The sequence below is a fragment of the Geotrypetes seraphini genome, chromosome 12, assembly GCF_902459505.1.
Source record: "Geotrypetes seraphini chromosome 12, aGeoSer1.1, whole genome shotgun sequence".
In the NCBI taxonomy this organism is placed as follows: domain Eukaryota; kingdom Metazoa; phylum Chordata; class Amphibia; order Gymnophiona; family Dermophiidae; genus Geotrypetes; species Geotrypetes seraphini.
Genome location: NC_047095.1, coordinates 103,750,445 through 103,815,286, shown reverse-complemented (window position 1 = coordinate 103,815,286; position 64,842 = coordinate 103,750,445). Strand labels below are relative to the sequence as shown.

Here is a 64,842-nt window from a genome sequence, read left to right as displayed (position 1 = left end):
CGATCGCCTGTGTAGGAAGCTTTCTCCGACGCAAGTCGGCTTGTGAGAGGAGCCGCTGCAGCAGATTTTAACTTAAAAATAAACTTCGGTAGGACCGTATTTCCTGGATGGAGGACTGCACGAGTTGGAGAGCAGGGAGGCCATCGCTTTTCAATTTGTCTGGCAGCCACTGGCACAGCTAAGCGCGCATGCACACTTCTGATGGCCAGGGCCTACGGATCACGGATCATGGATCACTCAGGTAAGAGTGCGCACGATGATGATACTGAGTTTTACCTAATGCAAAGTTGTCATTTCTTTAATAACACATTAACTATTTTTTCTGTGGCTCTCCACGTACCTATAAATCCAAAATGTGGCCCTGCAAAAAATTTTGGTTTGAGACCGCTCCACTAGGTATATATATGCAATGGTAGAAATGAACAGCAGGGATACATTAATTAACTGTACATGCTATAGTAAAAGTAAGCATCCAAGATATACTAATCAACTATAGTACATACTGTATATTGTAGACATCCAAGATGTATAATTAACTATACATGCTTTGGTGAGGAACTTAGCGTTATGGTCTAGTCGATGAGTTTATATGTGCTTATTTATTCTTGGTCTCTTCTATCCACTTGCAAATTTACTACTACTACTATTTAACATTTCTATAGCACTAGTAGGCATACGCAAGTGCTGTAAAACAACATATTTAAGAGATGGTCCCTACTCAGTAGAGCTTACAAACTAAAATTAACAGAAAACAGGACAAGTAGTGTCTGAGGGAGTTACTCAGGAAGCTTATAATGAAAGGTTATCACTTAAATGCATTCTCAAACAGGTGGGCTTTTACTCTGGATTTGAATAGTTCCAGGAATGGAGCTTGACCTAATGATTCAGGCAGTTTGTTCCAGGTTTATAGTGCAAAAAGAGAGAAAGGGTACAGTCTGGATTTACCGAAATACAAGCTAAGCAGGTGTTAACAGAAGAGAGCTTAGATATTCTCTAGAATGTTGCCTGAGTAAGACCTGGGCTTCAGTGTCTCTCTCTTATATTTTTAAGTTTTTAGTTATATTTAGTTTTCTTTGTTGATTTCTAGTTTATTTTGTTCCTTTCATATACCTTATTCATAGTTTTACAGGGTTCTGCACTTTTTTCTTTTAATTTTCACTCAGGCGAGTCAGAAAACATCTTGGAAAGGAGGAGTTTGACAGTTATAGAATCGCAGCATAACTGTCTAAAAACCTAAAGGCCTAGAATGGTGCATTTTCAGCAGAGGCCCTTTCTGCATCCTTCCTTCCTTCTCCCCTGATTCAGTAGGGGATAAAGGTGAGCACAAGTAGACGCTGGGGCCGTACCGAAAACAGCAGCAGACAGCAGAAGCAGCGGCGGGGACTTATGAGCACAGCTCCGCCCCTCCCCCAATCCAGCAGGGACTAATGGTTGAGCACAAGGAGACGCCGGGGCCACACCGAAACCAGCGACAGGCAACAGAATCAGCAGCAGGGACTTAAGAGCACAGCTCCGCCCCTCCCCCGATCCAGCGGGGGATAACGGTGAGCACAAGGAGACGCCGGGGCCGCACCGAAACCAGCGGCTGGCAGCAGAAGCAGCGGTGGGGACTTAAGAGCACAGCTCCGCCCCTCCCCCGATCCAGTAGGGGCTAATCAGTTGAGCACGAAGAGACACCAGGGCCGTACCGAAACCAGCGGCAGGCAGAAGAATCAGCAGTAGGGACTAAAGAGCACAGATCCGCCCCTCCCCCGATCCAGCAGGGGATAACGATGAGCATAAGGCGACGCCAGGGCCGCACCGAAAAGAGCGGCAGACAGCAGAATCATCAGCAGGGACTTAATGAGCATAGCTCCGCTCCTCCCCTGATCCAGCAGGGGATAACGGTGAGCACAAGGAGATGCCGGGGCCACACCGAAACCAGCAGCAGGCAGCAGAAGCAGTGGCAGAGACTTAAGAGCACAGCTCCGCCCCTCCCCCGATCCAGCAGGGTTCTATACCATACTAGATGTCAGATCTGAGAATAGTGGCAGTTGACCGTTTAATGCAGCTGATACACCGAGATGATAGTGGCGGTTGTCTGGCTGTTGCAGAGGTCATCTGATCCAAATGACATGCCTGCATTTTAGCATTGCATTGACTCTGATCTAAATGACTAGCCTGTATTTTGGCACTCATTACTACTTCCTGGGAAACCTCATGGCTGAAATATTGTGTGTTGGCTTGGCTGCATACGTCAGGGCTTAAGGAGCATACCAGCTTTCTCTCCTTGGCATATCGTCTTTATGAACTTCTAACATCAGATCCTATTGTCTGATTGGAATTTATTTTATTTCATTTATTTTATTTTTATTTATTGTTTTCTCAGGTATTTTAGCTAGATTGTGAGGCTTCGGGACAGCTAGGGAAATCCAAAGTACCATTTTTATTTATTTTATTTTAATGTATCTTTAATCTATCTTCATTGTAAACCGCTTTGAACCTCACGGTATAGCGGTATATAAGAAATAAAATAAATAAATAAATAAATAAAAATATTCTGGCAGCCATTTTAAGGGAATGTTTGTACACATAAGAGCTTGAATTCTAGATGTCTACCTGTGTTACACATACATAAACATTGGCCTCTAAGTTAAATAATTGCACTTCACTTTTGATGCTTATGAAGACTTCCTCAGATCATGAATAGAACCATTTATAGCAAAGCACTTTGGCCTTCTGTGACTTGGAGGGAGGGCTTAAACTTTGAGGAAGATGGGATGCGGGAGGATCATACTATATTGAGGAATAGTTAACTAAAAATGAAACAGTAGCTTATGTTTCTTACTCTGTCACACATATATTACTCTGACACATATATCAGGTATAACATGTATATTTTTCATGTAAATGTTATACACTTTAAAAAAAATAAATATACATGACATTATGGTTTGTTTGGGTTTTTTCCATTTTATTTCAGGTAACTCTAACAACCTTTAATATGGGCACAATTTCTCTGTACATAGTGGAATTTTCCAATAGTGCTAACTGGAATTATCTCTTTGCCAGAATGAAACAGTCAGTAATAGCTTGTATCTCATCCATTCATTAGCTTTTTTTTCTTCTTTTCTTTATAACCTAGTCCTTTTACTAAGGTACGGTAGCCGATTTAGTGTGCACTAAATGCTAACGTGAGTCAACGCGTCCATAGGATAGATAGATTATGAATGCCCACCAGGATAGATAGGGAAAATGCCTGAGTACCTGATTGTAAAACCACTTAGATAATCTTGATAGGTGGTATATAAAAACCTAATAAACTTGAAAAAACAAACAAACTTGGAGGGGCATAATCGAAAGGGACGTCTAAGTCCATTTAAGTCCGTTTACGTCCATTTCGCAAGTCGTCCAAAGTCAAAAAGTGCCTAAGTCACATTTTCGAAAGAGAAGTCCAACTTCTTTTGACTTTCAAAAATCATCCAATTATACGTCCTGCAGATATGATCATCTAAGCCGCTAAAACGTCTATCTTTATACCCCATTTTCGTCCAACTATCCTTCCAAGTCAAAAACGTCTAGAACAAGCCCTGTTGGACGTGGGAGGGGTCTGCAAAGTGATTGACAGAACACCCAGACAGGGCACCTAAATAGTGGGGTACCTTACAGGGCACTGCTGTGAACTTCACAAACAAGGTGCCATGGCTTCCCCTCACTACAGCTCCCTTATAGGTGACGGTGAGCCCCCCAATCCCCTAGATCCCCAGAATCCCTTAGATCCACTTCTCTACCACCCCAATAGCCCTTATGGATGCAGGAGCCACTTATATGCCAATAAAAAAGGGTTTTGGGGGTGTATAGGGCAGTGCACATGTTTAAGTATCAATGCAGTGATTACAGGGCTTATGGGCAAGGGCCCTCCTCTCTATGGGTCCCAAACCTACTCCCAAGATGACTTAAGCTGCCTCTGTGTTGGACGACTAGGCTTTCCTATGGTAGGCAGCCAGTTATGATTAAAATTTTTATGGGGGTGGGGGGTGTTGGTGATCACTGGGGTAGTGTGTGGGGGTCTGTGTTATGTGTTTTCAGTGATTATCTGGTGAGTTTAGGTGTTTTTTTGTGACTTAGACCATGTTTGAAATGGTCTAAGTCAAAACGTCCAAGTTCCGTCTATGCTCTGTTGTTCAACTTTCGGTTATACATGTTGTACGACTACGTCTAAGCCGGCCCACGTCCCTCCCAACTCATGCCCTCGACATGCCTCCCGAAATGCCCCGTTTAGCTTTGGACGTTGAGCGGCACTATGAAGGCCTAAGTCGTTTAGAAATACGTCCAAAACCCGGTTTGATTATCGGCGCTTGGACGTTTTTGAGAAATGTTCGTCCAAGTGACGACTTAGGCCGGTTTTTGGACATTTTTCTCTTTCGAATATGATCCCTTTAGCATGCACTAAAATGGCTACTACACCATAGTAAATGGACCCCCCAAGTATAATATAACAAGAAAGCAGAACATATGATTTAATACATCATGATATGGATAATATTTTATCAAATGTTAACAATATCCCTTCACTTCTACCCCATAGAAAAATATTATACCAATCATGCAATTAGACCTTTATTAGGTGGATTTAAGTCTTGATAAAGCTTAAGCTTTTGTTTAGTTTAGGACAAATCAGTATTCACCAAACCCACAGGGTTTCCCAAGACATATGTAAAAATCTTTCCCTATATTAAAGGCTGGATTCTTCATCCTCCAATATTTTTTTTTCTTTACAATTATAGATTAAACATATCAAATTAAATATTTTCAGATATGTGTCTACTAGTTTAGAAGATGAATGCAATTACACATCAACTAAACAATTTTTTTCTTATTTAAAATTGCATGCTTTAGTTTTATTTTATGAAAAAAATATTATTTTCAGGCTTTTTAAGTCTTTACACATCTTGTTAGGTATTTCTTGTTGTTTTTCTCAGGTCTCAGAAGGATCATGTAGCATTTGGGGATAAAAATGCAGCCAAGCAGTCCTGCACAAGAGGCCAGGATAGCAAATATCTCTACTGCCACCATGTACTTGCCTCTGGTACTCAGGTATGTTGGGATAAAGGCCACCCAGACACTGCAGAAAACCACCATACTGAAGGTGATGTGTTTGGCCTCATTGAAAGTGTCAGGTAGATTTCTTGCAAGGAAAGCAAAAACAAAACTGATACCAGCAAGCAATCCCAAGTAACCCATAACACAATAAAATGCAATTATTGATCCTTCATTACATTCAATTACTATTGTTCCAATTTCTGATTCAGTGTTATGATATGGGAATGGGGGAGCAGTACATATCCAGACAAGGCATAGAAGGACTTGAAGAAGAGAACAGCAAAGGACTATAGAATTAGACAAACTGGAACCCATCCAATTTCGGAGCTTACTTTTAGGCTTGGTGGCTTGGAAGGCAATGACCACAGTGATGGTTTTTGCAAGTACTGAGGAAAGGGCAATAGAGAATGTGATACCAAATGCAATATGTCGAAGAATACAGGTCAGCTTATCAGGATGTCCAATGAATATTAAGGAACAGAGGAAGCAGAGCATGAGGGAGATGAGGAAAATATAGCTCAGGCTACGGTTGTTTGCTTTGACTATGGGAGTATGTTGGTATTTAATGAAGATACCCAAAATGAGAGCACTAATTAAACAGAAAACCATACTGACAACAGTCAAAAATATCCCCAAAGGTTCCTCGTAAGACAGGAAGATGATCATTTTTGGGATGCAGGCATCTCTTTTCTGATTGGACCATTGGTTCTCTGGGCACTTTATACAGTTTTCCATATCTGATAATATAAAAAGAATAATGTACCAGTGTTTCCAAAACTGCATAAAATTTTGAACAGTGACCACCAGACCTCAGCTAAGCCACCCATATTTTGATGCAGATTCTAAAACCATGTATAAGTTGATTAGTTAATGAGCTGTTAGCAAGCAATATATATATATATTTTAATTTATTTATGCAATTTTAAATAAACATACAGCATAAAAAAATGAATTAAGAAATAGAAAGCATATTGCTAAATATAAAAACAATCCACAAAATATTTCCCATTTGGAATCCAACAAGCAAACATATTCATAGCAACTTTCTCTGTAAGTCCTCAATTAAAGAAAGGGAAAGGATAAGGAAAAAGAGGCACATCTCAGAAGGAAAAAAAAACCCTTAATAAACTAAACAATCTTCCATTTTTCTAATAATTATTATTATTATATTCTTCCTCCCTGACCCGACACCTGTACCTGTATTTTACGCTTATTCTCAAGAAAAGCCTCCAATTGTTTGGGATCAAAGAAAAGATACCTATTTGACTCATACAATATTAAACATTTACAAGGAAAACGCAAAAAGAAATGAGCACCCAGGGCTAACACCTGAGGGCGTAGTCAGAAATTGCTTCCTTTTCTCCTGTGTGTCTACACAGACATCAGGGAAAACCCAAACTTTACCTCCCAAAAACAATTTATAAGAGTTACGAAAAAACATTCTCATCGCCCAGTCCTTGTCGGATTCAAAAACAAATGTAACTAGAAGTGTTGCTCTTATACACTCTTCTTCCAAAGATGTTTCTAATAATTGTGTTACATATAAAAAGAATAATGTACCAGTGTTTCCAAAATATAATATAATAATAATAATAACTTTATTTTTGTATACCGCCATACCCCGAAGAGTTCTAGGCGGTTCACATTAGTTAGACAGAGATTACAAGTGGTTACATATCAAATTGATTATAGCATTGCAAACAGCAAGGAGAGAGTAGTTACAAGAGGTTACATATCAAATTGATCATAGAGTTGCGAATAGCAAGGAGAGAAGTGGGGGGAGAGGAGGGGGACGGGGAGGGTAGTAGATCAGACGGGGGGGATATAAAAGGGGCATTAAGGGTCTTGGTCTCGAAATAGGTGAGTTTTGAGTAGTTTTCTAAAGTCGAGGTAGTTGTAGGCCTTGAGGCCCATTTGGGCTAGCCAAGGGTTTAGTTTGGCGGCTTGGAAGGCGTAGATTTTGTCGAGGAATTTTTTTGAGTGGCATAGTTTTAGGGAGGGGAAGGCGAAGAGTTGAATTTTACGGGAGTTCTTGTAGTTATGGTTAAGGGTGAAATGGGGGGTGATGTAGCTTGGGGATAAACCAAATATTGTTTTGTAGCAAAAACAGGCGAATTTGAACATGATTCTGGATTCTAGAGGGAGCCAGTGGAGTTTGTGGTAGAAAGGGGTGATATGGTCCCATTTTTTCAGGTCAAATATGAGGCGGACTGCGGTGTTCTGGATCATCCTTAGTCTCCTGATAGTTTTCTTTGCGGAGCTCAAGTAGATGATGTTGCAGTAGTCCAGTATGCTGAGGATGGAGGATTGTACTAAGAGGCGGAATGAGGAGTCGTCTAAGTATTTTTTTATGGTGCGGAGTTTCCATAGTGTCGAGATAGTTTTCCTGACTGTGATATCAGTGTGTTTCTCGAGGGATAGATGTTTGTCCAGTGTTACACCCAGTACTTTTAAAGTTTGTTCGAGGGGGAATGTGGATCCTTTTACTTAAATTGTGGTGTCTTTGATTTTGCCTTTAGGGGTTGCTAGGAAGAATTTTGTTTTGTCTGCATAAAATTTTGAACAGTGACCATCAGACCTCAGCTAGGCCACCCATATTTTGATGCAGATTCCAAAACCATGCATAAGTTGATTAGTTAATGAGCTGTTAGCAATCAATATTTGGTGTTATATTCATATAAACCCAACTGAGTGCCAAATATGTCATGTTCTGTTCTATAACAAGGTTAATTAAATTTTAAAAGCACACAACTCAAAAGGGGCATGACCATGGGAGAGGCATGGGTGGATCCTATAAGTTAGATGCAATGTTACATACTGGGTTCATTTGCATGCTCCACTGCCATTAATTGCTCATCACCATTTATATAAGGTTTCAGCAGGTATAAATGCTGGCACCCACAATTAGGCCCTAAGGCCAGAACAAAATCAGCATGTGAGATGCCCAATCACTTCTGCCAGAAACCCCCCACCCCCAATGAAACCGGCAGGTGGGATGCCCAGTCCCTCCTGCCCAGAACACCCCCCCACTTGCCCTGAATGAACATGGCAGGAGGGATGCCCAATCCCTCCTGCCTGAACACTCTCCACCCCCAGAAGATCACCGGCAGGAGAGTGCCCAATTCCTCATGCCAGAATACCCCCTACCAATCCTGAAGATCACCATCAGGAGGGTGCCCAATCCCCCTGCTGGAACATCCGCCACCCTCCCTGAAAATTGCTGGCAGGACAGTGCCCAATCCCTCTTGCTGGAACCCCTCCCCCCAAGTGCAGACCTCTCACCCCACCTCTGCTAACCCCACTCCCCAGACCCCCCCACTAACCTTAAATGTTGGCTGGCCAGCTGGGTCTTCCCACCGTTTGGTCAGCAGGCCCGCCTCCATCGAAATGAGGTAGGCCTGTCCCTTTCCAGTGGATTGTTGGATGAAGCAGGGAGGGGCCTCAGGCCTGATTGGCCAAGGCACTTAAAGCCCCTCCTATGGGTGGGGCCTTAGGTGTCTGGGCCAATCAGGCCATAAACCCTCCCCGGTGCATCTCACAATGCATCTGGAAGGGGCAGGCACACCTCATTTTGACAGAGGCTGGCCTGCTGGATGGTCAGTGGGAAGACCTGTCCATCTGTCCAACATTTAAGGTTAGTGTGGGTCTGCATGTGATTTTGGTTTCTGGCAGGAGGGATTGGCACCCTCCTTCCGGTGATCATCAAGGATGGGTGGGTGTTGCAGCAGGCTACAGCAATTTGACACCTTCCTGCAGGATTGAGCACTCTCTTGCTGGTTTTGTTTGAGGAGTGGGGGGTTTCTGGCAGGAAGGATTGGGTACCCTCCTGCTGGTGGTCTTCAGAGGGGGTGGGGGGGTTCCGGCAGGAGTGATTGGGCACCCTCCTGCTATTGATCTTCAGGGGGATGGGGTTGTTCTGGCAGGGATTGGGCCTCCTACTGCTGGTGTTCTTCAGGAGGTGGGGGTGTTCCAACTGGAAGGATTGGGCACCCTCCTACTGGCAATCTCCAGGGGGTGGGGATGTTCCAGGCAGGAGGTATTGGGCATCCCTCCTGCCGTGTTCATTCAAGGTTGGTGGGGGGACTGGCAGCCACAGCCTTAGCTGCTAAACTTATAGCAGCAGGGAGATCCCTTGCCATGATAAGCTTAGCAGCCACATCTACTTACATTGTAGAGAAGCATTTTCCTGGGCTACATTGTACGCATCTCCCGCTAGACTAGGGAGATGCGTATGGCTGCCTAGGTTCACCTAAGGTGACTTCCAAGGCAAACTACGCCCATGGCTAGCCTTAGGCAAGCTTAGGAGGGCATACGGACCTCCCTAGGCTCCTGGAGGTGCCTCCAAAGTAGGCGGTCTGCGTCGGGAGCTATTTTTTTTATTTTAAACGTGCATCCTTATTGGTTGGTTAGACATGGGTAGGATGCCTACTGCTGCGTACAATTGTGATGCTGTTTGCAGAATCTGGGCCTAAATCCACACTATGCTAGTATTCTATAAAGCAAAACTTCCTTTTACTTAATTTTGGTCAAAAGTCAAAAAGGAGAAGCAAACTCCATGGTTATGAAACTTCAAGTAAAACAGTGAAGTGCAAAAATGTCCCATGGAATGAGTCCATAAATTCAATCTGCCTTATATTCATACTGCAGAAATGGTTGACTGTCTCCCATGATCTGTGATGAAACAGAAAATTCAATGCCAACACCATATCTGGTAAAATTCAATGCCAGCACCATTTCTTGTAAAATGTTTTTTTAGTCTTCACATGTTGAGGAAAGTGAGATCCTGCTTCCGCCAACAACATTTTGCTGTCCTTGTACAATCAATCATTCTTTCCAGAATGGATTATTGTAACTCCATCTATCTAAGTCTAACCAAGAAAAGTCTTCAAAGACTTCAGCGGATCCAGAACACTGCAGCCAGGTTGATCTTTGCAAAAAGCAAATTCAATCATGTTTCCCCGCTTCTGTCAAAACTTCACTGGCTTCCGGTGATTTCCAGGATTCACTTTAAATGTACCTGCCTAACTTTCAAGATCCTACATAGCATTCTTCCTCCCCTAATTCCACTATCCTGGAATTCTTCGAGACCTGACACTACCAGATCCACCCACAAACTTAAATTATCTTGTTAAAAGGAGTTATGTAAGCAGGTACATTAGGGAAATCTCTTTTCTTCAAATTCACTGAGCTTTAGAATAACTTTCCTGCTCTGCTACGGAATCTAGGCCCATTCCAATTATTCCAAAAGCATCTGAAAACCTGGCATTTCTCCAAAATGTAAAGCTATCTATCCTTTTTAAAACTTCTAATTTCTTATTATGTCTTTCCCTCATTTATTGAATTACTTGTAAACCGTGCCGAGCTCTATCTTTATGGAGAGGATGCGGTATACAAACTTAAGGTTTAGTTTAGTATATCCATTGATGAGTTCATAGATTAAATTTGTTCAATATTCATACCACAAGACATGGCTGGATGTCTCCATCAGTTCATGGTAAAACAGCAAATACAATGTTGGCACCGTATATAGTGACCATTTGATCAACTGTGGAATACTCAGCTAAGCCAATATTCAAATGCTGGCCGGCTAAGTCCTATCAACCAAAGATAGATCTGCTTTTTTTGATGTGTCAATGTGGCCACATAACTTAGCTGGCAAGCCTCTGAATGTTGTCAATTAATGGATAACTGGTCACCAGATTATCTGCTAAATGGTATATTTAGTGGGAGATGATCTGCCACTGAATATTGTTGAGTAGCTGGCTAAGTGCTGTTTAGTTGGCCATGAGCCATTCCTAGCAGGCTAAATAGTGCTGAATATCTGGTTAAATATATTTGATTCCTATGTGATGTTGAAATAGTAGAACATGAAGTGTGATTTGACATGTTCCTGCAATAGTGCCTACATCAGGAATCCAATCTTACTAAAAATGTTGAAAAACCCCCACTTCTCTTCATCCCTGTTCATCTAAATTCTAATGGGGTTTTGTTGAATACATGTTTTGGGTGGGCTTAGGACTTGGATGTTTTGCAGTGATAATCAAACATTTATCAAAACATCCAGGGCACTATTTAGATGTATGGGGATAGACATATTTTAGGGAATGGGATTGGGACTTGTATTCCACCTTGCTGTTGTCATACAACACGCAAAGCGGTTTACATTCAGTTATGTCAAGCATTTTCCCTATCTGTCCTGGTGGGACCACAATCAGTCTAATGTACCTGGGGCAGTGGAAGATTATGTGACTTTCCCAGGGTCACAGGAAGCAGCATAGGATTTGCACACACAACCTCAGGGTGCTGAGGCCGTAGCTCTAACCACTATGCTGTACTCTCATCCATTTTATATGTTATTAAAGGTCAAAAGGTAACCAAACTGACCAGTTGGCCACCAGAGGAATAAAGGCATTACCCTCCTTAGTCACCCTGTGGTCACTGACTCTCCCACCACCCAAAGATGTGAAAGAAATAGTGCAAACAAGCCTGAATGACAGGTTAAGATGGTCGCCCAGACATCTCAGTAAAGAAGAGGGGCATTCTGAGGAGTACTGCATTTATCATGGACTAAAGACACAAAAATATAAGATAAAAAAACCCCACACTAAAGGTGATAAACACTCTCAGCACTTCAGAGCAGCATTAGAATTAAGATATTGAATATAAGGACTGGTCCCTTGGGACATTGTTGCACCTCACTATTTTGCTTTCTTCCTAACTTTGGATGTCATTTATAGAATTTTCCCCTGAATGAACATACTTCTCTTATAATTAGGGATATCTTAGTTTATAACTAAGTCACTTGGTCCCCCATTGTCCCAGGTATATTAGATTGTGATCCCACAAGGCCATACAGTTAAAAATGTATGTGTACCTGAATAAATCAATGTAAATTGTTCTGAGCTCCCCTGAGAGAGTGGTATAGAATATTGAATAAGTAAATAAATACATTATAGCAGAATTTGAAGTTTATAATATCTTAATGATGGAAATATAGATATTATTTGACACATATGAACCTAACCCTTGGAGATAAGCCTAATTGATATAAAGACACCTTAATAGGGCTTTATCTGTGTGGCTCAGTAAACAATAACAAATACCAAGTCTAATACTAATGGGATCTTATATACTGCTATATCTCTAACTGGATTTATAGCAGTTTACAAAAGATTACAACATTTACAAAGAGTGGTTAAGAACAAAACTACCAAAAATTATAGATAATAATGCTAAGCATCATGGGAAGAGTGAAATCTTGTTTTTAAAGAGGTAGTAAATTTCACATAAAATGATTCAGGTAGACATTTTACAATAGTTTGCTTATACTGTACAGTATGGTGAGCCCTCCCCAAAACACCTAAAATCTACTATACTATAAATATAATACCTACAGGTATAAATTTTCAAGTTTTGTTTAAAATTTGATAAAAACTCATATAAAAGAATGTCTAAATTATTAACAATATAAAAATAGGCATCTTGAAACATATATGCTGGGGCACGGGCAGTGTGTCTGGGAGGGAATGCATGGATGGGAGAACATCGCAGGGGAGGAGACATAGGCATCTTGGGACTGTCTGCCAAGTCTCTTCCCTGAAGAAGCCCTTTCTGGAAACGTCAATCGCTCCTCCTAAACTTACTTGTTCCACTTCATCACTGACGCTGAAACCGTGGATTGAAGACAAAGTTTTATTTTATTTTTCTTTCCAGCTTATGATTTATCTTTAATCTTATCTATTGTTTTGCCTTTTGTCTTTGTTTTGTTCTATTTCTATCATTTAAATTTCTCCAAAATTCTACTGTTCAACGGCTCCCCCTTCTGCTTCTATTCCTTTCTCTCCTCTCTTCTACCTTCCAAAGTATTTAGATCAATGCTGTCTTATTAAAATGTTTATTTTATTTTTATTTTTCCTCTAACTCTACTTTTCACTTCTCTATTACCCTCCAGGTACTTTAGTTAGATTGTGAGCCTTCGGGACAGTAAGGGAATTTTTCAAGTACCTTTCTTATTTCTAATCTTAATGTATATTTTCTGTAAACCGCTTAGAACCTAACGGATGTAGCGGTATATAAGAAATAAATTACATAAAGTAGAACTACAATTTATCAAGAAAAGAACATAGATGGGGTAAACAGGGAAGGGATTAAGAACAGGCTAAAATAAGACTGTATTTGAACATGGCAGAATGATGATTGTGATGATCAGAGCTGATCTGTCAGGGGCTATTGTTGTGGTGAACAGGTGGGTACAATAAATTTTGGGTGGCATTAATCGGAAAAAATGTAGATATGCACATGCATCTTGCTAAGCATAGGGTTCCCTTTACAAAGGTGCGCTAAGCGTTTTAGTGCACACCAAATATTAGCATGCACTAACCATGCACTAAATGCTAATGCATTCATGTTAATCTATGGACGCATTAGCGTTTAGCGCATGCATAGATTTAGTGCATGGTAAAAATGCTTAGCACATCTTTGGCTTTGGGTAGGATCATAAGCAGGTCAGGGGGGTACCCTAAGAATGCACACAGTAGTACTGAACACCAGGGAATCACATCTAATTTAAAAGACAGGATTTACACCAAGTTTCAGTTGGCGTAAATTCTCACACCCAAAGTTTGGTGAGAAAATTGTCTTTAAGTGCTATTCTATATACAACACACAACTTGGAGCACCATTTTTATAACAGTGCTCTATGTGGATTTTTTTGTGCCAATTACTCAATTTAGTCCAAAGTGTATAAAGGGCAAAAATCCAGCAACAGACTATCCTGTAAAGATGTGCATATATTTCCTATTACATATTTTAGAGTTGGGCAAACACATTATTTCGTTTATAATAAGGATTGCTTTATTTTCAAACACCAAAGCATGGCTAAAATTGAAAATATAAAACATAAAAATTCAAGATGCAGGGGATAAATAGGTATATGACTTGGACCTCCTTTCTTACCTTTGCCCATTTTCCTATGGATTTTTATAATGTGTAAGTGTCCACAGGCAGTTAACGTCAGATATCACTCACCACTTTGGCTGGAGATCTCTCCATCTGGACAGGGAATACAGTCATAGCAGCAGTTGGGCTTTTCTTTTCTAGTCAATTTATTGAAGCCTGGAGGACAGCTTGGGCTGCATTTGGACTGTGGAGGAACCTAACAATGAGAAATCAATTTGAGTATCATAAGAGTGGCCCTTCTAGAACAGAACAAAAGTCAATCAAGCCCAGTGTTCTGCTTCTAATAGCAGCTAATCCACAAGTACCTGGCAAGATCCCAAATGATCTATCCACTTATAGACCAATTCAGATTTTTATCTTCATTAATTTAAAAGCAAGCTGTTCAATAAAATAAGGTATTGTGTTAAGAAGCCTACTTACAAAAAAAAAATCAGAATTTAGTTATTATTTAGAATATGAAATTTAGGTTGCGATAATAATTGTGGGACATGTTTATTAAAGTGTGCTAGTTCTTTTGCATAATGCAGATTAGAAGTCAAAATCAATGAATCCAAGTGAAAAGGCTCTTACCATAGGGTCTGTCTCCAGTATTCTCCCTGCAGTTTCTACACAGATTAACATCTCTAATGATTTAATCTGGGTTCACCTATTGTCAAAAGAACTTCTTTATCTGTGGTTTAGACAATGCATACTACCAATCATACACTGAATATTCAGTCTTCAACTATTCTTTCTCATATACTCTTCACTCCTTGTCTCAAATCCTCTGTGAAATCAAGTGCAGGCAGGCCTTATGAAATCTGAAGATTGGGTGTCCAAGTGACAAATGGAATTTAACATGGATAAATATAAAGTGATGTACATTGGTAAGAATAATCCAAATCATAGTTATCAGATTCTAGGGTTCACCTTAGGGAGTCAGCACTCAAGAATAAGATCTGGGTGTCAGTGTAGGCAATATTTTGAAACTTTCCTACCAATGTGTGGTGGAAGCTCCAAAAATCAAACAAGAAGCTAGAAATTATTAGAAAATGGATGGTAAACAAGACCAAGAATGTTAGAATGCCACTGTTTCATTTCATGGTGCAACCTCATCTTTAGTATTGCATTCAATTTGGTCACCTTATCTAAAAAAAATGAAGAATTAGAAAACATTCAAAGAAAAATGACCAAGATGATAAAGGGGATGGAACTCCTCTCATATAAGGAAAGACTAAAGAGGTTAGGGCTCTTTAACTTGAAAAAGAGATGGCTGAGAAGAGATATGATTGAAGTCTATGAAATCCTGAGTGGTATAGAACAGGTGCAAGTGGATACATTTTTTACTTCATTGAAAATTAGAAAGCCTATCCCCCCTCTTTTACAAAGGTGTGTTAATTGACTTAGTGCACACTAACTGATTTAGCGCGCTAAATGCTAACATGCCCATTATAGTCTATGGACACCTTAGCGTTTAATACATGCTAAATCGATTAGCATGTGATAAATCAGTTAGCGTGTGCTAAATTGGCTACCACACCTTACCCCCCTCTTTTACTAAGGTGCGCTAACTGATTAACGTGCACTAATTGAATTAACACGAACTAAACACTAACGCGTCCATAGACTAACTTGCACGCATTAGCATTTAGCACATGCTAATCGGTTAATGCATCTTAGTAAAAAAGGACCTATATGGGGCACTCAATGAAGTTACAGGGAAATATTTTTAAAACCAATAGGAAAATCTATTTTTTTCACTCAGAGAATAGTTAAGCTCTGGAACACAGTCAAAGGATATGGTAAGAGCAGGTAATCTATCTGGTTTAAAAAAAGGTTTGGACAGGTTCCTGGAGGATAGGTCCATGGTCTGCTATTGAGACAGACATAGAGGAAGCTACTGTATGCCCTGGATCAGTAGCATGGAATGTTTTTTTTAAATTTATTTATAGATTTTACATTTTACATTCAAGTAGTCACTTGTACAGAAAGTAGGTTAGTGAAGATCTAACTTATAACCAATATGAATCACAATCAACATAAAAAAAAATTATTTCAACTAACCCAACTCAAGTCCTCAAAAAAGAGAGATCCAAGATTATGTTAAGCAAGAAAAAAAGGGAAAAACTATAGTAATAATAGGGCAAATTATAGACAGAACTGAGATGTGATGAACAGTTTATATAAACTATTGAACTATTGTTGACTCCTCTTTATCCAGTCGAGACAAAGCCAGAAAAGCGGTTAACTGATGAGGTTAAAAAAAAAACATATTTGACTGAACGGTAGCAAATAATACACTTGCAAGGATATCTTAAGTAAAATGTTGCTCCCAGTAAAAGTGACTCCAGATTTCAAAAGTAAAAATTCTCTACGACGCTTTTGAGTTTCTCTAGAAAAATCAGGAAACATTTGTATTTTGCATCCAAGAAACTCTTTCTGTTTGTTTTTGAAGAAAAGTCTCAATAACCATACTTTATCTATTGCGAGAGCTGTCACAACCATTGTAGAAGATACTGCTGTCTCTCTATCTGATGTTTCTAAGATTTCAGAAACATTCAATGGTGTTTGATTCAATATTTTAGACTGCGATTGAGCCCCATTTGGCAAGTAATACACTTGAGTAAATGGTGGTAAAGTTTTCTCAGAAACTTGCAATATTTCAATCAGGTATCTCCTAAGCATTTCCTTAGGAGTAACCATGGTTAATCTAAGAAAATTAATGTCTCAAATTATTATTCCGGGAATTATTTTCAAGTGTTTCCACTTTCTTCCTGAGATTAATATTATCTTTAATTAGGGACTTTTGTACTTGTTTAACTGTAAGCATATTTTGTTCAAGCTTTTGAATCGAAGCCTTTGAGACAGTCAAATCCACTGTTAAATCTTTCAGCTCTCTAGTATGTTGAATCAATTTCCCCTCTATATATTGGAAATTGGGACTGATAGTTTTAGTAAAATTTGCAATCATCTAAAGTCACTTGTGCTGGTTTCTCCCATATTGGAAACCTTTGCTGGGTGTAGAAATGCTCACCGTCCTGAGAAGAAAGGCTGTCCTGGTTTGATTCTGACTGGAATCTACCTCTGTCTGCTTGTCCTACCTCAGTTTCTTCTGCAGTTGCTCCCTGGTCAGAGAGCACTGCTTCCACAGTCTCCAATATAGGTCTTACTGCCTCTCCCTTCTCCGGGGTTTCCTCTACCCCTGGAGAACTGGTAGACAGGTCACGGAGGTGGGGCTCTCATGTCGGGGCTTAGGGTGGTTTTAAGCCCAGGAAAGACAATCCCAGCCTCACTCACAGGCTGCTCTCCAACACGGACAACGCTGCCCCTGCATCCGCCGCAACAGTTCATCAATTCTGCCGAGGGAGGGCATATCAGAGCGCCGTGAGGCATCAGCCACACTCCTGCCCCTTCTCTTCAACATCTTAAGAGGAAATCGGGCCTCAAAGCTGCCAAGTTAAGAAAAGAAAAGGTTAGATGTCTGGAGCGGTTTGGAGTGTCGCTCTCAGAGCATCTGTACCATGGCCATCTCGGATCTTCCGGAATGTTTTTACTATTTGGCTTTTGCCAGGTACTTGTGACCTGGATTGGCCACTGTGAAGACAATATACTTGGATAGATGGAACAATCATCTGATCCAGTATGGCTATTGTTATATTCTTAACTTCCTTTAATTCCTGTCTAATCTATACCCATGTAATCTTTGGGTGGAAGAAACTGACTAGTTAAATGCAGAGGTTCCCAACATGTAGTATGACTACCCAAGCGGTATATGAACCGCTGGTGGGAGTACACAGTAATGAGCAGTTCTCCCACCCTACTTCCTCCTAAACCCCTAATGGACCACTGTCATCACCTCCTACAAATAATTTTGCCTCCTGTATTGGAGAACAGGCCGAGCTCACATGGTCCTTGCATCCATTACTTTATTCTGTCTTGCTTCAATGAATTACTGGCAGAAATTCCTACATACTGGGAACAGAACATGTTAATTATGAGTGGGGTTGGGGTTGGGGATGGATGGAAGGATGAAAAATTGTTTCATGATGGGTGAGAATGGTGAGAGAGGAAGCAATGGGCATAGGGCATAGGGCAAAAGAAAGGGAGAAAGAGGTAGATGTTGGATCCAAGAGCAGAAGTGTGTTATGTATATATATCAGACAATAGGATGAGTTATGTGTTTGGGTATTCACATTTGTGCTAGAGTTCTCCATAGTTTATTGCGATTCTCACAGTCAAAACCTGTGTTGTAGTCATTGAAGCAAAATTATAGGGACTTTTGGTATTATTTGCTCTTCTTCAATATCCATCTAACATTGACAATAATGTTTCTTGTTCCTCAACCTTTTCTGAAACCAGCCTCAGCTTTAGGTTGTTCCTGCTCAATGTATAATTGTAGCCTTCATTGTATTATTTACAGCAATATTTTGCTGGTGTGTGGAATTAATGCAATTGTCCTGTATTTTTTATAGTTCTTGGTGTCACCTTTCTTCATTACAGGTATGAACAGTGATCTTCAATAGTTGGCCATGCTTTTTCCTTCTAAATTTGTTAATACAATCAAGTGAAGAACAAGATAGCACCTTCTCGGCCTTTGATTAATTTAATTGGAATACTACCGAAACCAGGTGACTTGTGTTTCAATAAAGCTTTAATTGCTGCTATGACTTCTTTTAAAATATTTGTTTCTTCTTCAGCTTCAGTTTCCTGTTCAATTTTCACAATGTTATCCTCATTGCCTTTTCTACATAGATTTTCCATATATTCTTTTCATCTCTTTATAATGTTTTCTGGATCATTCAATATCATTCCATGGGCATCTTTAAGCATCCCCAATTGAGGCTGAAATTTCTGCTGCAATCTCTTAACCTCCTAATATGCTAATCTCTTATTTTTGATTACTTGTTCTGATACAATTTACTGTCAAATATCCTTTAGGTATCAATCTTCTTTGTCTTGCCAAATATGATGTTGAAACTCAATTAATTTGTGATACTTTTTCTCTATCACTGTAAAGTTTTGCTTGTCTTCTTTGCTCTGCTACTTTTCTGGTTTCTTCTGAAATCCAAGGTGGTTTCTTGGCTTTCTTTCTCTTTTGGAGTGTGTGTGTGTTTCTGTTTCTGTTTTTCATCTTCATCACTAATTATGCCCAATTTGTCTGCTTTCTGAATCTCTGAAAACATGTCTTCATTTGTCTACAATATGATCCTACCTGTATACTCCTTCCCTTCACACATGGAATTTCTATCCATATGGATTCCACACTGCATGCACTTGTTTGTCTCTAAGAAGCCAGTTTATGTATCATAGACATTCTGGATTTCTATATTTGCCTTGGTTGCATTTTGTAAGATCACATCTACAGTATATCCTATTCATTTTTCATGTTTTTGGCATCTTGTTGAGGGGATGTGCATTGGAAAGAATAACCCACATCACAGTTACCAGATGTTAAGGTCCACCTTAAAGGTTAGCACCCAAGAAAAGGATCTGGGTGTCATTGTAGACAATATGATGAAACCTTACACCGATTGTGCAGCGGCGGCCAAAAAAGCAAACAAGATGCTAGGAATTATTAAAAAAGGGTTGGTTAACAAGAGTAAGAATTCAACCTCATCTGAAGTATTACATTCAATTCTGGTCTCCTTATCTCAGGAAAGATATAGCAGCACTAGAAAAGGTTCAAAGAAGAGCAACTGAGATGATAAAGGAAATGAAACTCCTCTCATATGAGGAAAGACTAAAAAGTTTAGTGCTCTTCAGCTTGGAAAAGAGATGGCTGAGGGAAGATATGATTGAAATCTACAAAATGCAGAGTGGAGTAGAATGGGTTAGAAGTGGATCAATTTTATACTCTGTCAAAATTTAAAAAGACTAGGGGAAAATCAATGAAGTTACAGGGAAATACTTTTAAATCAATAGGAGGCCATTTTTTTCATTCAGAGAATAGTTAAGCTCTGGAATGCATTGCCAGAGGTTGTGGTAAGAGTGGATAGTGTAGCTGGTTTTATGAAGGGTTTGGACATCTTCCTGAGGGAAAAGATCATAGTCTGTTATTAAGAAAGACATGGGGAAGCCACTGCTTGCCCTGGATTGGTAGCATAGAATGTTGCTACTCTTTGATTTTGGTCAGGTACTAGGCACCTGAATTGGCCATCATGAGAATGGGCTACTGGGCTTGATGGATCTTTGGTCTGGCCCAGATATACCAATTTTACTACACACTTACACATAGAGCCCTCATAATCTAAACTGTGGCACAGGCTTGACACTTTCTTGGTAAAATGTCTATTTCCATCATCCACAATTTATTAAAACAGAACATAATCTATACATCATCAGAATAAATGTAGTATTATTATCCTATTGCCCTAGTTCTCTGCCCAATCAGCTGAGAAAATCATTAAAGAAGATGGTGAAAAGGGAACCCAGGGGGATCCCACAATCTTGGAACCAGGTTCAGGAAGTTTTTTCCATGCCTAATTATGTAATAAAATCTGAGTTTTAAAATTAAGGAAGAGCATTCTCAGACATTTCCAGTGACACCAGAGGGATAAAAATACATAGAAATATCTTGTGGTTTTCTGAACCAAACACTATCATTAAATCTAATTAGGTCATGCATTTGATATATTGTTTTTCTATGGAACAACCAACTTAGCTTATGCTGTATGTTATATTCAGGTACTTTGCATGCTCCTAGTGGGCTAACAATCTAAGCCTTGCAACTGGGGCAATAGAGTGTTAAGGGACCTTCCCAGGGTCAAAGGGCATCACAGTGAGAAATGAAACAAATTCCCTTGGTTCTCAGCTCATTGTGCTAACCATAATAATAATAATAATAATAATAACAGCTTATATACCGCAATACCGTGAAGTTCTATGCGGTTTACAAAGATTAAGCAAAGGTACAAATTGATTGACTTTAAGAGGGGAGGAAGAAAGAGGGTTAATAGGACAGGAAATCCATTTTTGAGGAGAGAGTGATCAATAGAACAAGTTAATCGCTATAGAGGGGAGAGAGAAGAGAGGATCAGTTGTCTAGATATTTTAGGAACAGGTGTGTTTTCAGATGTTTCCTAAATTCCTCATAAATAGTGGGCGAAAGCAATTGTTCTAGGTCTTTACCCCATGATGCTGCTTGGTGCGAGAGAAGATGTTCATGGTGTTTTTTCAGTTTACAACCTCTCACTGGGGGGGAAACGAAGTTGGAATGTGAGCTTCTCTTATGTCTGTTGGCTGAGAAGACGAAAAGGTCAGTTATATATTTAGGGGCAAGTCCGTGTAGTGCTTTGAAGCAGAAGCAGGCAAATTTAAACTTTACGCGCGCCTCCATTGGCAGCCAATGCAGCTGCCGGTAGTAGGGTGTCATGTGGTCAAACTTCCTCAGCCTAAAGATCAGTTTGACCGCTGCATTTTGCATCAATTGTAAACGCTGCATGTTCTTTTGGGAAATTGCTAAATAGGCAATGTTACAGTAGTCAAGTAGACTCAGTACGAGGGATTGGACTAGGGTTCTGAATGCCGCTGTATCGAAATAAGCTTTAATGGATCTGAGTTTTCAGAGAGTGAAAAATCCCTTTCTGATCAAGGAGTCCACCTGGTCTCTCATGGTTAGGCACTGATCCAAAGTTACACCTAGTATCTTTATGGTAGGTTGGATAGGGTAATTAAGATTATTGATACATAGTGGTGATTTGGTGTCAAGCGGATGTGGCGAAGCAACGAAGAAAGTTGTCTTTTCTGAATTAAGTTTGAGCCTAAAGGTTGTCATCCAGTGCTCCATCACGTTTATGGCTTCTGAAGCTTTAGGAATAGTTTCAGAGATAGAATTAACGAATGGGATGATGATCGTAAAATCATCTGCATAACTAAATAGTTTTATCCCCAACTGGGTTAGCTGCGTGCCTAGTGAGGACATGTAGACGTTGAAGAGCAATGGAGATAGCGGAGACTCTTGTGGCACACCGGATGGATTGCTCCAGGTATCTGAAAGTTCATAATTAAAACGTACTTGATAAGGCTACTCCTTTACTTCTTAACAGAAAAGTCTTATCTTTCTTTCTAGAATTTGCCTTAGTTCAGTAACCATAGCAAGAAAGCAGGTTCCTGTGCCTTTTTGAAAAACTGACTGCATTGAATCTAAGGTACTAATGGGGCATTTGTGAAAATTAAAAACATCCCAAAAACCCACCTAAGTCAGCACTTGGATGTCCTGCTTGCCAGGGAATCTAAGTGCTGATTTTCATAAATGTTTTTTTGGATGTCAAGCAGACATTTGGTTCACTGTGCATCCAGAGTCCAAAGGGGCATGATGGGAGGATTTCTTTGGATGAGCTTAGATTTGAATGTCCTGAAGCTATAATTAAATAATTTGCAGGATGTCCTGGATGGAACTTAGATGTGATTAGCTAGACTTGTTTTAGAAGCATCCAATTACCAAAAAGGTGCCCAAAACTGAACAGGCCTTATTTTTATTATAGAAATCAATAACAGCATCATCAGAACAGATAGGTAAATCCACCAAACCTTCTGTAGAAGAATTAGCTACTTTCTTCAATGACAAAATTTAAAAAATAAGATCCTCATTTTCCTATGTTGAGATACAGCTGGTATCTCATCAGGAAAGTTATCATTGCAAGGTATGTTAAAAGGTACTGAAACATAGGAAAATGAGGACCTTATTTTTTAAATTTTGTCATTGAAGAAAGTAGCTAATTCTTCTACAGAAGGTTTGGTGGATTTACCTATCTGTTCTGATGATGCTGTTATTGATTTCTATAATAAAAATAAGGCCTGTTCAGTTTTGGGCACCTTTTTGGTAATTGGATGCTTCTAAAACAAGTCTAGCTAATCACATCTAAGTTTCATCCAGGACATCCTGCAAATGTTTTGATACAATAACAGAACATCAACTTAAGCAATTCTTCATTAAATTTGGTCAGAAAAATGTTTGCTAGATCCGGTTCTTTCATATCTTTTTTTGTAGCATTTCTTCCTATGTTATTACCTGGTTTATAATGCTGATCAACTATATCCTTACCAGTGGTGTTTTTACATCAGATATGGGACAAATTATACTTAACCCATTGTAAAAAAAATTCTGAATTAGATCCAGCAATAGCTCTTAGTTATTGCCTGGTCGCAAACATACCATTGTTAACAAAAATTTTAGAATCAATTGTCTCAAGACAACTGTTGGAATATTTAAATAAGTTTTCAATACTTCTTCCATTTCAGTTTGGTATCCGCCCAAATTATAGCAATAATTTTATTTTTATAATTTATTTTCTTGAATACCACCCAACCAATAGTTCTGGGCAGTTCACAACAGGAAAATACTGAGATATTTCAGAACATGGTACAGTTTCATAGAACACACTATCTACCTATCTAGCACTATGTACGTATGTAGCACTGAAACTCTTCTTATTTCATTAGTTGCAAAGGTTCAACACTTTCTGGTCCACAGCCTTTGTGCTATCCTATTGCAGTTTGATCTTTTGGCAGCTTTTGATGTCATGGATCATGATATTCTTCCACAACTTTTGATGGATATTGGACTAGATTAAGGAGTTTTGAACTGGTTCAGGGGTTTCTTAAAACTACGTTCGTATCAAGTATACACTGAGAATAAATTTTCTTCTCCATGGTCCCCTGTTTATGGAGTACCTCAAGGATCTCTATAGTCACCCATATTATTCAATATATATATGGCATTGAAATATTTGAAATTATCTATCTCAGAATCAATTTTTATTTACGCTGGACATCTTTATTTTACTTGAAATGAACCCATTATTGTTGAATTTTACAGCAGATATTAATTCATGTATCTCTAGACTTCAAGATTGGGCCTCCTTTGTGCATATGAAGTTGATTGCTACTAAAACCAAATTGTTATGGTTTGGTCCTGTTACACACAATTTAACTTCTTCTATAAGATTAAGTTCAGATGACTCTCTAAAGATTGAATACTCATCTAGAATTCTGGACTTTATTCTGGATTTCACTCATTCTATGACAAACCAAATTAATAACATATCTAAAAAAATGTGGGGGTTTTTTAGTTTACAAATGTTGAGAGTTCGGTGCTTTTTTCATCAACATCATTTTACTTTACTGGTCCAGGCTATAATACTGGCTTATCTGGACTATGCTAATTCCCTCTATGTAGGTTTAAGTAAATGTAATTTGAAGAGATTACAGCTCATTCAGAATATGGCTGCCAAAATAATCTTTGGTAAAAATAAATATGATCATATTACTCCACTGTTGAAGGCATTGCACTGGCTTCCGATTTATTGGAGGGTCCAGTTTAAATGTGCAAATGTGATTTTTAAGAGTTTATATGGGATATTTTCCCCATTATTTCCTCTTTCTTTTAATTCTTATTGTCTTCAGTCTACAAGGAATATACATAAATTTAAATTAATGTTCCCTGCCATTAAAGGGATTCAGACTTTAGGTAGGCTTTCGCATTCTTTGCCATTCACTATGGTTAAAATCTGGAATGATCTTCCTTCAGTTATTAGAATTCTCTCTTCATTGACCTGCTTTAGAAAGACTTTGAAAATGTATCTATTTACAAAATATCTTACTGATAATCGATAGATATCCCTAGTTGACAACTCTTTGCTGACATTTACTGATTTTCCCTTCTATTATTGGGAATCACCCGGTATATAAGACTAAAGATTAGATTAGATTAGATGACCACTGGAGGGATTAAATATTGACCCTTCATACTCTCCCAATGATCACACACACCATTCCACCCCAAAAAATATGAATGAAAAAGTACACACCTGTCTCTAGAACAGCACACCAGATATAGGAAAACTTAATAAAATAGCACACAGGTGCCTTAAGTAGCCTGGTGAATGGGCTAGTGAACAATAATAAGGTGAATATGAGCCCAAAGGTCACCATAATCAGTACATTTATGGTAGAAAATCTGATGCCACTAAACTCCATCCAAACCCTACTCTACTGCCATACTGTATAGGAGCTACCTCCAGTTATAAAGGCTATTGGGGGTAATAGACAGGTGGATATTATAAGTATTAGAATATCTTAGGGGGAGTTACCCTAAATTATAATGGGGTTATGGTGAGATGTACATGTGTCACCCTTTATGTGAAGTCTGGTTGGTCAGTCCATTACAAGGATTGCCCATCCTATGTCCAAATTCATTTCCAACTTGGACATTTATGGGGTCAAATGGGGTAGAACTTTGTTACATTTTTGTGGTGGTCTGGATATCCCAACAGCCTGGATTTCCACATTGACAGACATCTAGCAGTTTAGGTTTTAAAAATGGCCTTTTCTATGCTTCTAAATGTGGGTGTTTTGCTGGAAACATACAAATTCAGATATAGATGTCCTTTCAAAAATGGCCCTCTGTACATCAAAGTTAATCTTGTGTAGACCTAAACCACAACCTTTAACTTCAAAAAAGGGAATTATGACAGCATGAAAGTCATGGTTAAAAAACGACTCATGAAAAAGGAAGCCGGAATTAAAACGGTCGATCAAGCATGGTCCCTACTAAAAAATACCATCACCGAAGCTCAGAATCTCTACATTCCGCTGATATCTAAAGGAAGGCAAAACAAGAACAAAGGAGAACCAGCTTGGCTAACTAAAGGGGTGAAGGATGTTGTAAGGGATAAGAGGGACTCATTCAAAAAATGGAAACACGAACGAACAACGGAGGCCTGGAACAGTCATAAGGTCGACCAGAAAAATTTCACAAGGCGGTAAGAGATACCAAAACGGCCTATGAGGAAAAGATAGCGCAAGAAGCCAAAAACTTCAAGCCCTTTTTTAGATATATAAAAGGTAAAAAACCAGCAAGAGAGGCAGTAGGCCCTCTTGACGACCAAGGAATGAAAGGGTGCATTAAAGAAGACAAACAGATTGCAGATAGGCTAAATTCATTCTTTGCCTCTGTCTTTACTAATGAGGATACTACAACAATGCCAGAAACAAAGAGAATATTCAGGGGAGACATAGAGGATAGCCTCACCTCAGTGAATGTGGATTTGGACATGATATACTATCAGATTGCCAAATTAAAAAGTGACAAATCCCCTGGACCGGATGGAATTCACCCGAGAGTATTAAAGGAGCTTAAGGTAGAAATTGGAGAGCAATTACAAACCCTAGCTAACATGTCAATCAGAACCGGGCAAATACCTGATGACTGGAAAATAGCGAATGTCATCCCAATCTTCAAAAAAGGATCGAGAGAAGAACCAGGCAACTATAGACCTGTGAGTCTTACGTCGGTTCCTGGGAAGATGGTTGAAACACTAATCAAGGATAGCATAATGCAACATCTGGAAAATCATGACCTGATGAGAGCTAGTCAACACGGCTTCAGGAAGGGGAAGTCATGTTTGACGAATTTACTTCAATTTTTTGAGAAGGTGAACAAACTAATCGACAGAGGAGACCCGGTGGATATAATTTATTTGGACTTCCAGAAAGCGTTCGACAAGGTCCCGCTTGCAAGGCTTATGAGGAAACTACAAAGTCACGGAATAGAAGGGGACGTGCTCAGATGGATAGATAAATGGCTAGAGAACAGATTGCAGAGGGTAAACATAAATGGGAAATTCTCGGACTGGGAGAAGGTGACTAGCAGCGGGCCCCAGGGCTCGGTTCTTGGGCCCATCTTATTCAATATCTTCATAAATGACCTGGAAGAGGAAACAACAAGCAACATAATCAAGTTTGCTGATGACACAAAACTATGTTGGGCAGTTGGGTCACAAAAGGACAGAGAAGATCTCCAGAATGATCTAAACCAGCTGGAGGAATGGGCAGAAAAGTGGCAGATGAAGTTTAACATAGACAAATGCAAGGTGATGCACCTGGGTAAGAAAAATAGGGAACATAAATATAAAATGTTAGGTGTAACATTGGGCACAAGCGAACAAGAAAGGGATCTGGGGATGCTGATAGACAGGAACCTGAAGCCGTCAGCTCAATGCACAGCAGTGGCAAAGAAAGCAAACAGAATGTTGGGCATGATAAAGAAGGGGTCATGAGTAGATCGGCGGCCGTTATAATGCCGTTTTACAGAGTGATGGTCAGACCACACTTGGAATACTGTGTCCAACACTGGTCTCCATACCTAAAAAAGGATATAACACTGCTGGAAAGGGTACAGAGGTGAGCCACGAAGCTAATAAAAGGTATGAAAAATTTGAGCTACAAAGAACACCTCAGAAAACTGGGATTGTTCACCCTCGAAAAGAGGAGATTGCGAGGGGATATGATAGAGACTTTTAAAATACTAAAAGGATTTGACATACTAGAGCAAAAAACATCGTTATTCACTTTGTCAAATGTGACAAGGACAAGAGGTCATGGACTAAAACTGAGGGGCAGCATGCTCAGGACAAATGTCAGGAAGTTCTGTTTCGCACAGCGAGTGGTGGACGCTTGGAATGCTCTCCCAGAGGAGTTTGTGACGGAGACTACCATTCTGGGTTTCAAGCGAAAGTTGGATGCACACCTCCTTGCAAAACATATTGAGGGATACGAGTAATCAGGTTCTCCTTCTGGGAACACCTGGCTTGGCCTCCACGTGTGCGGGTCGCCAGACTAGATGGACCTAAGGTCTGATCCGGTGAAGGCATTCTTATGTTATGTTATGTTATGTTATGATTATCTTGGAGAAGAAGCTAAGGTGTTCTTGCTACAGTGAAGCATGGCTATATTCACATCCAATAAGGGCTCCTTTTACTAAGGTGCATTAGCGTTTTTAGCGCATGCACAAAATTACCGCATGCTAAACTGCGCGGTACGCTTCTAGAATAACGCCAACTCAATGCTGGCATTAAGGTCTAGTGCATGCGGCAATTTAGCGTACACTATTCCGCACGTTAAGGCCCTAACGCACCTTAGTAAAAGGAGCTCTAAATCTTAGATTTCAAATACTATTTTATTTTTACTGATTTTCTTTTATGTAAGATAGCTACTGGGGAATGGCCTGCCAATCCATCACTCATATGCTTGTTTCCCACTGTCTGCAAAGTGCTCCACTAGCTCAGAACAAGGAGATTTTGTAAATGGCTGGTAGCTCACTATTGTTTTTCTTGTTGTTGTTGTCTCAAGTAACTGTGCTCCTTTTCTCACTGAATCTCTCTCCCACCAACATCTGGTGCACTGCCACTGACCTCTCTCTCTATTCACCATTATGTAGTTCATTGATCACCAACATTAGCAGCTGCTTGCTTCCTGGGGATGGTTTAGAGTTGGAGTCCCTGGTCCTGGTTTGTCACTTATACCCCTTGAGCTTCTTGTTCTGTATAGCCTTTGCTATAGAAGAAGACCAGGGAGAGGAAGACAGCTAAGGACACTCCATCCATCTGATATGCTTCCTTTAGAGAAGAGGTTGAGACCTTCCATACCTCTGGGAGTGAGAGTAAGAATAGCCTTACTGGGTCAGACCAAAGGTCCATCAATCCCAGTAGCCCGTACTCACAGTGACCAATCCAGGTCACTAGAACTTGACCAAAACCCAAAGTACCTGGCCTAAACCAAGTAGATGAAGCTACCTTTTACAGGATTGATGGTTTTAGATCTGGCAATATAATTGCTCTGGAAAAGAGAAGTTAATTAATTCAATCCTATTTTCAAGTTTTACCACTCTGTTGTATTGGTATAAAATAGAATTTGTAGCAGTAAATCACATAAAAAAATATATCATAACCGAATAGCAACATGCATAATATGATTTGATGTTTTCCATCATGATCTCACATTACATATATCTGACCTGAGTAAATGCACTCTCCCACATGATTGCCTTCTCATTGATGGTGAATTCCTGCCCCGAGAGAGCATATGGGTTATAACTTCCAACAATGTCATTCCTCGCTGTTCTATTGGGTAGAAATACTTCATGCACAATTAAATAACCAATGGAGAAATCACCATTCTCATCAAAAAAGCTCTCTTCACCCAGAAAATTCTTGAAGCGGACACTCTTCAAATGATGATGAAGCTAAAGAATGAGGGATGGATTTTCAGTAGTATCCCTAAATTCCAGATTATTCATTATCAATCTCATACAAATCCAGCATAATGTTTATTTATGTTCTTGTTATGAAATATGTAGAAATAAAAGGAGCCAACTTTTGAAAATGGGGGGTTCTCAACAAATTTCCCCTCACCCAGCAGAGAGGAAAAAAAGGAAAAACATAATGCATCTTGTAGCATGACCGTCCCATTGGGTACAGCAGGGACCGGCTTACACCACTAATACAACCCCAGCATGCTTCCCCAAGAAGGAGGAAGTCCCTGTATTGGTGGGCTTACTCAGCTTATAATAGTCAGAATGGTCCATAATAGGTAAGCTTTCAAAAATCAAACAGAATTTATGTAGCATTCAGGTTTATCAGAAAATACAAAACAAAATGGATCCTGAAGTACCATCAACAATGCAACAACAACAACAAAAAACCCAGACTTTCACTTACCAGCCTGGTCTGGTAAACACCCTGAGTGTTCAGTTCATGTCCCAGGTAAGTCCTGCTAATTTCCAGCAACAGCAAAAGCATGAATCACAACATCATCATTATGCAGTTCTTTAGTCAGCAGAAAAAAAAAACATTTCATTTCTGGCATTGAGGATCTTCACTCCTCCCAATGCTCCAAGGAGCGCAAGGTTGGTGGATTTACCAAATCAGCACTTTGCCAAAACAAAATGCAAAAACCCCACAAAATCCTCCACAAAGGTGATGGGCAAATCCTGCCCCCAACCTTAAGGTCTCTCAAGCTCAAATGAGGATAAAACAAACTGTCCAGGTAGCATTAGTCTTAGCTCTGCTTAACTGCAACAGAACTCCTGCCAGCAGTGGCAGCCATCTTAAAGGGGCAAAAAATCCTTCAGCAAAACAAGCAATTCACTGGCAAGTTTCAAGGGCTAAACTTTCCCCCTCTAAAAGTTCTCGCAAGACCACAAACATTCCAGTAGGACTTGCAGTTATCAAACTTCCTTAGAAGCAAGAAATTACCCCCAGCAAACAAAAAACAAAACTCATGCAGGCAAAAAAAAATCTGGGCTCTGAAAGTGGTAGCTCAGGCAGGGCATTCCAATCCATAGCTTCAGGCAAATTGTCCTCTTGGACATCCTCTCTTGCCTCGGGTGTCTGCATTTCTATATCATCTGGTTGCTGGGGTTGTGAAGGCTCCTCCAACATAGGAGCTTCCCTGGGCTGCCTCCTTGTCTGTGGTTCCCAGCCCTCTAAATGCTGCAGAACTATAGAGCCATGCCCAGCCCTGTGCGGGGGATGGTCTCTGTTGAGCTCTGGCTGCCTCTAAGAACATAAGCCTGTTTAGCCAGCAATTTCAAGATGTCTTCCCTGTCTTCCCTTGCCTTTAAAGGCATCCATCTTGAAATGCGACTTGAGTTCTGTTGGGGCTCAGCCCGATCTCTATATTCCTGATCCTGGTCTGCAGGGACACACTGAACAGTCCTAACCAGCTTAACAGGGTTGTTTATGTATCTCCTAACTGGCACAAGGCTGGTATGGGAGTAGGGCTTGTGACAATCTGTAGTAAATGGTAATGACGACCACCCTGTATTTAATATTAAGAGCAGGGGCAGAGGATATGGCCAAATCAAAAGCTAGGGTCCAATCACTCTCTTTTTTTTCCCCTTCCAGCATGTCAGCATCATACTCTCTCCCTCCCTCCAGTCAAGCCATTTTATAGGAATTTTCTCCAACCAATCCCTCTCTTCTCTCAGCCCATCTACATCATGCTCTATCCCCAAATTTTGTTTCAAATTTTCCCTAAGTTCATCTCCCTTCCCATCATTATCCTAAAAGTACGAACAAATCTTCAAACCAAATAGTTTGTCTGGCTTACTGCAACACAGCTCCTGACTCCTTTGCAAAACCTTTAAGCAAGAGTCAGACTACTCTAGACTTCATTGAATTTCTACACTAGTCTATCTATCTTCTATCCTATATAATAAAACGCTAGCCGCGCATGCACACTCAAACTTTCGTGTTCTGTATTCCTTGTTCCATGTTCTGTAGGTCCGTGGCCAAGCAGGAGTGTGCATGCGTGAGTCCCCAGCTCCTACCTACACTCGCAGCACTGGCCGCCATTGCTGGACTCCCTGCTCTTCGGTAACTCAGTTCTCCCGATGTCTTGCCGCCCCTCCCCCTTCCCGTGGTCCCAACTCCAAACCTGCTACACTTGCAGCACTGGCCGCCATTGCTGGACTCCCTGCTCTTCGGTAACTCAGTTCTCCCGATGTTTTGCCGCCCTCCCCCTTCCTGTGTTCCCAACTCCAAACCTGCCTACTCCAGCAGCCTGCAGTACTCTGCACACGCTGCTTCAGGCCCTTCTATTGCCCTGATTTATTCTGGCATTCTCTGATGACATCATCAGAGACGTGGCAGAGTAAATCAGGGCAGTAGAAGGCCCCGAAGCAGCGTGTGCAGAGTGCTGCAGGCTGGAATCGGCAGGTTTGTTGGGACCGCGGGAAGGAAAGGGAAGGAGGGGCGGCAACGAACTAAAGAAGCTGGCTAGACCGTGAGAAGGGAAAGGGGGGAAGGGAAAATGCTGCTGCTGCACAGGGAAGTGGTGTGGAGGGAGGGAAATGGAGAGGGCGGGAATGCTGCTGTGGCTGCACAGGGAAGTGGGGGGAGAGAAATGCTGCTGCATAGGAGGCTGGGAGAGAGACAGACAGATAGAAAGAAAGACAAACAGCGGGAGGAAGGGAGACAGAAAGAAAAGAAGAAAGACACAGGGACAGGGAGAGACAGAAAGACAGACAGACAAAGGGGGCGGGAGGGAGAGAGAGACAGAAATAAAGAAAGACAGTCAGACATATATTCTAGCACCCGTTAATGTAACGGGCTTAATGACTAGTCCTCTATAATAATCTTTTAAGTATGCATGCACACTTAGGAGGCTGTGTTACCAGACATCGTGCTGTGTCCCTCTGTGGCAGTATTCTATCTGCGGCACGCAGCGTCTAGAAGCGGCTGGCAGTGCGCAATGGCTTGAGGTGCATGCACTGGCTTGCGCCAGCTATCAATGTGTGCAGGAATTTGACCGACGATGGCGGTTTCACTCCAGATAGCTAGAGGAATGGGTGGAGGGTATTGTGCAGGTCCTGCAAGATGTCCCAACCTGGTAATAATTCACAAATGCTCAGAGAAGTGAAGGGGGAGAGGGAAAGGGGGATGCTTTAGGGAGGGATCTGCTGGGAGGCAGACAGCAATCATTCTTTGCTCTGTGAGGGGAGAAGCAGAAGGAGGCCATGGAGCAGGCAGGCATGGCACAACAGGGGGAGAGGGAAAAGAGGTTGCTTTGGGAGGAGGGTGTGCTGGGGCAGACAGCAATCATGCTTTGCTCTGGGATGGGGGAAACAGAAGGGGGCCATGGAGCATGCAGGCATGGCACAACAGGGGGGCCAGAGGGAGAGAGAAAGGGCTTTGGGTAGAGGGGTGTGCTGGGGGCCAGAGAGCAATCATGCTTTGCTCTGAGAGGGGGGAACAGAAGGGGGCCATGGAGCAGGCAGGCATGGCACAACAGGGGGCCAGGGGAGAGGGAAAAGGGAATGACAGACAGACAGGGGGCTAGGGAGAGACACAGACAGAAAGAATAACAGACAGGGGGCCAGAGAGACAGACAGAAAAGAAGACAGACAGCATTCAAGGAGAGAGAGACAAAGAAAAAAGACAGACAGACCGACAGTGGCCAAGGAGAGATAGACAAAGAAAAAAAGACAGACAGCGTCCAAGGAGAGAGAGACAAAGAAATAAAGACAGACAGACAGCGTCCAAGGAGAGTGAGACAAATAAAAAAGACAGACAGACAGCAGCCAAGGAGAGAGAGAAAGAAAGAAAGACAGGCACACGCATCTATTCTAGCACCCATTAATATAATATAAGATGCGTATGGTGATTATGAGCAGTAAAAATTTGACATTCTTATTTACATTTTCGGTTTTTTTCTTTTTTTAAAAAAAAAAAATAAAAAAAAACAGCCATCTTTTTCCCACCTTTCGTTTTTTTCCTTTTATGTTTATTCCTCTCCTCTATCAAAATTGTAACTATTTCCCTATTTTTCCTCACATGTCGTGTTTGTTTTACCTTCACATTATTGTGAATTTAGGTTTTTTGAGTTGTTTGGAAAGTATGTTTCTTGTCTATACAACAAATCTGTTTTTATGTCATTTTTAATATTGTACTTGTTTCATTTATTAATACATGTTATTTTTTATTGTACATCGCCTAGCAAATTTATAGGCGATTCATCAAGACTTAATAAACTTGAAACTTGAAACTTGAAACTTTAAAGACTAGTATGAGATAAAGGGCTAAGCTGGCTGGTGACATTCACACTTCTGCCAGGAACCAATCCACAGCATAGAGCAGGGGTAGGTCCTCAAGAGCCATATTCAAATCAGGTTTTCAGGATTTTCCCAATGAATATGCATGAGATCTATTTGTATGCACTGCTTTCAATGCATATTCATTGAAGAAATCCTGAAAACCCAAATGGAATACGGCTTTCGAGGACCAGAGTTCCCTATCCCTGGCATAGAGTATAAAATTAACTCACTCATAGGCCAATAAGCAGCCAACTGATACACACATCAAAAGTTTTAAAAATGCTAAAAGCCTACATGATAAGGCCTCCTCATAGCAGGTGCCAAAGCATCCTTCGCAAGCTTCTGGAACAAGCTTCTCCCTTCTTCCACCAGGAACTCAGCATTACAGTTTACTCTGGATCTGCCTCCAGTGCTCAAAAATGGAACAATTGAATACCAGAGAGAACATCAGCAATTTCATTAGTAGAACCTGGGACATTCAGCTTTTTTCTCATGTGACTCATTCTACTTAGCTGAGACAAGTTATTTTTAGCCTTTACATGTCAGCTGACATCAATTGGTGGAATGTTTTGTTTAAAATTTATTTGTAAATGTTTAGTTACATTGGAAGGTAAGAACTATATATATATATATATAATTTTTTTTTAGCCAGATCATTTGGAGTCCCATTGCTGATATAAATTTGATGACATAAGCTTCATTTGTTTTAGGCAGATGTCTGTTAACATTGGGTGAGCAGACCATGAGCCTGATATTTGGGGTGGGGGTGGGGGGAAATTTAGTTGGAGATGAAAGTCAAAAGGTGTTTGGGAAATGGTGGTTGGAAGAATTAAGAAAGGCTAATCCAGGACTACAAAAGAGTTAAAGAGAATGAGGAATTAGGAAAGATGAGGGGATTGGATGGTGGCCTGTAGAGAAAGGGAGAGGGGTGATTAGTGGAGTTGGTATGAAGGGGAGGAGAAGGAGATGAGGAAAGTGTTGAGAGATTAAGTGGGAAGCATTGTTTTTAGAGTTGGCAAGGGCAGAAGAAATCTGTGAGTAAAAAGGACTGTCCCACCTGGCCCACCCCCTTTTAGAGGGAGTTGTGGAGGGTTAGGTAGGGTTATCGTCAGTCACAGTGGGTTGAAGAGAAAGGGTTAGAGGGAGAAAGTGTCAGTTACATTATTCTTCAAAATCTTGGGAATTCACTGATATTTTTAAGTTGGGTCTCATGTGTGATACCACCATGAGACAGGGCATGGCATTGAAGTACTGCAGGCTATGTATTTTGGGGTGATAAAAGTTAAATTGTGGTAATAGATAGCTAGTGTGGTACTGCCTAGTTGTGGAGGAAGTCGTTGGCATTGAATGATGATCTGTTTTATGTTATGATTGTTAGGTTATGTTGATTGTAAATAAAGCTGCGGCCAGTGTTTTGCCACTAAATGTGGAGTAAGTAATTACTTTGGGAGTGGCAAATGGATTTTGTGAGCATCAATGTTAATTTAGCAAGCTTCTTCTTCTCGGATAAATTGGGGAGGGTTTTAGTTAGTGGATTAAAAGTTGACATTGACATCTAGCATTGTATTAGCCAGTGATTACTTTTTGAAATTATTTTCTTTTTAATTTTTCTCTCCTTTCCTCTCATGATGTTGACTATTTCATTACAATAATGATTAATAATATTTACTTTTTTCTGAATTTCTTAACCATTTGGTTGGGGGGATTTTATTGTGAACACATTTCAACAATTACAAATGTGATTTCCCATTCAATAGTTTTCAATGTAGCTTTCATTCATTTCACGCAAGTGATGCCATCACATTTTGCTTTTTAAACAGTTCAGCCACTCAGACTTCGCACTGTGATTAATGTTGGAGTTATATGGTTCATATGAACTTCAAGGGTTCCTGATAAAGGGGCTCAGCACCCTGACACCAAGGGCTCCTATTACAAAGGTGCGCTAAGCATTTTAACGCATGCTAACCACACGCTAAACGCTGTGTCCATGTTAGTCTATGGACACATTAGCATTAGCGCATGCTAAAATGCATAGTGCACCTTAGTAAAACAGGGGGCAAGTCTGGTTGAGCCAGATACTATTTGTACCACTCCAGGGAAGTGCATGATTTGCCTTAGAATGCCGTCTTCCCTGAATGAATGACTAACACATACCTTTATAAAGCTAAGTCATGTTCTTTTTCTTTTTCTTTTTATATTTTAGTTTCCGGTGGACAAATTCGAGGTGCAGTACTTGCTAAATTGGATATTTGTAACTAATTTGAATCTTTGTTATTTTTCACTTTTCACTTTGTTTACACTTGCATTTGTTAAATGCACATGATGTGAATACCTATGATGGTATGACTTTCCCCGCAGGAAGGATTTCCTTATCGGACAGTGCTGGAGTTGTGGATTGCATTGGACTTATTCCCTTACAGGACTTTTTTTTCCTGTTTGCATTACACTTCACCCGCCAAATTCACAGGGGTCAGGGGCAAAGCTGGCTTGCGAATATGGAAAAATTATAAATAACTTTTATGGCCGACTCTGACCCACCCCGCCTCCCTCCTGCCTCCTGGACCTCTCCACAATGTACCTGGTGGCCTAGCGATGAAGCAGGGCAGGAGCTATCTCTCTATGCTCCTGTCCCCTACAGAGCCATCAACAAAAATGGCTGCCATGAGTTCCTGCTGTAGTCTCGTGAGACCACAGGAACTGACGGCAGCCATTTTGTTGATGGCTCTGCTTGGGGCAGGTGCATAGAAGATTGTTCCTGCCCCACTCCATCGCTAGGCCACCAGGTACAGTGTGGAGAGGTCCAGAAGGTGGGGTGAGTCAGGGTTTAAAAACTCACAAATAACTGAAGTCATGAGATCTACACCTGCAAATTTGAAGGGAGAAGTGTATATCTCATATTGAGGATTCACTTTATAATATAATTCATATGATATATGATATTTGATTTGACCTATGCTTAGCAAGTGCATCTCTCTAGATATTGTGTTTGTGTCTTTCTTTTTTTTTTAATTTATTTATAAGTTTTAAAAAAATATAAAGCAAGCATCAACACTTGTTTAAGCAAAACGAAAGGAAACAAAATACAAGGTAATATAGTATTAATGAAACAAAACATTCATAACTTCTTAGACCCCAACTTAAGATGCAGTGTGGTGGCCCAAAGCAAATAAGGACTTATGAATCCGACAAGCAATCATTGTAGCGAAGTAGGCTTTAACGGGTATTCTCTTCTACAGACTTATTGACCAAATCTAACCCTTGTTGATCTTCTTTAAGTCCAGAAACGACCGTAAATGGTCTGGAACAAGGAAAGTGTACTTCACTCCGAGGTATTTAATGAGGCATTTACATGGATATGCCAGTTGGAAATTTGCCCCCAAATCCTTTACTTCTTGTCTCATATTTAGGAAAAGTTTCCTCCTCTCTTGGGTTTCTTTGTTGACCTCCGGATAAATCCAAACCCGTTGACCCATGAAAGGATTCTGTGCGTTCCTGAAGTATAATTTCATTGTCGCATTTAGGTCTTGTTGAAACACAAACGAGACAAGCAGAGTTGCCCTCTCCTCAATATGCACCAACGGTGATTTCAAAATATCTGAAATATTGCCTAAGTCCATTTGAGCCTGATTATGAGGCTCCGTTACATTTTCTTCAACGCCTTTTTTTTTTTTTTAGAAGAAATTGGTAAGTAGTAAATCTTATTTAATGGCGGAAACATTTCAGTGTGAAGTTTAAATTCTGTGTAAGAAAATTTCTAAACATTTCAACCGGTGATATGTCCAATGTTTTGGGGAAATTCAATAGTCTTAGATTTAGTCTCCTATTATAATTTTCCAGTTGTTCTATCTTTTTATGTACCATTAATTTGTCTTTTATTAAAGTTTCATTAACAGCTTTTAAAGATGTAATATCCTCATTAACTTGGAGAAACTTCTGATCCGTCTTTTTTAATATCATCTATTGTTTTAACTAGAGAGTTAACTGTGCCTACCAAGTTAGTAGTTTCTTCTGTAGACTTCCGAATTGTCCCATCCATTTTCTGGAGCAGTCTCCAGACATCCACAAGGGAGACCTCTGAGGGAGTTGAAGCAAAAACTTTAACTCCTAGTTGTTTGTTTTCCACTGCGGTATCGAGTCCGGCTGCACTTCCCTCATGAAGGAGAACTCCTGCAACCTCCAGGGTATCAGGGGTTCCTTCAAGCCCAGACGTCTCCGTCGCAGGACACAGAGGAGTAGAGAGGTCGGGAGGGGAGAGAGAAACTTCTGGCTCCGGCGTGCCAACCAAGTCCCGAGAAGGCGATGCCACGGCCCTCCACACTCCGATTTCAGAAGGAGGTCTAGCTGGGAAGTCGAGGAGCATCTGGCGCCTCGGCGTAGATGTGCCCAAAGGTAAGGGGCCCATTCGGACAGTGCCTTTGCGCTTAATATGAGGCATATTTACGAAGAAATTCAGAGATCTCAAAACTCGACCTCACCCAGCATAGCACACCGCCGCCATCTTGGGTCCCACCTCCATGATCGAACTCTTCGTGTTTGTGTCTTTCAAACAATATATTTTTGGGTTCTGCATTGTGTCGGAAATTTTTTTATGACAAAATTTTTTAAAAATGAACTTGGCACATGTTGAGCCAACAAAACACATTTCAGACAGACAATGAAGTACAATTAGTCATAGTAACTCCACAAGCCATGGACAATGAGCCAAATGCATAATCAGTGCCCTAACTACCACCTCATTATTGGAATGTACCACAATTTGTCTATTTCAAAACTGATCACCCCATAACCTCAATACCACTAACACTGGAAAAAGTTCCAAAAGTGCAATCCTATGACACCGACCCTTCCATTTCTAAGTCTCATGCTCACCAATCCCCTTTAAAGAAGGTACCAAAACCACCTCCCCAGCCATATCTGTAAAAAAACCCCTCTAAATACCAATTTGAGACTGGAGGATCTGACCACAGCTGTATACCATTGAAGGATCTCAAAAATAAATCCCAAAGATGCAGATCCTCCTTCACAGTCACAGGAAAGCAAACTCAGTGATACAGCTTCTGCAAACAGTGAGAAAAAACACCCTTGTGGAATGTGACCTGAAAATTTTAACTTACCCAGAAGACTCTGAATCTGCCTCAACATTATCTTTTTCATCTGATATGTCCTCATGCAATGACTCTACCTTTGCATTGGGAAATTAGAATAAAAACCTCAGAGTCTAGCTCAATTCCCAGAAAAAAAAACCAACAACTGAGTAGTGGGTCATTTGGTCTTCTCCTTTGCCAGTGGAATACCCAAAGATTCTGCCACTTGTTGAAATACTATCAATAGTCTCTCACACTCAGTAGTACCAGCCCTCCCTCCAAAGAATCATCCAAATAATGAATAATGTTAGCAGAACCCAAGACTTGATGCACCACCCAGTGAAGAAAGGTGGAAAAAGTTTCAAAATAAGAGCAAGAAACTGAACATCCCATGGGCAAACATCAATCAACATAAAACTGCCCCTCTTAGAATGACAGTCTCTACCTTGGGGCATCCCATAGGTCTTCTCTCACCTAACATTTCCTTGTAATTTAATATTTATCCTAGCTGTATTGTAAGTTGCCTTGAACCTGTGTAGGCATAGTGTGATGCACAAATACCAGATTAGATTAGCTTAGAAATGTAAAACCCAATAAAGGGAATGAGCTGGGATACACTGGCAAAAGTCAGAAAACAGACTTCATATCTGCCTTTGCTATCATGGCACCATCCTCCAAAAAGCACAACATTCCCTCACTGAATCAAAGGAAGCATATTGCATGGAACAAAACTTCCTCTCAGTAAAATAATTCATACTAGAACCCACAGGGAAAGACACATTAATCAAACAAAATTCCCCATCCTCTTTCTTAAGAATGATACCTAAGGTAAGGGGTAGGGAGGGAGAAAGGGAGGAAAGGTGGAGTGGAGAACAAAAGACGCTTAAGGGAAATGGGTAAAACTGAGGGGGGAGAAGGACGCTGAAAGCACATGGGGAAGACAGAGGGGGGAGAAGGACATGGGGGGAAGACAGGGGGGGGAGAAGGTTGCTGAAAGGACATGGGGAGGACGGGAGGGGGGAGAAGGATGCTGAAAGGACATGGGGAAGACAAAGGGGTGGAGAAGGACTCTGAAAGGACATGGGGAGGATGGGAGGGGGGAGAAGGATGCTTAAAGGACATGGGGAAGACAGGGGGAGAAGGACACTGAAAGGAAATGGGGAAGAGAGAGTGGGGAGAAGATGCTGGCAGGGAAGAAGACAGAGATGCCAGACTATGGGGGGAACGGAGGGAAGAAGATGGGTGCCAGACCAATTTGGAAGGGGGGAGAAAGGGAGAGGCGCAGTAACAGAGCAAATGGAAGATGCAGAGGGAAGAGAGACAGTGGACGGAAGGAATTGAATGAGAACATGAGGAAAGCAGAAACCAGGCAACAAAGGTAGGGAAAGAATTCTATTCTATTTCTTTCTTTTTTTTTTTTCTTCAGGATAAAGTAGTATATTAGTTGTGTTGATAAAAATTTATAAACATTAGAGGCTCTGGTAGAAAACCCGTTTACAAAGTATGTATTCTTCCCAATTAATATTTCCAAATTAATAGTCTTTTTGCTTATTTGTAAATGGGTTTCTACCAGAGCCTTTAATTCAATAGCATAATTAAATGAAATAACTATTTCTGAAGTTTATAGGGACGGGCGGGGATGGGTGGGATTCCTAATGGGGACAGATGGGGATGGGTGGGACTTTGGCGGGGACGGGTGGGATTTCTGTCCCCGTGCAACTCTCTAGTCTGCGCTGGGCCGGAGAGATTTTGGGGAGCCTCCGACAGTGGCTTTCTCCACTCTCTACAGCTCTCCTTTACTTCCCAGCGCAGCGATTCACGAAGGCAGCCTCGGGGCTTTTGCTGAGTCGCAGCTGCTTCTGATGATGCAACTTCCTCTTTCCTCAGAGGCGGCACGACCCAACAAAGGACCTGAGGCTGTCTTCCTGAATCGCTGCGCTGGGAAGTAAGAAGAGCTGCTGGGAGGGGAGAAAGCCACTATCAGAAGCTGCTGGGCAAGGGAAAAAAGGGCTGCTACTGGAGAGGGAGAAGGAGAAGGAGAGATGCTTCTGGGAGGGGAGGAGGGAAAGGAATCTGGGAAGCTGCTGGGCAAGGAGAAAAAAGGGACAGCTGCTACTGGAGAGGGAGAAGGAGAGATGCTTCTGGGAGTGGAGGAGGGAAAGGAATCTGGGAAGCTGCTGGGCAAGGAAAACAAGGGACAGCTGCTACTGGAGAGGGAGAAGGAGTGAATCTGCTGGGAGGGGAGGAGGGAAATGAATCTGGGAAGCTGCTGGGCAAGGGAAAAAAAGGGACAGCTGCTACTGGACCTGGAGGGAAGGAGAAGGAGAGATGCTTCTGGGAGGGGAGGAAGGGAAGAGAATTACTGCTGGACAGGAGGAGGAGGGAAGGGAGAATGAAAAAAGGAAGGAAACAGCTGGCAGAGAGATTAGAGGAGGGGAAAGGGAGACACAGGAATGAGAAAGTAGAGAGATTGATGATAGGAAGGGGTCAGCAGAAAAATAAGCAGAGAGGGACAACAATGATAGATCTGGTGTAGGAGAGATAAAAATGAAGAGAGCAATGAAGCTGGAATGAATCATGTAAAAAGGAGAGAGGGGTACAAGCTGGATGGAAAGGGGAGAGGGGCATAGAAAGAAGACAGATACCATATGGAAGGGGGAGAGGACAGACAGTGGATGGAAGTGGGCAGATGCTGGATTGGAGAGACAGAGAGGGCAGACGCTGGAAGGAAGAGAGTGAAAAGAAGATTGAAAGCAGAAACCAGAGATGACAAAAGGTAGAAAAAATAATTTTATTTCTATTTTGTGATTAGAATATATCAGATTTGAAATATATATCCTGCTAGAGCTGGTATTAGACATAACTGGGGACTGCAAAACCCAGGAAGTGCTTCTTTAGCTTCCAGCTGGCTTAGGGCACTCTCTGACCAGGGGGCAGTTGCCCTAGTTGCACTCCCCTAAAACTATCCCTGTCATGTGTGACTGCAGTATTCTGTTAGCATGATATTTCTGTGTAGCATTCTGTAATAATTTGGCTTGTTCAGTTTTCTTGATAGTAGAGGGGATATATGTGAAGGGGAGGGGAGACAGGGGTTTTGTTGATCCTTGCTCTGAATTATTTGTATTTATAAAATGACAATTGTACAGAATATTGTTTCTTTTTATTCTTTAATAAAATACATTCAATATAAAATCATAACTGAGGCTTGTGTGGATGGGATCAGATGATTTGTGGGGACCGAGCTCGTGGAGATGGGGCGGAAACGGGGTTTTTAAATTTTAGTCCTAGTAGTTTGCCGGTCCACAAAATAATTCTTTTTTTTCTGCCGGTCCACGGGTGTAAAAAGGTTGAAGAACACTGATCTAGCTAATCCTGCAATGAAAATTGCAGAGCTTCCAATTTACATTACATTACATTACATTAGTGATTTCTATTCCGCTTGTACCTTGCGGTTCAAAGCGGATTACATAAGAAGAGAACTGGACATTTCCAGGAGGGTACATGTCATTGGAGAATACAGATTGAGGGTATAGACTTAATAACAGAATGAGGGTAAAGACTTAATAACATTGGAAGATAAATCAGGTTTAATTGGAAGATAAATCAATTTAATAGGGAAAATTGCAGAGCTTCCAGTTTAATAGGGAAAACATACCTTTACCCCTCAAGCGACTGGCCTCCCACTGGGAGGGTACCCTCCAAAGCAGAGACATCAACTTCCTGAAATGGTCGAGTCACTCCCCCCACCTTCCCAGCTTTTTTGTGACTGATGCAGTCTGTGGTCAGACTCTTCCTCATTCCTGATGGGGTTAGAGATATATTTAAGTCTCCAGTGGTGTTTCAGCTATTGCACACTACCATAGCATGCTGGTGAAAGGCAGCTGGGCCCTGAGAGATCCTCAGGACAGTCAGATGGAATCTCTACTTAAATGCAGTTTTGATGTGGCTGACCTGGCTGTCCAGGTGGCAAATTGTAATGGTCTGGTGCAAAGTAGCTGAATGATCCTAAGTGGATCAGGAAGTTCTTAAGATTGAGCTGGAAGTTTATTTTCTCTCTGATGCCATGTATGATTTGTTGGGTACCTCAGTCAAGTCCGTGGCTCTAGGTGTGATGGTCCACTGCAACAATGCAATTGTATTTGTCACATCTGCTGGAATTATACTGAAAGCAGGACCCCACTCCCACTACCCATGGAGGACCCCAGTACCTCTACTATCCCCCACACCAACAGGTACATCCAACTGAGGACAGGACTCCATTGCCACTGGAGGCAACCATTCCTCCAACCTGGGGTCCCTGAAAGGAATGCCTATTTGGTGTCATCTCCTGCAACCACAAATCCACATCCCAATAGCCCCACACCTCAGATTTGTCATGTTCCAAACTTATATGGAATTGAGTATCAACCAAGCCCAACCTCTATAAACTTGAAATTATCTCAGAATGATGGAGCATAATAGAGTAAAACCAGGATAGAGGGTAGGATTCATACTCCTAAATGCATAGACATAAATATTAAAAGAAAGGCTCAAGGGGAGACCCAGGAAACTACAGGCCAGTGAGCTTGACCTCGGTCCCGGGTAAGATGATGGAAGCACTGATTAAAGACTGCATCTGGGAACACATCGACAACTATGGGCAGCTAAAGTCGAGCCAGCATGGCTTCTGCAAGGGCAGGTCATGCCTCACAAACTTATTATACTTCTTTGAGGGGGTAACCAGCCAGGTGGATAAAGGGGAATCCATAGATATCATTTACCTTGACTTCCAAAAAGCCTTCGACAAGGTGCCACACGAAAGACTACTAAGGAAGCTATGGAATCATGGGGTGCAAGGGAAGGTCCACCGATGGATCAAAAACTGGCTGGCGGACAGGAAACAGAGGTTTGGAGTAAAGGGACATTACTCAGACTGGCAATGGGTCACGAGCGGAGTTCCACAGGGGTCGGTGCTGGGACCGCTCCTATTCAATATATTCATTATCGACCTGGAGGCAGGAACAAAATGTGAGGTTATTAAATTTGCGGATGACACCAAACTATATCGCAAGGTCAATAACATGGAGGACTGCGAAGATCTCCAAAAAGATCTGACAACACTGGAAAAATGGGCCAAAAAGTGGCAAATGAGTTTCAATATAGGGAAATACAAGGTCATGCATATAGGGGAAAAAAAACCCGATGTTCACTTACAAAATGGGTGGATCAGCGTTAGGGGTGAGCGACCTTGAAAGAGACCTGGGAGTGATGGTAGACACAACATTGAAGGCGTCGGCGCAGTGTGCCACGGCCTCAAGGAAAGCAAACAGAATGTTGGGTATCATTAAGAAGGGTATCACGACCAGGACAAAGGAAGTCATCCTGCCACTGTATCATGCTATGGTGCGCCCGCACCTGGAGTACTGTGTTCAGTTCTGGTCGCCGTACCTCAAGAAGGACATGGAGGTACTTGAGAGGGTCCAGAGAAGAGCAACTAAGCTAATAAAGGGCATGGAGGACCTCTCATATACTGACAGACTGAAAAAGCTAGGGCTTTTCTCCCTGGAAAAGCGGAGACTTAGAGGAGATATGATAGAAACCTTCAAGATCATGAAGGGCATAGAAAAAATAGACAGGGACAGATTTTTCAAATTAAGGGGATCAATAAGTACAAGGGGGCACTCAGAGAAATTGAAAGGGGAGAGGTTTAGAACAAACGCCAGGAAGTTCTTTTTCACACAGAGGGTTGTGGATACATGGAACGCGCTACCAGAGGATGTGATAAACAGGAGCACGCTACAGGGGTTCAAAGAAGCTTTGGATAAGTACTTGGAAGACAAAGGGATTGAGGGGTACAGATAAGAGTAGAGGTAGATTATAGGGATGGGATTAGAGGTAAGTTACAAAATTAATCAGGGACCACTGTTCAGGTACTAGGCCTGATGGGCCGCCACGGGAGCGGACCGCTGAGCAAGATGGACCTCTGGTCTGACTCAGCGGGGGCAACTTCTTATGTTCTTATGTTCTTACAGCCAATTAAATATATTCCTAGAGACTTTCATCTTTGACTTTTTGGTCTCATCATTGTCAGCTTCTCCTTTTCTTCTGAGACCCACCATCCTGATCATTTTCCAACAGAGCAAAGATATCTGCAAATTTGCTTTTTTAAAATGTTATGCGTGAACTTTTGCAACATCTGACTATCCAATGATGCAACTGCATGAAGTGTGTTGTCTGCTCAATGATGCAAGATGATACTAGCTCCCACAAACGTTTACCTCGACCCTGAAGAAAAGTTTCTTAATTGAAACATGCTTGTCAGGAGGGGTGAAGAAAGAACTAATCACCAATAAGCTAAGTGATGTTCTTCTATAAATGCTTACTTTAGAAAAATAAGAAGCTAAAAATACCATATTTAAATTAAATTCTCATTAAATAAAGACTTATTAAAGATTGGACTCATGAAGAGTTTAGCGACCGGCAGCAAAGTGCCCGGATGCAGTCCGAAGGTCCATACATACAAGAACAAGTAATGATTTAAGAATAATGGTTGCTGTTGCTGTTGAAGCCAACATATTTATATAAAGATAAAAAAAGATAAAAAGTAAAAAGCAAATAGACCTTTTCATAATATATTCACATATTTACAAACAACAAGTGACTTATTCTATAGGTCTGCTCAATGAAACATGTGCACAACCCAACACCTCATTCCCCACCACTTGTGCCCTACTTGATTCCTGTCTTAAATCTGTACTTTCTGAATCCAAGGAATATGATGAGGCATCCAATGAATCCCAAGACTCAGAAGTCTCCCAAGCACACAAAGGATCCACACTAAATGAACGTCATCTCTACTTATCTGAAAATATTTATCCAACTTATAAACCCCCTTTCTCAGAGATGGGAAACCCCCATGCTGGCTTGGCTCCAGGTCTAAGTGCCGAAAAAGGGGCTGCTGAGCTGATGGCCGCTGGCGCCATCAGTTCAGCGACCTGGCAACCTACCCACCACAAGCATCGCGGCAGGAGAGATGCCTCATCTCCCCTACCGCGATGCCATCACTCCTCTACCTGAACTGCCGTGACCCGCGGCAGGAAAGATGCCCTTTCTCTCCTGCTGCGGGTCGCGGCAGCTCGGGTAGAGGAGTGATGACATCGTGGTAGGACAGATGAGGCATCTCTCCTGCCATGATGCATCACCCTCCCCACACACACAACATTGGGGCAAGAGGGAGCTCGAGCCCTCTTGCCCCGCAGACTCTCCGACTCCCCGATGATATCGGTGCAAGAAGGAGCCCAAGCCCTCTTGCCCCGCCGATTAACATCAGGCCAGGAGAGAGCCCAAACTCTCCTGGCCCCAGCGACCACACCCCCACGACTGGATTGGGCCAGGTGGGAGCCCAAGCCCTCCTGGCCCCAGCGACCATCCCCCCCATGACTGGATTGGGCCAGGAGGGAGCCCAAGCCCTCCTGGCCCTGGCGACCCCCTACCCTCCATCCCCTACTACATTATGGGCAGGAGGGATACCAGGCCCTCCTGCCCTCGACGCAACCCCCCTCCCCCCAATGACCACCCCCCATAGCCATCCAGTGGGTGGGGCCTTAGGCACATGGGTTACAGAATCCAGCTTTTAGGTGAAGGACTGGCTCCTCTTTCACCTAAAAGTCTTTCTGTTGGAGGTTTGGGGCTTAGGCGTTTTTTTTTGTTCATTATGGCCAAAAAGTGTAGGCATCCTGGGGGTGTACTTTTAGACGTAGTGGTGATCTGGGCATTTAGTAGAGGCAGGCCATAATCAAAACAAGGACGTTTGTTTTGGTTATGGACACTTTCCCTGCTTCTGCTTTGAATGTTTAAGGACTTAGGCCAAAAGGGGACTTAGACGTTGTTTTTGATAATGCCCCTCCACTTCTATATATAACCTATTTGATTGAAATTTAACCATTGGCATACGGAAAAAACACTTCAAATTTTTCCTATATAATTTGTTCAAAATTAAGCTTAAAATTTCTCTATAAATGATGTTACCTTCTGTAGAAAATAATCTGAACCTTCCATATTTTCTTTACTCCATGTACTATTTTTTCCAGAATCTGATATGACCATATCATGCAAAGCATGTGCCAGGGCATACACTGCATTGTATATGCTATAGCTGCTGCCAAAGAACTTTAGGGTACAGTGTGGGAACACGTCTGGTGCTTCCTCAGCTCTGCAGGATCTTCTGATATTTTGGGGACATCGGCTGTCACACAGCTGATGCCACCATCTCTGGGTATTTTTATCACTTGGAAACAGGGTAGGATTCACCTCCTGAATAAATTTTGAAGTGTTTGGAATATTTTTCTTTGCCATTGTGAATGCCAAAATAATGTTCTTTCTGCTAAACCGCAATGAATAGGTTGAAGAAATATCCCATTCAACTGAGGTGATCCATGTTTTTCCAGGTATTAACATAACTGGAATGGCCTTATATAAATTCCAAATATATTCTTTTTTAGAATAGAAAATGATCACATTAGCTGATGATGAATGAATACTGTCATTAATTTTATTTATCTTTTCTTGTGGTGCAATACCACCATGAGGGAAGGTTTCTATGAATTCAGTGCAACCATTGTTCTGTTCAATACCTTCTTTCAGAATCTGGACAGCCCTCGCACTGCTGTCATCATCGGATGCAATTATACCAACCCAGGTCCAGTTGAAATGCTTTAGTAAGCTAAGGATCCCAGCACAGAGGTGGAGCTCACTGGGGACAGTCCGGTAAAAATAAGGAAACTTATGAGCATCACTCATAAGAAGACTTTGTGATTTGTAACTGATCTGTGGAGAAAAATAATTTCAACACCATTTCTGTGTTATGACATTTTAAATATATATAAGGGAATTTTTCAAGTACCTTTCTTATTTCTAATCTTAATGTATATTTTCTGTAAACCGCTTAGAACCTAACGGATGTAGCGGTATATAAGAAATAAATTACATTACATTACATTACATTACATATATATCTTACTGTACATATATAAAAATGAGATTTTAACCAGAATTTTAGTAGATTGAGGATCTCATGTTTTTAAAAAGAAGCATAAATGTCAAATGGGCTATTGCTATTTATGCCCATATTGTGCTTTTAAGGGCCCTATTTTCAGCCGGTATCAATCATCAATTGGCTGAGCACTACAGGAGTGAAAATTGGAAATTCAAAGTCAGACCATGTCCTGGTGCTAGTATTGAATTCCCAGGCTTTCAGAGTTGACTAATGCATAACCAGTTAGGTCCACTGTACTGACCACTATGATGCCCCTCTGCAGGGACATCTGTGTGGCTATTTTTTGTACAAGATGTCAGACAGACATTTTTCATGTCTGCCCTTTTGGTGGTCATACTTTGGAGATTTCATTTTAGAAAATGACTGCTGATTTTGAATGTTTGCAGTGCAAAAATGTCATTCTCACATTTTTTAAATAGGAAATTCCACCCTTTTTCTGACTGAAAATGGTTGTGAGGTGGACAGTTTTTTTTAGATGTTATGTACAGGACATTCCAATTGTGACTTGAAAATATTTATACTTATTTATATATATTCACCTACATATTGTTTGATTTATTATTGTATTGGGTGCCAGTTCCCAACCTACTTAGTGAGGATTTTTTTATTTGTTTGTTTTGAGCATATTTTAAACATGCCCCTTTGTAATATACATGCATAGCTACAGCACTTATGGAAGATAAACAGAAAACAAGCTGGTGAGAAGATTAATAGAATAATTTTTTCACATGTCCTGATCCAGAGCTCATTTTGAACCAATTCTGTGTAATAAGTAGATTTTACTGGATTTTAAGACAATTAGTATTTTCTTAAAACTCTGAAGCAGCCCTCGGTAAAATATTCCCCCTGTTTTAGTAAAGTGCACTAAGACCCTCTTTTACTAAGGTGCGCTATGGCGAAATCAACGTGTGCGCTAACCGCTAACGCATCCATAGGATAACATGCACGTGTCAGCGTTTAGTGCGCGATTAGCACGCACTAACATTTATCGTGTGCTAAAAAGCATAGCACACCTTAATAAAAGAGGGGGGGTAAGTGTTTTAGTGCACATTTAGCATGTGCTAAATCTACATGCATGCTAACCGCTAATGCATCCATAGACTATTATGTACGTGTTAGCGTTTAACACGCGCTAAAAAGCATAGCGCACCTTAGTAGAAGGAGCCCGTGGTCATGTCAGGTATCAGGACATGTGAATAAAGTCTACTTTTCATCTTCTCATTGGTTTGTTTTCTGTTTGGCTTCCATATTGGATCTTGTCAACCAATTGGTTTTCTGGTTTTTGGGGGGTATCTACAGCACTTAGGCATGTTTTATTTACTAATTATGCTATTACTATTTACTAATTGTGCTATACATTATGGCCTGATGCTAGTAATTGCTCCTCCAAAAATCAGTGTTGGAAGCTTTTTCAATCACCGTTAAGAGAATTGTGGCTTGCATGCAACATCAAGTACCAGTAATGTAAGCCAGAGTTTTGCCGGCCTACATTATCGGTGCCTATGTTTGATAAGAAGGAGAAACAAACAAAACTGCAGACTGTGTACAAGATGCAGGCAAAAATTTATCGTACCAAAATTAAAATGCAAATACAGTGGTGCCTCACACAACGAACTTAATTGGTTCCAGGAGCAAGTTTGTTATGCGAAAAGTTCGTTATGTGAAACGCGTTTTCCCATAACAATACATGTTTAAAAAAATAATTCGTTCTGTAGCATAAAATATGCTAAGATGACATAAAAAAATATAAATTTTTTGTTATTATTTTTATTTAGATACATCTAAAAACATACATCTCCCTGTCCTTTTACTTCCACTATCTTCCTATCCCATCTCTATTCCCTTTTGTCCCTCTCCCCATGATCAATCATCTCACCACCTCTCTCTGCCCTCACCCTCAGGGTTCAAGATTGCTTCCACTCTTTTTCCTGTTGTTCTCTCTGCCTGTCACCCTATGATTTAGCATCCCTTCTGCCCTTGTCCAATATTTCCCCTTCTCTCCCTCCCTCTCATCCCCTGCTCCAACATGTGCTTTCAGCGGCCTTCTCCCCCCTTAAGCGTCTTTTCTTCTCCACTCCACCTTTCCTCCCTCCCTGCCTCCACCTTTGTGGCGCTTTTGCACCCGACCGACAACAGAACAGGCCCGGTCGGACAAATCTCCCTGTCCTGTAGCCGCGAATCTAAATTACCTTCTTACAGCAGCTGGATTATTGAAGCTGCTGTAAGAGGTAATTTAGATTCGCGGCTACAGGGCAGGGAGGTTTGTCGGCCGGGCCTGTTGTCGGTCGATCGGGGGACCTGACCAGCTGTGCACATTCTTCGGGGCGGACCGCCCCCTCCCCCCTCTTTCGTTCGCCATTGCCTTCTTCCTACCTGCCCTGCCGCAGCCGCACACAGCCGACCGGAAGTCTTCCTGATGTCAGCGCTGACGTCGGAGGAAGGGAGGGCTTTGCTTAAGCCCTCCCTCCGACGTCAGCGCTGACATCGGGAAGATTTCCGTTCGGCTGTGTGCTGCGACAGGGCAGGTAAGGAGAAGGAGACTACCCTCGCGGCTCGACCAACCCCGCTGCGATCCAACCCCGCAGGAACCCCGGAAGGATGCAGCTCGGGCGACTTCGTTGTGTGAAACGAAGTCCGTTGTACGAATCAAGACATAAAGTTCGTTGTGCGCAGCGTTCGCTGTGCGAGGCGGCCGTTATGCGAGGCACCACTGTAAGTAAAATAAAACCCTTTTACCAATGAAGGGACCCAACACGGTCCGTGTTTCGGACAAACCTTCGTCAGGGGTCCATGGTGAAAAAGGTTGGGACATACCATAAAAAATGAAGATAAGTAACAAAGTGCCTGTATATTGTGTTGGCCGAGGATTGCTGCAAAAGGGTTTTATTTTACATATTTGCATTTTAATTTTGGTACATTAAATTTTTGCCTGCATCTTCTTGTACACAGTCTGCAATTTTGTTTGTTTCTCCTGCTTGGTTTTTTTCTGCAGACAAAGTTGGATGTTCTCCTTTGTTTTGTTGCCCCTATGTTTGATAAGAATCACATCTACAAAGGTTCCAGCTATGCCTAAGAACATTTCCTGTGAAAACCATACCTACTTTGACTATAGACACTGTTAAATTGCATTGTTGTTTTTTTTTTTTTTGTAAATATCTACAGTATAGGAGCTGTTGAAGAATTCCTGGAATTTACAGGTGTGATACGTGTCACAGATGATATGAAAACATAAGAACATAAGGAATGCCTCTGCTGGGACAGACCAGAGGTCCATCGTGCCCAGCAGTCCGCTCCCGCGGCGGCCCAACAGGTCCAGGACCTATGCAGTAATCCTCTATCTATACCCCTCTATCCCCTTTTCCAGCAGGAAATTGTCCAATCCTTTCTTGAACCCCAATACTGTACTCTGCCCTATTACGCCCTCTGGAAGCGCATTCCAGATGTCCACCACCCGTTGGGTAAAGAAGAACTTTCTAGCATTCGTTTTGAATCTGTCCCCTTTTAACTTTTCTGAATGCCCTCTTGTTCTTTTATTCTTTGAAAGTTTGAAGAACCTGTCCTTCTCCACTCTCTCAATGCCCCTCATGATCTTATAAGTCTCTATCATATCCCCTCTAAGTCTCCTCTTCTCCAGGGAAAAGAGTCCCAGTTTTTCCAATCTCTCAGCGTATGAAAGGTTCTCCATCCCTTTTATCAGACGTGTCGCTCTCCTCTGAACCCTCTCAAGTAACGCCATATCCTTCTTAAGGTAAGGCGACCAATATTGGACGCAGTACTCCAGATGCGGGCGCACCATCGCCCGATACAATGGCAGGATAACTTCTTTCTTCCTTGTTGTAATACCCTTTTTGATTATACCTAGCATTCTATTCGCTTTCTTAGCGGCCGCTGCGCACTGTGCCGTCGGCTTCATTGTCATGTCCACTATTACCCCCAAGTCCCTCTCTTGGGTACTTTCATTCAATAACACCCCTCCCATCGTATAGTTGTACCTCGTGTTTCTGCTTCCCACATGTAATACTTTACATTTCTCAACATTAAACTTCATCTGCCATCTCGTCGCCCATTCCCCTAGTTTGTTCAGATCCCTTTGTAATTGTTCGCAGTCCTCTTTAGTCCGAGCGCCACTAAATAGTTTGGTGTCGTCTGCAAATTTTATTATCTCACTCGTCGTCCCCATTTCCAGATCGTTTATGAATACATTAAATAGCAGCGGTCCAAGCACCGAGCCCTGCGGAACACCACTCGTGACCCTCCTCCAGTCCGAGTAATGGCCCTTCACCCCTACCCTCTGTTTCCTACCTGCCAACCAATTTCTGATCCATCTATGTACGTCTCCATCCACCCCATGGTTTTTCAGTTTCCGGAGTAGACGCTCGTGAGGCACCTTGTCAAAGGCTTTTTGGAAATCAAGGTATATGATGTCTATGGGGTCTCCTCTGTCCATCCGTCTGTTGATTCCTTCGAAGAAGTTTAATAAGTTAGTTAAGCACGATCTCCCCTTGCAGAAACCATGCTGGCTTGATATCAGAAGTTTGTTTCTTTCCAAATGTTCATCGATGTTTTCTTTTATCAGTGCTTCTGCCATTTTCCCCGGAACCGAGGTCAGACTCACCGGTCTGTAGTTTCCCGGGTCACCTCTTGATCCCTTTTTAAAGATGGGCGTAACGTTGGCTATCTTCCAGTCCTCCGGGATCATGCTTGTTTTCAGGGATAGATTGCAAACTTGCTGCAGTAGCTCCGCTATCTCCTCCTTCAATTCCTTCAGGACCCTTGGATGGATTCCTTCCGGACCGGGGGATTTGTCAGTTTTTAGTTTTTCTATCTGCCTGCGCACATCTTCAAGGCTCACTTCCATGGATGTTAATTTTTCTGCTTGATTTTCATCGAAGAATTGCTCAGGTTCCGGTATGTTGGTCATATCTTCCTTCGTAAATACAGACGAAAAGAACACGTTGAGTTTCTCCGCTACTTCTTTCTCCTCCTTCACCACTTCCTTCCTGTCTCCGTCGTCCAGCGGTCCCACCTCCTCCCTAGCTGGCTGTTTCCCTTTAACATATCTGAAGAACGGTTTGAAGTTTCGTGCCTCCCTGGCTAGCCTTTCTTCATACTCTCTTTTGGCTTTTCGAACAACACGGTAACATTCTTTTTGATACTTCCTGTGCTCCTTCCAGTTCCCCTCAGTTTTGTCCTTCTTCCATTTTCTGAATGAATTCTTCTTATTGCCTATCGCTTCCTTCACCATTTTAGTCAGCCATACCGGGTCTTTTGTTCGATTCTTTTTGCACCCCTTTCTGAATCTGGGGATGTACAGATTTTGCGCCTCGCTCACCGTGTCCTTGAAAAACGACCAGGCATGTTCTACCATTTGCCATTCCTTGGAAGCATTCCTAAGTTTCTTTCTTACCATTTCCCTCATTGCTTCGTAGTTTCCTTTCCTGAAGTTGAAAGTTGTCGCTATGGTTCTCTTTCCTTTTGATATTCCTACTTCTACCTTGAACTTGATCATATTATGATCGCTGTTTCCTAACGGTCCTACGACTTCCACTTCCTTTGCAGGGCCCCTTAACCCATTTAGGATTAGATCCAGAGTGGCATTTCCTCTCGTCTGTTCTCTAACAAGCTGTTCCATGAAGCAATCTTGTGTAGCCTCCAGGAATTCCGTCTCCCTAGTGCATCGTGAGCTGCCTAGATTCCAGTCTATCCCGGGGTAGTTGAAGTCTCCCATAATAACCGTGTAACCACTTTTGCATTCTCGCCTCATCTCTGCATCCATTTCTCTATCGATATCTCCGGTTTGCCCGGGTGGACGATAGTATAGGCCCATCTTTATTTCCTGACCTTTCTTACCTGGTATTTTAACCCATAGCGACTCCAGCTTGCTGGTCGTCTCCCCTGTGTCCATTCTTGTCGATTGTATGCTTTCTTTTATGTATAGGACTATCCCACCTCCTTTCTGTCCTGACCTGTCCTGGCGATAGAGCTTGTACCCCGGCAGCGCTGTATCCCATGTGCTTTCCTCATTCCACCATGTTTCAGAGATTCTAATGATATCTATGTCCTCTGCATTGGCCATGGCTTCTAATTCCCCCATTTTGTTTCTTAGGCTCCTTGCATTAGTATATATGCAATTTAGGTCCTGGCATTTTGTTGTCTTCACTTCCTTTCCCTGTGCTGCGGTCTTCGGTGTCTTCTCTTTTGCTACACTCTTACTAGCCTCCTCTTCTGGGTTAGTCGACTCCTGTAATATGTCCATTGGTTCTTCCCAGCCTTTATTCCCCTCTGTATCTTCATGGGATACCTTCTTCCGAATCGTCTTAGTTTAAAGCCTGTTCTAGTCCTCTCCTGACGTTGTTTGCTAGAAGTCTTGTTCCCGCCGTGCTCAGATGCAGTCCGTCTCTCCTGTAGAGCTTGCTCTTGCCCCAGAACGTCGTCCAGTTCCTCACGAAGTGGAATCCTTCTTCCTCACACCATCTCCTCATCCACGCATTAATTGATTGTAGTTCCTCCTGCCTTTTCACATCTGCCCTTGGTACCGGTAGGATCTCTGAGAACGCTATATTCTGGGCCCTCATCTTCAGCTTCTTTCCCAGAATCTTGAACTGTTCTATCAGCGTGCTTCTTCTGTAGTCTCTCCTGCTGACATCGTTCGTCCCGATGTGGATCATCACTGCGGTCTCTTCCATCTCTGTTCCTTCCAGGATCCTCCCAATGTTGTCCACGATGTCCTTGGTTCTCGTTCCTGGTAGGCAGGTCACCAGTCGATCCTCTCTTCCTCCTACTATGTGGCTGTCCACATTCCTCAGGATCGAATCTCCCACTAGGACCACTGACTTTCCCTTCTTCATCTTCCGCTTCGGTCTCAGGTCGATGTCCTCGGTGTGCTTTGCTCTCTCTTCTGGGCATCGACTAACCAATTCCTCCTCATCGTGTGGTAATCCTCTGTGGGTGTCTTCCTTAAGGTCATCTGCTTCTTGCTCCCCCTTCCATCGTGTTGTCGGTGTAGCTTCATCGTTCATCTGGAGCTCGTTCTCTTGCACCCTCCTCCTGTATGCTTCCTCGATTAAATCCTCGAGTTCCCTGACTTTCTTCTCGATGTGTCTCTCACTCCTGAAGTCTTCAAATGTCTTGACAGGGTCTTCCGTGGTGTAAAGTTCTTCTAGCTCCTGAATCTTGTCCTCAAGTCGCTTGACTTCCTTTTTCAAGCTTTCCAGTTCCTGACATCGACCGCATACATATGACTGTCTCCCCGAGGGGAGGTAGTCATACCTATGACAGCCAGTGCAGAACACTGGAAAGCTCATCTTCTGGTTTCCCTCTGCTTCCATCATCGTTCCTACTTTAAGATAACAGTTGTTTCTCTTTGTTTGCTGCTTCCCTCTCCTTCTTCTTCTGTCTCCTACTTTCCCCTTGCTCCTGCTTGCCTGCTCAAGCTCTCCCTCTGTCACTGCTTGCAGGCAAGCTAGTCTCGATTGGTGTTAGCTCTGCCCCTTTTAAGGCGGAGCTCCGAGGTCTGACGTCAGAGGGGTGGGTGGAGCTACCTCTCGCCGCTACCCCTCACTCTGTTCTCCCTCTGTGCCCTCCTGGCTTCTCCTCCTCTCCTATCCCTGCCTCCTGAGTCTCTCTCTTGCTTCTCTCCCTCTGTGCTGCTTGCTAGACTTTGTGAATGAATCAAAACTGTATATTAAAGTTTAGGGAATTAAAATGAGATTTAGTGAAAAAGCCTGAGACCTTGTAATTAAAGATTAAAATAATTGTATAAGTCCTCTGTTCACAGATTGGCATATCTAAATTGCTGCATCTGCATTCTAGCTATGCTAAGGAAGTTCAGAAGTTTAATTTGACTTTGTGACTCTTAAGACAAGGGCAAATTTTATGTACCATTGTCCATATATATCTGTAGACATACATAGGACTTAAAGATAAGGTTCTCAGAGGAAGCAGGAAATCTGTTCTTGTGTATGGAATCACAAATAATCAAAAAGGATGCCTGCATTTCTAATGGATGTTAGCATTTCTATAAACACTGTTGCTATATATTAAGCTGTAGGCCTATCCTGACATGATTTATTTCTGACAAAAATAACAATAATCAGAATGAATGCTCCTTATAATAATATCCAAACAAAAATGCATTCAGGAACACATCAACATGAGAAGAAGCAGCAAACAGTTATTTATTGACAAGTGGAGAAAAGACCTCAGTGTCACGTTGGATCAGAAAACAAATCCTCTGGACAAAGCATCTTTAATTTTTTTATTTGAAGTTGCTTTGTCCAGAGGATTTGTTTTCTGATCCAACGTGACACTGAGGTCTTTTCTCCACTTGTCAATAAATAACTGTTTGCTGCTTGTTCTCATATTGATGTGTTCCTGAATGCATTTTTGTTTGGATATGATTTATTTCTGAACAGGTCACAAAGATCAACAGTCATTTGGAAGTCATATGGAAAGAAAGAGTAACACTGACATCTATTGGACTTGAATTGACAAGTGAATTGTCGGTCTTTTACATTGTGATTTTATTTTTGGCCCAGGATATATAGAGTTAATTGAATAATTATATTTAAATTATAGGTTTTTGTAAATGTACCAGGCTCCATAGGATGTATGTGTTTGGAAAGTCTGGACATCATGTTATTGTATATTAATGCTGGAAAAGGATGTCAGGGAAAGGATAAAATGTATAGCTATGTCAGAACTGCCTTTGAAGGAATTAGAACAGGAGAAGGTAATGTGTTTTCTTATTCCTTCCTTGAACACAAAATTACTTTTTTTTTTTTTTTAAATATCTTTATTCGTTTTTACATTATGCAAACAAGTGTACAATAATTCAAGTCATACTATACATTCTTCACTTGAAACTCTACATTCATTTTATACCATAAACATATTACTTTTAATTTGATATTTACTTTGCATTTATTAAATAAAACTCAAATATTCTGATCTCGAAGCCTTCAATGTTTTCTGTCCAATTTAACAAGCCTCAGGACGGTAAGCTCTTCTCTTACTGCCTAAGAGAGGAATTTTCATCCTGTAGAACTTCTGAACCTGTATCCAGGTAAATAGACTCTGGATAGTGCCTACTTTGAATGAATTTTTAATTCACACTAGTACATCTTAGCGCATGCTAAAAATTAGTCTATTAATTGATTCAGGCCCTGAAAGCCTATCTATTATAACCAGTATCAGAATGCGTACATTTAAGGCTCTCACAGTTATATACATGAGCCATAGACTTGGCATATCTGTGGCATACTAAATGAAACAAGGGCATACATAACTCTGTAATAATACACATACATGACAGATATGTCCAAGAATTGCCTGCATATATGCCCCTTGCATTTATATGCTATGCCACTTATAAAACACCCTTATAAGAGATACTGTATGGGATGAACACATATGATCTTTAATTAGGAAATGAAAGGTAAAAATAAACAAACTAATACTTAAATGGTTGCAGGTATGTGTTGTATCGAGTGGTGCTTAGGTGGCATATTTTTTAGCATACTCAAAATCAACAACATATTAACTGACAAATTAACACATAGGCCCTCTTTTATTAAGGTGTGCTAAGCATTTTAGCACACATTTATCGCAAGCTAAATCAATACACGTGCTAAATGCTAACACGTCCATAGGATAACACGCATGCATTAGTGTTTAGCGTGTATTTAGCGTGTGCTAATATTTAGCACGCACTAAAAAGCATGGAGGGGCATAATCAAAAAAAACGTCTAAGTCCCTTTTTGGCCTAAGGCCTTAAACGTTGAAAGCAGAAGCAGGGAAAGTGTCCATAACCAAAACAAATGTCCTTGTTTTGATAATGGCCTGCCTCTACATTCAGCTGTTTAAACGCCCAGACCACCACTAAGTCTACGCTTGTACCCAAACGACATCTACACTTATACCCCATAATGAACCAAAAAAATGCCTAAGCCCCAAACGTCTAACACAAGGGCTTTTAGGCGAAGGAGGAGCCAGTCCTTCACCTAAAAGCTGGAGTCTGTAACCGGTGTCTGTCAAAAACAACATCGGTTACAGAATCCACACCAACCCCCTCCACGACATCGGGGCAGGAGGGAACCCAAGCCCTCCTGCCCCGCGATCCCTAAATCCCCCTGATTATGGTCGGGCAAGAAGGAACCCAAGCCCTCCTGCCCCTGGCACCCGCGACACCCAGCGACAACATCGGGGCAGGAGGGAGCCCAAGCCCTCCTGCCCCAGGCACCCATGGTACCCCGCGACAACACCGCTGCAGGAGGGAGCCCAAGCCCTCTTGCTCCACCAGCAGCAGCATCGCACGACAACATCGGGCCAGGAGAGAGCCCAAGCCCTCCTGGCCCCAGCGATCTGTGAAACTCCCCACCGATTACGTTCATGGTAGGAGGGAGCCCAAGCCCTCCTGCCCTGAGGGCCTCCCCCCAATTACGATCAGGCCAGGAGGGAGCCCAAGCCCTCCTAACCTCTCGCCCCCAACCCCTCCTGTCCAGGCAAACCCCCCTATCCCCACCCCCCACTACAATACAGGCAGGGGGGATCCCAGGCCCTCCTGCCCTCGACACAACCCCCCCAACGTCCACCTCCCTGAACCCCAGATTGTCCCCCCTGCCGACCTGTGACCCCCCTGCCGACCCCATGACCCCCTACCCGTACCTCAAATCATTGGCCGGACGGACGGGTGCCATGCCCGCCCATCCGGCAGGCCAGCCGGCTCTGGAATAGGGCCGGATTGGCCCAGGCGGCCGAAACCCCGCCCACAGGTGGTGCCTGAGGCATCTGGGCCAATCAGAATAGGCCCGGGAGCCTTAGGGTCCTGTGGGTAGGGCCTTAAGCACATGGGCCGGGTTGGGCTCCCTCCTGCCCCGATGTCATCGGGGAGGTCGGGGGTGCCGCGGGGCAAGAGGGCTTGGGCTCCCTCTTGGCCCGATATTGTCGGGGGGTAATGTATCACTGCAAGAGAGATCGGCCATCTCCCCTGCCACGATGCGATCACTCCTCTACCCGAACTGCCACAACCCGCAGCAGGAGAGATTGGGCATCTCTCCTGCCGCGGGTCATGGCAGTTCGGGTAGAGGGGTGATCACATCGTGGTAGGGGAGATGAGGCATCTCTCCTGCCGCTATTGTTACGGTGGGTGGGTGGGTAGGTTGCTGGGCCGCTGAACTGAACGCACCAGCGGCCATCAGCTCAGCGGCCCCTTTTTCACCACTTAGACCTGTTGGCTGACATTTTTCTAGATACCTAGCAGCACCTAACCTAGGCATCATTTAAAGAATCAGGACATTAGAATGCACTAATCATTAGCATGTGCTATATTCATTAGTGCACATTAGTGAAAAAAATATTTGTGTTCCACTAATTTTCAATGTCACTGGATAATTTGATCTCAAATTTAGGAATTATATCCTGTACGGATTGATAAGGTGGTAAAGTACAAAGTAAAATAGCCCCTTACCTGTGGGTAGTGGTAGATCCTGAAAACATTGGATAACTGAATTGATTCCTCAGTTTGGATACCTTCAATTATAGCAGCAAGGGTACCAAGGGTTTTGCATCTGTAATTAGGGATCAATGCATCTAGTCCTGAAAAAATACTCATGGCAGCTTGAAATACAAATAAGGGATTGTTGTAAGAGTCATAAATATGAAAGCCCAGAGTGAGGTTGGGTAGGAGCTCTGAGCTATTGTTAATTTCTTCCACTGTAGACACAAAGGCCAGGAAGTCATAGTAGTTTGTGAAAAAAGCATTGTAATGAAATTAAAGTATTAATTTTATTAATATTATTTTGGGTTTTGCACACAATGCTCTCACTATCATTGAGACATCCAGCTCAAGACATGGTCATTTCCCTTTAAATTTTGCAAAAGATTCTGCCAAAGAAGGAGCTTTTTGTAAAATAAGTATAATGACATGCAGGGGTGCACATGTTTTTACCATTATGGACAGCAGGAGTGTCCCCAGTAGGAAACAAAATAGTTTTAAAAATTGGTGCTTTACAGTATTTTTCAAATTAGTCCCCCGATAGTTCTATAAACTGCATCCACTTTTCATGCAATGACTTTAACCCCTTTGAAAAGAATTTTGTTTGACCTTTAAACCAGGTAATCACAACTTCCTTGACATCTTCATCACTAGAAAACCAGTGCCTAAAGAAAGATTTCTTCATAGCTCAGAACAGGAAATAACTTTAGGGACTGTAGGGTGGATTGTTCAGCTGATAAAACCCATATTCTCAAATGGCAGCCTGTGATTTTTATTATACGTGAAGAAGCAGCACAACTTCTGTGAGTTTTCTTCAGCTTTTCTCCTTGATTGATTCCTGCAAAGTGATCATTGTGTTGGCCTAAGTCTCCCTAGTTATGATTGTCTTGTCTGGCATGAACTCCTGATGTAAAAATCCTTCGTCACCCCAGAAGACAGTTTTCATGACTTTGCCTGCAGATTTTTCTGTCTTGAATTTTTTCAGGTTGAGGATGAATTGTGCTTCCACTGCATTAAGCCTTTTTTTGGATTCAGGATTTCTGTCATTAACCCATGTCTCATCTCTGGTCATCAAACAATGGAAAAAAATGACTTGGTCTTCACAGAGTATCTCCAAGTTCTCCTGACAGAACTGAATGAAGCCTTTTGGCCTTCTGAAATCATGTCAGCATTCTTGAAACCTATCTTGCACTAACCTTGGAGATGCCCAACTTTTCATGAATACTTTTCCCAAACTGTACCTGCCAATATACCATTTATTCAGCTATTCAGGAAACCTTAATTCATTTGTTTAACAAAATTAAATCCTCAACATTCTTGCACATTTCTGTGGAAGTTGCTTCCATAGGCCATCCAGTGTAAGGGTCAAATTCAATGGACTCTCTACCCCACTTAAACAGCTTGCTCCAAAATTTTACTTTGAAGGATGATGGGGTAGACTCACCATAAACTTCAGCCATCCATTCATGGATCTCCTTTGGCTTTTTCCATTCTTTTATGAGAAATATTATCACTGAATGGTGCTCCAAATCTAGCAGTTTCATACTTCATTCGCAGAAGGACTCTCCTGACAACTTGTCTCTTGGAATGTTAGACTCATATTGAGCTGCAACTGAGCATCCTGCCACTGACCCTCCTACCCTCAAACCTGGCAGAAGTAAGCTTCATAAATGTCATACCATGCACAGACTTGTTTCAACATCCATGCTACTTTCTTTCATACTCAGGTAGATAAATTATTGACCACACTCATAACTAGCCAAGTTTGGATGCAAGTTACAGAATTGCAGCTTTGAAAAGTCTCTACTGCTCAGCTGATATGGGGGGATTCTTCTGCTGCTCTCAGGTGAGAGTGGCTGTGGCAGGGAACCCCTGAACCCCACCGCAAGTCAGCTGGCAGCAGAGATACTAACTCCCTCCTGCCAGCACTCCTCCCTAATATCCTTAGCAAGACATGTGCGCAATCCCTCCTTCTGGCACCTTCCCTTAACATCCCCAGTGGGAGGGATGCCAATCTTTCCTGTTGGTACCTCCCCCAAACATCCTCAGCAGGAGGGATGCCCAATCCCTCCTGCTGGCACCCCCCACCCCAAACACACCACCCCTTGAAACCCATCCACACCCTCTCTGTACCTTTTCATAGAAGGCTGGATAGAGGGATACCCACTCCCTCTGGCAAGCAGGCCCACCTTTTCAGAATGGTGGGCCTTCCCCTTCCCGATGCATCCTAGAGGGAGGAGGGAGTGGGCATCTCTCTTGTCAGCTGATTGAAGTGGTATTCTGGGGTTCCCTGCCACTGCTGCTCTCAGATGATTGCAGCAAGGAAATTTTCCCTTCCCTATCAGCTGAATGGCAGGGACTCACCAAAGCTGTGATTCTGTAACCATCTAGACAAAGATAGGCAGCTGAAATGTAGGCCAGGGTTTCCCAGGCCTACATTTTAGCCACTTATCTTGGTGTGATTCATGGCTGGGTAGCCACTTTAGATCACCTAATACAACTTCTGGGGTTGGCCATGCCTACTTTGGCTTTCTACAGCCTAAAGTGGCTTCTTAACTGCAATTCCAGCAGCCTTTTTATCCACTTTTATTTAGGTGTTAGCAGGCTGCCTACCGACAACTAAATTTAGGGACTGGTTATAGAATTTCCCCCTTAGTGCTCAGGAGGAGTGTGTGGCACAGTGATTAAAGCTACAGCCTCAGCACCCTGTGGTTGTGGGTTCAAACCCCGCACTGCTCCTTTTGACCTTGGCCAAATCACTTAATCCTTCATAGGCCCAGGTACGTTAGATAGATTGTGAGGCCACTGGGACAGATAGGGAAAATGCTTGAGTACCTGATTGTAAAACCGCTTAGATAACCTTGATAGGCGGTATATAAAATTCTAATAAACTTGAAACTCTAGACCATGGTAGAAATCTCTACCATTGCTTAGAAAAAGGGGGTTAGTTATTTACTGTGGTTTATTGACTGCCAAGGTGGTGTATAAGTATATGGAGTATAAGTATAAGTACATGGTGTATAAGTATATGGAGTAACTTAGTGGTGGGAGTTCTGGGCTGAAAACTAGGGAACGTAGTAACATGAAAGGACAGCAGATAAAGATCTGTGTAGTCCATCCAGTCTACCCAGCAGTCACACTCATTCTCAAGCCAACAAAACATTAATTATTTATTTTACTTGCTAAGTTTCAGTATAAGATGTCCCCCTTCCCAAAATAGGCAATACCTGTACTCAAATGATTTGAACATGCAAAATATATAAAATTGCTGAAAACTTGTTTAAATCTTGTTGTTGCTTCTCATGATCTTGGTCAAGTCAATAAAGCTTCCATTGTGTCAGGTACAAATTTAGATCAATACTGCTAATGGACGTATTCAAATACAAATCTTCCCTTATTTTTTTTTGTTTAACTACATAACATACATTTAGAAAAAGAGAAGAACTAATACATATATGCACACACCATTAATAATTTATTAATCAACCTTACTTTTTTCATAAATATTATAAATATATTAAATATGCCACCCTCTGACTTATAACAAACACATCTTTCAACAGACAACCCAGGCAAATGTCCTTGTTGCCCCGAAACCCTGGATAATCAGTTCCACATTGTCCAGTTCTTTATTTAAAATGTACTTGCCAAACTGGTGCTTCATGGATTAAATTCCTGCTTTCATGATAAGATCTTGTTCTCTCTTTAATAACAACTGACAAAATGTTTAAGCCAGCTGCAAATGTTTATGTTTTCCTAGAAGTTAACATATTTTGTTTGAATTACTTGATATGAAATACATATGTAAGGAAGTAATTGAAATGTTTGATGTTCAGCTCAGTTTTTAAGATTTTAATTTTAATGAAATGCTTTAGATAAATTGGGAGTGCATATGTATATGATTAATATTATTTCAGTAACAATATGTATAAGATTAACTATTTAGGTATGAATATATTAAATAGACACCATTTAAGATTAATTTAATTTTAATTGGGTTTTAGTAGTACAGCTAAAGGGTTTTTTTCTTCTTTCCAGAGTATTGGGAATAGCTGTAATTTTTGCATATTGAAAAGAAATATGGAGATAATTAAAAAGAAACACAAAACAATTGTGTTCTATATTAATTAGTAATCAAACTCTGTTCTGTTCATAAGTAATTAATTTATGTTTTCTGGTTTAAAGAAAAGCATAAAGGTATATGATTAGCTGATTCAGTGTATCTGTTACTTTTTATCTAATGAATTCAAATTAATTGATTCATTTATTATAATAAGTATGTTATGAACTGTTGGGGATGGTAGTACAAATATACAAGGTTGATTTAAAGGATTTGCTCATAGTATATAAATGATGAAGTTATTAAATGTGTTTGGTACAATTTTTTAATTAATTTAATTGAATACATTTTTTTAGTAATATTATATGAATAGAGGGGGTTATAAATATAAATGTGAAATGTAATATGTTAGGAGGTTTGCTTATAGATAAGAGCATGATGAGTTGCCGGGGAGAGACTTTTCAATTTACTAGTTCTGGATGTGCATTATAAAGTATTCGTATTACTTAGGGGGTAGGGGCATGGGGGAGTTTAGGGGCTATATGGAGGGAATATGGATGTGTAACGGGATGATTATTTGGTTAAGGTTAAAAGTATTTTAGTTCAGTTGGTTTGGTCAACTAAAGATAAATTAAAACAATGTATTTGGAATTATATTCATTAAATATCAATGGCCTTAACCACCCTATTAAGAGAAAGAAAACATTATCTTTCCTGAAACAGCAGGGGGTGGATATATATTTTATAGAAGAAACTCATTTGTCTGCAGTAGAATCAAAAAAGTTAGAAGGGGATTGGATAAAACAGTGTTTTTATGCCCCTACTGTAGGGAAAAAAGCTGGAGTTTCTATATTGCTACATAAAAAGTGTTTGGCAACATTTAATATGATATCTGTGGATCCTTTGAGAAGGTGGATTCAAGTGAAAATAAGCTCAGGGAAAGATACCTTGATGCTGTTTAATATATATGCACCTAATTGAAATCAGATTGAATTTTTAAAAAAATCTTCAACAGTTGATTTTATCATCATCTGCTTCCAGTTTAATACTGGCAGGGTACTTTAATGCTGTAATAGATCTGGTATTGGATTAAAAAAAGCCTAGTAAAATATTAAAATCGTTAAGTTTGGATAATTTGATAAATTCTTGTGGTTTAAAAGATATTTGAAGGATTCTTCATTTCAATGATCGGGAATTTTCATTTTGCTCCCATGCTCATAAATCATTTTCAAGAATCAATTATGTATTTGTATCAGATAATTTAGTTCAACAGGTAAAAAAGGCAACCATAGATCCAATTATTTTATTGGATCATGGGTGTGTTTGGATTGAATGTGATATAGATGGACAAGAAAATAATAGACCTGTTTGGAGATTCAATAATGCAATGCTGGCAGATTCCAACTTTAAAGAGGAATTTCAGTTGAAAATGAATGAATTTTTCAGATCAATTCTTTGGAAGAAATCTCTATAGAAGCATTATGGAATGCCTTTAAGGCTACCATGAGAGGACAAATAATTTTGAATTTATCATATATTAGAAAACAACTAAATAAAAAATTTCTTACTTTGGAACAAAATATTAAGAATCTGGAGTTACAGTTGAAATCAAATTGGGAACAAAATTCTTTTCAGACCCTTCTAAAAGCAAAATATAGATATAATGAGATTTCTTCCCAGTTGGCCAGGAAAGAGATGGCATCTCATAAAGCTTTGTATTATGGAAATTCGAATAAAGCGGGAAGATTACTGGCTAATTATCTTAAAGCAAAAAAA

At 41.4% G+C, this 64,842-nt stretch overlaps 1 protein-coding gene across 1 annotated transcript; it reads right to left on the bottom strand.

Moving 5' to 3' along the window:
• Window positions 1-4,914: 4,914 nt before the first annotated feature.
• On the bottom strand, window positions 4,915-37,829 carry LOC117346207 (vomeronasal type-2 receptor 26-like). The gene is made up of 4 exons (XM_033915608.1): window positions 37,386-37,829; window positions 28,814-29,041; window positions 14,110-14,236; window positions 4,915-5,819 (listed from the first exon to the last, which is right to left on the bottom strand). Exons 1-4 carry the CDS (start codon window positions 37,827-37,829, stop codon window positions 4,915-4,917), a joined length of 1,704 nt encoding a protein of 567 aa, XP_033771499.1.
• Between the last annotated feature and the right edge of the window lie 27,013 nt (window positions 37,830-64,842).

Coding starts and splice junctions, on each gene's coding strand:
- LOC117346207 (XM_033915608.1), bottom strand. CDS start 37,829: ATGCCTCATATTAAGCGCAAAGGCACTGTCCGAATGGGCCCCTTACCT. Junction 29,042..37,385: donor CAGAAGAAACTACTAACTTG/GTAGGCACAGTT, acceptor CTCATTCTTTAG/CTTCATCATCATTTGAAGAG. Junction 14,237..28,813: donor GGGAGAGTGCATTTACTCAG/GTCAGATATATG, acceptor TCTCATTGTTAG/GTTCCTCCACAGTCCAAATG.